This window comes from Ambystoma mexicanum, chromosome 1p (genome assembly GCF_040938575.1).
Source record: "Ambystoma mexicanum isolate Mex_15411 chromosome 1p, UKY_AmexF1_1, whole genome shotgun sequence".
NCBI lineage: Eukaryota > Metazoa > Chordata > Amphibia > Caudata > Ambystomatidae > Ambystoma > Ambystoma mexicanum.
In genome coordinates, this window is record NC_090921.1 from 1,400,278,310 (window position 1) to 1,400,350,398 (window position 72,089).

Genomic DNA, 72,089 nt, shown 5'->3' on the forward strand with positions numbered 1-72,089 from the left:
CAATAATATTTTAATTTCATCAACTTCATCTGTTTCCCTTTTATCAGAAGAGCCCATTAGTTATTTTTCCAAATTCTTAATTGAGATATTAAGTTCTTTCACTTCCTCATCTCTCTTCCTTTTTCTAATACCAGACACTCGCATAGCCACACCACGCATCACACAATTAAAACCTTCCCAAACAGTATCAATCCCCACTTCCCCATTCAAATTAGTTTTAATATATTCCTCTGCCACATCCACTAAAATATCCCTTAATTCTTTCTCTCTCAAAATTGTGGTGTTTAATCTCCAAATTCTTGTTTTGCCTAATAAGTAACTGAGTGAAAGTTCTAATTTGATGGGTGCATGATCTTAGATGACAATGCCCTCAATGTCAATGCTCATAACATTTTGTGTCACTGTTCCTGATGTCAACACATTGTCTATACGCAAATAGATATTATGGGCACCCAAATGGAAAGTATACTCCCTCCCTGTCGGGTGTTCCAATCTACAGACATACGTCAAACCAAAATCTTCCATTAACAACTTCAACACCTCTCTATCTTTTTTCCTGCCATCCCTAACCATCTGACTGTTTCTATCCAGAACTGGGTCCACCACCAGATTAAAGTCCCCTCCCACCAACAGGTTCTTCCCACCCATATCTAATAAGCAACGGCCCAATCCACTAAAATATTGACCACTGTTAAAATTAGGAGCATAGATGTTACATATTGTAAACTCCAACTGTTGGAATTGGATTGTAACTGTTGACTAACTGCCTAAGAACCTACAATAGATCCCTGGAAATTATTTTAAACAATGTCTACACTCCTCTTGAGCTTGAAGAATGTGTGTAATGAAACATCTGTCCAGCCCACCCTTTCTCAAATTTAGTAGCCTCTGCATCTGTCAAGTGCATCTCTTGTAAAAGAAGAATATCTGCTTTTAGATGTCTCAAATGCAACACTATTTATTTCCTTTTTATAGGGTTGTTTAAGCCATTTGTGTTCAAAGACACAATCTGCAAAGAATCAATAATCTGATTACTTGGTACTGCCATAGTTAATGTAAAGTCCTTGGTCTAACCAAAACTAAATACTGTTATGAAAGAAAATAAAGCAAACATTTTACCACAAACAAAACATATGTGAAAATAAAATTAACTAAACATAATTTAAAAAACATACTATAACTCAGAGCTGAACTGAGATTGAAAACAAGTAATTTAACTGTGTTCACCTTAACCCGAACAAGCTTACTTCTCCCTGGATCCCTAAGCCAATGAGTATAATTATATTCGCTTCCCCTAAATATGTAACTTATCAGCTAATCGTGAAAGAGAAAAACAAAGAGAAAAAATACATTTCCATTCTAAAATAAGATTTTTCGATATTAGTAATGTTAATAATCACGTTCATATCTACAATAAACTCATACACTTTCAATGCACCTTTTATTTTCATTTTTCATACTGAAATATTCCCCACTCTAAAATGTGTTAACACTAGCCGATAAGTGAGAACCCCATCCATTCATGGATTAAAGTCAGTGGAGAATAACTACCCCATGAATTTTCATTCTTAACAGCTCCCCTAATCTAATAACCTTGGTGCGCTTGGCCTACTTATTAGTATGAATCGTTAGAGTAACTTACACTCCAACCTGTGCAAAATTCCAAATAAATTAAGAAATTTGGAAATCGGATTACCTGTAGCAACTGGTGTATTTCACCCTTACTCTCTTCATCCTGTACAAGGCCACGAAATCATGGGTAATATATGACGGCTATGCGATTCAGAACCCTCCCGTCATGTTCTATGATTTAAATATTTGTCGTAGTGTGACCTTTTGGGCAGATGTTGAAAGAATTGGTCCTGATGACTACCTTGAATATTAATGGGTGAATGAGTCAATATTAATTATGAAATGAATTGTTGAAAAAAAAATGGGACATTTCATTGTTACATTAGATGCATCTCTTTTTTACTGCTCCCTTCCTATTGTAGGGGAACAAGTAAGCACATGGCTCAACCACTGTGCCTGATTGATGTATTCTCTTGATAGGTTTCAATTGCTAAATTGCAACCTACAACCTTTGAGGACGTATTGCCTTCCCGTTAAGTGTCCTTATTTTGAATAAAACAACATGTCAAATCTGTTTTCCTCATTGTTATTTTCTGTGAAGTAAATGAACATTATGTTCAACTTCGTATGGGTATTTTTTTCAAATATGTTTCAAGGCTATTTAAGCTGCATAACGCAAGTATACGCAGGGTCTGGGATGCTCTAAACTATTTCTGTCAAATTCACCAGATATTAACCAGTACTGCATACGAATGATGGAGAGTATTCCTTGGCAACACTCCTATGTGAAATCCAACCTTCCAAGCTTTGCCCCTTGACCCTCTACTTACTGTCCAAGCAGGGCTAATAGTGATGAGGAGGTTTGGCTTATGCAATCCCTCAACTCCCCCATATACATTCCTCCAGCCACAGGGAGGGAAACCGGCCAACAGAAGGTAAGGTCCAGCAAAAGCTGAACTAATAGCCACGCCATGAGTAAATTAACAGTAAAAACGTGAGGACACTTAAAATACCACAAGGTCAAAACTCAGAAAGTCTGGAAAGTGCTTCGAGTTTTTAGAAATTACAGCACTTGGTAAATATGCATTGCTTATTCCATGCGTATTGAACTTCACTATGGGTGTATAACCATATGATGTTACCCACTGGACACACCTCCCAATTTCACTGCTCATTGCAAAAGAAAAGTGATTTGCCCAGGATTGCTCATTATCAGGGCAAAGACAGAGATGTCTGCTATTCCAATACTCAGCCTTCAAATCATCAAACCTGCACAGCACTTTCAAATTGAAACCCAAACACGATCATTGCAAACGCTTCTGACACTATAACCAGGAGGAATAAACTTGAACGTGACTAGAAAAAGTGTATGAAGGCTCTGATTGTTCAAAGAATGCACATCTCGCATTAAGCTAAGAATAGAGAGTGCGGTGACTATTGATGCGGTGCGGAAGCAGATGCCTCCGTAAGTGAACACTAGGTGACGTTTATTATTAAAAACCTAGCGTTCATAAGTATGCCTTAATGTAAATCTAGATAAATCTTTACTGGGAGCCTGGGTGAAATCTTGGGCATAAAGTCCCTATTGCACGGACGTTGAACAGTAGAGCGCTTACCTGGAGCAAAGCGTCTGGCATCCGGCTCTCCCAACGGGTTTGTGAAGCTTGTCCCGTTGCTGCTATGGTAGTAAAAATAGACAATAGCTCTGGGTAATGTTTCGATGAGGTGTGCCATTATTGGTTTCTTCATTAAACCTCCTATAACACAACAATTACCAATCCCCAGGCACCAAACAGGCTGTGCCTCCTTCAGAACAATGTTAGAGCTGCTTCCTCAGAAAACCGTTTGTTTGTTTGTTTGTTTGTTTGTTTGTTTGTTTTATTCACTTATAATGCGCACCAAACCCAAAGGTAGCCGGGCGAGGCAGTAGAGAAAATGTGAGGCTAAAGTTACAGGGTAGGGTCATGAGTTACATATAAAATACAGCATATTACAGGTAGAAAGGCAATTGCAGTTTACATACAGGCATAGTAAGTACAAAGTACAATGAGGACAGTATATGTACAGGCACTAAGTGGACATTAGCTCATCGGCCAGATGGGCAGGGTGAAAATGTTCACAAGAGCAAAAGTAGGCAGGTCAGTAAGTGTCTATACTAGGTGTCTCGTGAGGATGAGTAAGTGCTAGTGGGCTAATCATTGGCAGACCTCAGCAGATTGATAAAGTTGGATCTACATTTCGGAAAGGGCTGCTCCTCACGTAAACGTGAGGCAGCAAATTCCATAATTGGGCCGCTCAACCTGGAAGCTGCCTCCCCCCGCCTTAGTTGGCCTAAATCTTGGTATGATGAGGCTATTGGGGTTTGAAATTCTAGCTGGGCATGTATGGTTTCTTTTTATGAGTTTGTTTGTGAGATAGCTTGATGCAGCATTGTTCAGGGCTTTGTGGACAAGGGATGCCACTTTCAAATGGATTTTATTTTGGTGGACAGACAATTATTTTGGCGCTTGATATTTGAAATGTGCGATCTTTTGGACACACCGAGGGCAGCTTGCAGGGCGTTATTTTGTAAGATTTGAATTCGATGGGTGATGGATTTATTGGCTCCAATGTAGAGGGCATTACAATAATCGAGTCTATAGAGGATTAAGGCTCTCGCTAAAATAAGGCAGTTGTTGTCTGAGAGAAAGTGTTTGCCTGTTCTAATGAGCTTACATGTGTAAGCAGTGGCCGATGCCAGAGACTTCACCTGTTTGTCGAAAGAGAGGGTGGCATCTAGATAGAAGCCAAGTGTCTTCACCTCTTTAGACACCTTAATGATATTACCATCAATCTCAAATGAGGTGTAGTCCTGGCTTATTTTTTTGAGGTTAGAATGAGTCCCTAGGACAATGATCTCTGTTTTATCATCATTCAGGCCTAAACCTTGGATTGCCATCCATGCCTGGATGATGATATACACCCTATTTACCAAGGCCAAATCCTTATTATAATCCCCAGAAAGTGGGAGGAGAATCTGGTTATCATCTGCATAGTTAGTGTAGGTGATACCAAGAAGGTCCAGATCATCAAAAAGGGGCTTAGTAAATATGTTGTATAGAGTAGGGGAGACACAAGAACCCTGAGGAACTCCACACAGGCTGGGAATCGGGTCAGCCGCTGCCGATGGGGAGAACCTGTTGCTAAGAAAGGATTCAATCCAAGTTATGGCCACTCTGGAGAAATGTGTGGCAGAGTCTAAATGGCTACAAAGTACCCCATGGTCCATAAGGTCAAATACCGCTGAGATGTCCAACAGTAGGAGGAGAGCCATTTTTCCTTTATCTCTAAGTTCATCTATGTGTGCCTTCAAATCAATGAGGGCAGTCTCTGTGCTGTGTTGGGGTCTGAATCCTGATTGACGCTCTCCTAAAAATGTTTGTCATGAACCACCGGACGCGTCCCTTCTGGACTTCGTGGTCCCTGACCCATAGGGGACTGAACTCAGCAGTACTCCCAACATGGCCGCTCAACGTGAAACGCTGTTTGCCAGTCTTCGCGTTGTACGCTCTGCATTCTACAAAGCAGACACGCCCCCGTGGCCCTGCGTGTCTCAACACTACCGCTTGCAGTAGTCAGACGTGTGCTGCCGTAGTTCGTACAACAATTTCCACTGATTCCTCGTTCCCGGTCCCCTAATTTTCCTCCTCATTCATCCTCCCCTTTTTGTCCTCACCTTGCATTCCTGGATCTCCTTCACACTCGCCTTCCGAGTGCGCTCCCCGCTATTTCCTGGACTTTTTTCCCGGACATCTGAACACTCCCTGGAGACGGGACAGGAACTGCACGCTGGAACCCGAGGACCCACACACAGGGTTATACAAGACCCGAACGGTGCGAAAGAAGACTTCATCGAAGAACTCGAACAAACAACACAGACAGGTGAGAAGTGTGTTGTTCTAGAAAACTTTGGATTTGATTATAAGCAATCTTATCCAGGATTTTAAGCAGAAAAGGAACTGTCGTGATGGGGCGGTAGTTTGTGGGTATAAGTGGGTCTAGCGTTGGCTTTTTGAGCATTGGTAATACTCAAGAATGTTTTAGATTGGTGAGCACAGTGCCGGACGTGAATGAGGAGTTGACAAGTTTTGTAATAAATGGGGAAAGATCCCTAGCGGCATCTTTTATGAGCTGGGTAGGGCAGGTTTGAGGGCTTGAGAGAGAGGATGACTTTCTCCACCTCAAGGAAAGATGTTTTAGAGAACATAAATCGTGCATCTGGGTCCTGTTCCTTTAGCGCACGGTCTATAATAGGGTTGTAAGTCTTGGGTGGTTGTGTGAGGGATGCTTTTTATTGGGTGATTTCCATTTGGAGTAAGGAGATTTTATGTGATAGTGCTTGTTGAATATCATAGCACCAAGTTTTGTCTTTGGAGAATATATCCGGAGTGGGGGTGGGTGACTCTAGTTCCTTGAGGATAGTGAACAGTTCCCTCATACTTGAATTAGCGTTGGATATACGCTTGTTGAATGAGTTCTGTTTGGCCAAGTGGATGTCTTGTTTATATTGGGAGGAGATTTCTGTTAGTTTCATTTTGTGCTCTTCTGAGGGGATAAGCCTCCATGCTGTTTTGCAACTCCTCTTAAATAGTTGCAGATCCTCTAGTTCAGGGGTAAACCATTTGTTTAGGTGAGACTTAGGTTTACTCGGTCTAAGTTTCAGAGGGGCGATGTTGTCAAGGGTGGTTAACATCATTTTGTTATACTTGTTGACTAACGTTTCTGGGTCTAAATGATTCTTTAGTCGGTTAAGGATGGGCAGAATCACCGGGATCACTTTATCTCTAGTGACGCTCTTTTTATTTCTTGTTAGGCATGGCGGGCCATGATGGATACTGGCGGAAGTGGTCTGGAGGTAGATAATTCAAATGACAAGAAGAAGTGGTCTATCCAGGGTTGATGGACAATGGCTTTGATATTGGCGGTGCAGTTGTAGTCTGCTAGCCAATCAAGAATTCTCCCTTTATTGTGAGTGGGTTCTAGAGTTTTTTGTGTTATACCCAGATTGGAAAGAGAATTGGCAATGGTGGTGGCATTTTTATCTAGAGGGTCAATGAAACCCAAGTTAAAGTCCCCTAGGACAAGTAGTTGGAATGAAGTTTTAAGGTTATTAGAAAGTAGGTTGTGGATATCCACCTCAAATGTCCCTATAGGTCCAGGTGGTCTATAGATGAGGTGGATAGTCAGGGTTTGGGAGCTAGCTAGAGGAAGTTTGATGGTGAGCGTTTTGCATGCATCGGATGCTATGGTGGGTGTAATTCTCATGCCTAAGCTGGTCTTTGTGATGATAGTAATGCCGCCACTGCGCATATTGGTTCTGTCTTGTCTGAATATGGTATAGTCTTCCGGGATAGCTAGGGAGAGTAGGGGTCCTGCTGTGTCATGCAGCCATCACTCTGTGATAGCGAGGAAGTCCAAGTTATCGAGCAATATCAAATCGCAGATGTCTGTGGCATGTGCGGTCAATGATCTGGCATTTATTAATCCTCCTTTGAGGGGGAAGGCAGTAGGTTGGGATGGTTCTGTTTTGGAAAGGGTGGAGAGAGACCTCAGGCTGTTGAGGTGGAAGATATTTGCCTTCTGGATGTTAGATCTTTTGTTGGTGGGAGATAGGGTTCTAGTCAGGGGCTCATGAAGTCTCGTGAGTCTAGCTCGGAGCCTGGAGTTTCTAAGGAGTAGACTACATGGGTTACGTGGATACTCAATTGAAGGACTCAGATCTGGATGTTCCATAGTGGTACCGGTAGCTAGGGAGGTCATGGAAGATTTCTTTAGGGCTATGGTGAGCGCTGTGGGGAATATACAGTCCGCTCTCTGGTGGGTGATGATTAGGAGAAGTAAATACATTAGCAGGCTACAGGGTGTGCTACTCATGATGTGGAAGCTAAGTTCCAATAGGCACAGTAAGCTGAAAAAGGCTACTTCAAATGGACACAATAAGCAGAAATCAGCATAGGCACAGTGGGCTAAAATGACTAAATTTCACAGAGGCACAGTGGGCTAAGTTCAGCATAGGCACAGTGGGCTGAAATGACTAAATTTCACAGAGACACAGTGGGCTAAGTTCAGCACAGGCACAGTGGGCTGAAATGACTAGGGTTCAAATTGCATAGGCACAGTGGGCTACAATGACTAAATTTCAGATAGCATGGGCACAGTGGGCTACAATGACTAAATTTCACAAAGGCACAGTGGACAAAGTTCAGCCTAGGCACAGTAGGCTGCAATGACTAAGGTCCAAATAGCATAGGCACAGTGGGCTACAATGACTAAATTTCAGATAGCATAGGCACAGTGGGCTACAATGACTACATTTCAGATAGCATAGGCACAGTGGGCTATAGTAACTAAATTTCACAAAGGCACAGTGGGCAGAATTCAGCATAGGCTCAATGGTCTATAATGACTACATTTCAAGTAGCATGGACACAGTGGGCTGCAATGATTACGATTCAAATAGGCACAGTGGGCAAAGTTCAGCATAGGCACAGTGGTCTATAAAGACTAAATTTCAAATAGCATAGGCACAGTGCATGCAACAAAGGCAACAGCAAGGGCAGAAGCATGGGCAGAAGAATTGCAGTAAGGTGTCTAGTGACCAACAGGCAGTGTGAGAATAAGTTCTTTAGTAGCAAAAGTCAGAGATCCTTAGGAAAACTGGGCAAGCAGGTGAGTAATTTACTTTTAGAGTTAGAAGAGGGTCCATGGGGCTTCACAGAAGACACCCCAGCAGGATTCTAGCAGTGGGACTGGGTGCACTGGATAGGGGACCTCCCAATCACAGAAAACACCTCAGGAGTACACAGAAATCCCAAAAGGCTTAAGGTAAGTATATACCCCAGCCAACACCGTACCTCAGCAATGAAGAAGAGATTGCAGCAGGAGAACTTCAGGGTCTGCAGCCAAATACCTGGTCAGTGGATTCCTTGTCCTCGAGACTGAATACAAGACCTCAGAAGGGACTTTGCACCAGGGATTGATGAAGAAGGCTCTAGGCAAGATTTGCCTCATGGCTGAATGCGGTTCTATAGTTTTGGCACCTTTTCAAGGAGTACAGAAGACGACAGAAAATTGTGGTTAAATTCTCGTCTTAAAGGTCCAGCACTCTTGTGAGGGGGCTTTTTGGACTTGATTCCTCTCTCCGACCCACGAGCACAACCTTTCCAATCCTCATAGCTTCATAATTTGCGACAGCCTCCCCTTCAGCACCAGCCCCCCGGACTACATCCACGACACGCAGCCATTTATCTCGAAGCTGCAATCGGCACCGTGCTTCACATGGGTACCGAGGCCCCTACAGTTCAGTTTCGCCAGTCCACATCAGTCATCCCGGCATGCAGCAAACGCAGACCGCCGCCAAGCCAACCATACTATGATGACCACCCTATACCAGTCACACGTTCCGAACCCTCCATTTTGGCAATACCAACTTACTTATTACACCTCATCATGGCTAGACAAATGGACCAGTAAGTATAAAAACACTCGGAACAATTTCCGTATAAAAAAGACGAAAAAACATTTTGTTTACACAAGATATCACATAAAACAACATTTTGTGAAAATCACTGATTGCGGTGAATCAAACTACCATAATTCCCAAGTTCTAACAAATTTGTGAGGTTAGTAAGGGTGTGTGGTGGACATTTCGGATGTCTCTCATTCATATAACTTATCCTTGGCTCTGTCGACACAGAGAAATGTGTTTCTGGGAACTAGCAACAATTTTTTATGGAGCACTCTATAGCCGACTTAAACCGCTATTAGATGTGTGCTGAACCCATCTTCAGGACGTTAAATGGTGACATCAGGATTTTGGATGTCAAGAAAGGTTCATTGGTTGACCCTTCGCATTATGGCAATCTTCTGATTACTTCATTGGCGTGTGTGGCATCGAATTGGGTGAACATGTAGACCAAATTCGAACATAAAGGCTGTGGATTCTCACAGCCATTGAAACTTCAGCACATGGAGATGGTTCCTCCGATGACCTCGCTAGCCACGAGAAGCGTGTGTTGTGCCCAGCGTTAAAAGAAAGTGCCGTGGATTTGATGAAGGCATAATCTAAATGCCCTGGTGAAAGAGTTCCTTGGCCATACATTTCTGCCATTATTTTGATTAGAGTGCCCTCTATTTGCCCTTCTTTAGTTATATCTTCTGGGAGGGCCATAAGCCTAAGGTTCGGATTTCTGTATTTCAAGTCAAACATGAAGTTCAAGTCAGCAAAGGAAGCCTTCATCTCCCCAACATCCTGGGAGACCTTCAACAGCAGCATGTAAATGTCTTGGGCGCTTGGAGTTTCCTCCATATTAGCCTTGGTTTTCTTAGAGGCGGGGTTCTCAAGGGAATCAATCTTATTTTTTGAATTCATTGTATTTTTGGATTATCTGGTATCAGGGAGACAGGAGCTCCTGCTTCAGCCTGCTGCCTGCTCAGCCAGCATTCCGGAACCACCTTTAATGTTCAAACCTATGTACATGCCGCTACACAGAAGGCCACGCCTCTGCTTAGACTCCTACACGATAAAGACTAGGGTTTACCTAAAGTTCTGTGGTACACAAATAATGTCTGCATCTAGATCTTCTGTCATTTAAGAAGCGTGATTAGGCAGAAGTGTAGGCCAAAAATGTATGGCCCTAAAACATCCATCAGATCCCTCCGTCTTCAGCACATGATTTGTTTCAGTTTCTGCTGTTCCTTCCTCTCTTTCTTCTGAAATCCTCTTCTAAGCATTGCCCAATTATTCAAAAACGATATATTTTGCCAGATTGTGTTGGAGTTATCATCTTGTACAAATGGCTGCAGTCTCCATGCATGTATTGACCAAACTCATATTCACAGGAAAAGGTTCTTACCTAGTTGTATGTTTTGTCATATTTTATTTGCAAGGCCGCTTCATGTTTCTCAAGGCCGGCAATGGCTAAGAAGCAAATAGAACACACCCTGCAGCATCCTGAAAACACTGCAATACATTTATAATACAGATTAGAAGAACAGAATGCATGGAAAAGAGCTGAAAAACGAATCTAGACCTTGAAATCTTAGCTGGTAAGGCAGGCTCTTCCACCCTTCTGAACCTTAAGATTCCCCTGCTGCCCTCTGCTAGCAGGAAAAAGGTAGCTGCAGTCTTTGTAGATGTGGGTAGCAATTTAGCGCTATCGAATACAATACATCATGAAGATGAGCTTTTTCAATCTATTACCAGAGAAGATAAGGACCCTAAGATATTCCTTTAAGTAGGACTTCATATCTCCTTCTAAAGGAAAGCCATGAGTCATTTGCATGATGGTTGAATGGAGGAGAGGTGCAAAGGGTTGCTTTCATCTTCACTGGAGCCCGTGAATGATTTTCACTTCCCCAGCCCGACTGCAATATGCAAGGGGTGAGTCTGTGCAGGTTCTATGGTGAAAGGAGCATGAATAATTGTGATTGTGTGTCGGGGTTGGGTATGTACTGGGACGTGACATGCAGCATTTTACCAAGTATTTGCTCGACACTCTCAGGGGCAGGCTCTGGATGACGAACTTCTATCACTGCGACAGGGCAATCAGGACCTCCTATCCTATATTGCAACCTTTAATAGACTAATTGTGGAAACGGGATGGCCAGAGGATAAAAGAGTCACATTGTTTTATCGAGGCCTACGTGGAGAACTTAAAGATGTCTTGGCCCAAGTTGTAAATCCGCCCCAAGAATGCACAGAGTATATAGATTTAGTGGTCCAATTGGATCACAGACTTCAAAACAGAAAAGCAGATCGGTCCAGGTTTGAGACCCGGGTGTTGGTCAAGACCCATGCTAATCCCAAGGGAGTTGATGTCTCTGAGCCTATGCAAATTGGAGGGGTTAAAGGACCCTTAACTCAAAAGGAACGTGAAAGGAGGCGGCAGTTAAAATTATGTCTTTATTGTGGGAATTCTGGACACTTTCTACGAGAGTGCCCGGCAAAACCGCCCCGAAAGGCGGTAGGAGCCGCTGATAAAAACCATGAAGACTCTGTTTCGGGAAACGACTCCGCCCGACAAGTGTAGGGGTCCGCTTGCCGAGCTTGAAAACTAACTCTCAGACCTCGCATTTCATTGTGCCAATGGTTCTCGTAGATCCAGAACAACCTAAGCGGTTGCATGCAATAAAGGCATACATCGATAGTGGGGCTATTGGAAACTATGTGGATCGTGAATTGGTCTCTAGGATTAACCTCCCTCTCTGTCCTAAAACCAGCAAAGATGTCATCACCACAGTCGATGGAACTGAAATTGCCTCTGGACCGGTAACACATTCCACTACTGAGGTGACTCTTATTGGTCCCGACGGCCATCGGGAGGGTGTTGTGTTTGATGTAATCAAGGCTCCACAGTTTCAGGTTATTTTTGGAATCCCTTGGTTAGAGACACATAATCCTCGAATTGATTGGCGAGCTAAGAGAATAACCTTCCCGGATTGTACACAAACCTGCTACCCAGAAAACCTGAAGATTAATCTAGCATCTGTAACCTCTGCCTCCATGCAACTACCTCCGGAATACCAAGACTTTCAGGACGTCTTCCAAAAGGAACAAGCCAACACGTTACCTCCTCACAGATCGTACGATTGCCAAATCGATCTGGTGACCGGTGCACAACCCCCTTGTAGCAGGATTTATGCCCTTACCGAACCTGAGAACCTGCATTTGAAACAATATTTGGATCAATACCTAGCTAATGATTTTATTCGCCCGTCAAAGTCCCCGGCATCCTCGGCTTTGTTCTTCGTGCCCAAAAAAGAAGGCGACCTTAGAACTTGTATCGATTACCGCGCATTGAACCAGATAACGGTTAAAAACCGTTATCCTCTGCCTCTGATCCCTGAACTCCTTGACCAGGTGAAGGACGCTTGCATATACACCAAGTTAGATCTCCGGGGGGCTTATCATCTGGTACGAGTTAAAGAAGGTGACGAATGGAAAACTGCCTTCCGTACTAAATACGGATTATTCGAGTACCAGGTGATGCCTTTCGGATTGTGTAACGCGCCGGCTGCCTTCCAATACTTCATGAATGATGTCCTTCGGGAACTCATCGATGTTTGTGTTGTCGTATATATCGATGACATTCTGGTGTACTCCTCTTCGGAATCTGATCAAAGAAAACACGTCAGGGCAGTACTTGAAAAACTGCGCCAACACAAACTATTTGCTAAATTGGAGAAATGTGTTTTCCATACCACAGAAGTCGAGTTTCTAGGTTTCATCCTGACACCCAAAGGAGTCCGAATGGACTCAAGAAAAGTGGATGCCATCCTCAATTGGCCATCACCTAGCTCTGTAAAAGGGGTTCAAAGCATGCTCGGCTTTGCCAATTTCTATCGCAGGTTTATCCCGGAATTTCCACGCGTGGTACAACCCATTACTGCACTCTTGAGGAAAAATAAACATTTTGAATGGTCTGAAGAAGCCGAGCAGGCCTTTCAGGATTTAAAAGCTAAGTTTACCTCCGCACCTATATTGAAACACCCGCGTCCAGATCTCCCTTATGTCGTCGAGACTGACGCATCCAGCCTAGCCATGGGAGCTGTCCTGTCCCAAAGAGATCCCGAAACCAACCAACTGCATCCCGTAGCATTTTGGTCCAGAAAATTCTCGGCACCAGAGGTTAATTATGCAATCACGGACAAAGAACTGTTAGCCATTAAGTCCGCTTTTAAAGCCTGGCGGCATTATCTGCTTGGCGCTCGACATACCATCACAGTGATCACTGATCACCGGAATTTACAGTATTTGAAAACCGCCAAGGCTCAGTCATCACGGCAGCTCCGATGGGCTTTGTTTTTCGCTGAATTTGATTTCGTGACTACCTATCGACCTGGCTGCAAGAATGGCAAAGCAGACGCCTTATCCCGAATTGGAATGGGAGAATCTGATACAAACTCAGAACCAGTACCAATAATTCCCGAACAGAGGATTCTAGGTATGACTTCGTTACAGACGCTTGAAGACATTCAAGCCAGAGTGAAACAACTCCTTGACCCTACAACCTTACAGGATTAGATACAAAAGGGATCAGACTTTACCATAGATAATGGTTTACCTTATTTCCAAGGACGCTTATTCCTGCCACATAAGGAATTACACAAACTAGTTATTTCCGGTTATCACATTGATAGAGGGACACCCCGGTATTGCCAAGACAGAGGAAAAGGTGAAACGACAATTTTGGTGGCCCTCTTGGCGAAAAGATGTTAAATCTTTTGTGATGTCCTGTGGTGTTTGCGCTCAAAATAAAAATCAAAAGAAAAGACCAGCTGGTCTCCTTCAACCTCCAGACATACCGCCAGCACCCTGGCACACCCTATCAATGGATTTTATTACGGACCTACCTCCTTGTTCGGGGTATAATACTATTCTGGTAATCGTGGATTTGTTTTCCAAAATGGCCCACTTTATTCCTTTGAAAGGTTTACCTTCAGCTTCTGTCCTAGCCAAAGAATTCCTCGAAAATATTGTTCGGCTACATGGATTCCCATCTATACTAATCTCAGACCGGGGAAGCCAATTCATTTCCCACTTCTGGCGCAAATGTTGTCAAATGGCGCAGATCAACATGAGATTATCGACCAGTCACCACCCTCAGACCGATGGTCAGACTGAGAGGACAAATCAGACCCTTGAGCAGTACTTACGGTGTATGTTACAGCAATCTGAAAGCAACTGGAAAGACATTCTTTGGATAGCCGAATACGCATATAATAATTCGGTACACTCTGGAACTGGCCAGAGTCCTTTTTATACTTTGTTTGGGCATCACCCTCGAACCTCAAACCTTGACTCACCTCAGAACCTCGGAATGCCTGCAGTAGAACATCTGCATTCTACAATTACCCAAGCCTTCAAAGAGGCAACTACGTATTTACAACAAGCCAAGAGAAAATACAAGGAGAATGCTGATCTACATCGGAGTGAAGCACCTCCGTATCAGATTGGGGATCAAGTGTGGTTAGCTACCAGACATTTACCACTCAAAGGGCCTCGAACTTTTAACCCAAAATATCTGGGACCTTATTCTATTACGGCAATAATTAACCCAGTGGCTGTTAAACTTGATTTACCAGCTAGTATGCGAATTCACCCTGTTTTTCATGTGTCACTTCTGAAACCAGTGGTACCCGGAACCCGACTACTCAAACCTCCAGAACCTATTCTAATAGATGGGGAGCCCGAATTCGAAGTGAAGAACATTTTAGACTCAAAAATGTTTAGGTCAAAACTGTTCTACCTAATTGATTGGAAGGGGTACGGACCTCAGGAGAGGTCGTGGGAACCCAGCGAACATGTGCATGCACCTCGATTAGTCAGGAAATTCCACCGACTCTTCCCAGACAAACCAAAACCCCGGAGGGAACAACCTTGGGAGGGGCCTTGGGGGGAAGTGCTGTCATGATGCCCGCTCCCGGGGAGCCGGTTCAAGCCCTGCGTCCCTGAAAGCGGACATCCAGTCCCCAAGGAAGGACCCAGCAACCCCATATAGGGGCCCTTTGGACAGTGTCCTGGCATCTATGGCGCCAGGCTCATAAAAGACATCAGTCCTGGCGCCATAGGCGCCAGGCTCATTATGGGAGTGCTTGGGTGCACTTACCTGATGCAGACCATGCTGCAGGATCCCGGCCTCCTTGAGGCCTGAAAGGAACTACTTTACCTGTGGGACTAATTTACCATCCGGGCGTGGTCGGGGAAGGATACATACCTGATTGGAGGAAGGATACATACCTGGAACTTCTTCCAAGGCTATTTAAACCCCACCCGAACAGCCACAAGTGATTCGCGTTGTTCTACATCTAGCAGCTGGACGCTCACCGTGTCTGCTCCTGCATCCTGACTTCTGCCACGCCTGCCAGCATCCTGGATCACCTGCCAAGGAAGAGAAGAAGAGAACAGAAGAAGGAAAAGTCCTTACCTGCTAAAACCGCATCCCGGAGACATCTCGCCGACAATCCTGAAAAGGAAGACTTTTATTTAAAAGCTCATTGCGTCGATCGCTGCAGCGCCGCATTCACTCACCTTTACAGGGCACCTCCATGTTCAGCAGCGATCATCCGGATTCGCAGTCACGCCCCAGCGCCTAGGGAGAAAAAGACCAGAACAAAAGGTGAGAGAAAGAAGGGAATAAGGAAAGCTAAATCTCCATGTTAAGACTTACCTGTTGATTCATTCCCTCTTCATTTTGGGTCCTCGCCGCATCCTGGCATTTCCGGACCCCGGCCCCTAAGGGGAAAAAGAGACATCAGCGTTAATAAGCGAATGAAAAGACATTACCAAAAAACGCTCATTAAAGACTTACCTGATTTCTACAAGGATTTCACCTCTCATCTCGGGTCGGTGCCTGTTCCCCGGCATTCCGTACCCCGGCCCCTATGGGGAAAAAGACACTAGCATTAGTACATTAATGCATGGACACAAGGGGAACCTCTTATCAAAAAACTTACCTGGAAGCCAAGCAAGTTTGGTTCTCACCAATCCGAAAATCCAGTGAAGTAACTGGATACCAACGGATGGAGAGCTCGTCCTTCCAGACCCTAAGGTGAGACGCTACGAGGAATCACAGAAGGGTTTCGAGGAGGGTGAGAGGGGAAAGTGGGAGGCCGATTGTATTACCCCGCAGACAGTTAATCCCCTATTTTCGCCTACAGAAGGATACTTCTGCGAGCCAGACAAGCCAGATTTGGGGGCCCGGTCCAGTCCGTCTTCCGAACCCTGCGCATCACCCTAGAAGAGGTCACAGCAGCGCAAACCAGGCCAGCGCCTCCGTGGGAGTCAGGTGAGCGTTACAATTCATTCCTGGACCAGAGAACCATAAGAGTCTTCTCACTCTCATCAGCAGCGGATCCAGTCCCCATCACCTGTGGAGTCCCTCAAGGGTCATGTGTTTCCCCCGGGTTGTACAATATCTTTACAAAGCCTCTCTTTGATATATTGGACAAACTAGAGGTCTCATATACCAACTACGCCGATGATACTCAGATTCTTTACCCAATCCAGGGTGACTATGAAAAGGACACCAGACTCATAAATAAAATCTACCAAATCATCCAAACCTGGATGGCCACACATGGCCTATGTCTTAACGATGACAAGACTGAGCTCTTAATCATCGGGTCTACCAATAAACTGAATAAATTACCCCAGCTGTACAACTCCATCATGATCGATGGCATCAAAATCAAGGTAGCCAAGGAAGTTAAAACCTTAGGATTCTACCTAGACTCAGCTCTCACCCTCGACAAACAAGTAAATGCTACAGCCTCAGCAACCAGTTACACCTGCAAACTTATCCACGCCTGTAAACCTTACCTATCCACAGATAGCTGTATAACCATAGCGCAAGCCCTCACCGTCTCCAAATTAGACTACTGTAATGCACTGTACCTAGGCACCAGCAAACACAACAACAACAAACTCCAAACCCTGCAGAACAATGCCCTTAGAACAGCCCTAAGAATTCCCGAAGGCAACACATATCTGTCCATAGAAGAGCCGTCAACTGGCTGGCCATCAATGACCGTATCAAATTTAAAACTCTGAACATTACACACAATTGTCTAAACAACAAAGCACCTGCATACCTCACAGAAAAATTCAGAAAGCACACTTCTGAACGACCCATCGGAAAGGCCCTCTCAAACAGCATCAAAGTCCCCAACTTTAAACTGAAAAGAACTGGTGGATCCAGCTTCCCAGTTCTAGCAGCTCATCTCTGGAACTCCATCCCAGATGCACTCAGAGCCACCCCTTCCTTCCATGTGTTCAAAGTTAACGTCAAACTTTGGCTTAACACCAACGACTGCTAAATGCCCTAACTGCACCTAATACTCTGCACATTTATTGTAAATTAAGTGTAACTGTAACATATCCTACATGTAAATCATCCGACATTGTAACATAAGAAATGTTTGATATATGTAACATATCTCACTTGTAAGTCTTCCGACATTGTAACATAAGAAATGCTTGATATATGATCCTGTAACATAAGAAATGCAACTTATTTATGTAACTGTAACCTAAGATTTATTTTCTGCAAGTGCCCAGTTGCTTAACAGCCAGGTGCGCTCTATAAATAAATAAACAATACAATACAATTGTGCATGGATGCTTGGCCGTGCCTGCGGCCTGTGTCCACACTAGTGTGTGAGATATACGTAAGCTGTGAGGATTTTCAGCTGGGGCGGTATTTGTCCAGGTCTAGAAATGAGAGTGCTATACCAGTGGGCCTAGGTTTGGCAATGTAGCCGGTATCAGCATATATTAAACAAAGATGGAGGCAACACCTTTATGATCTTTAACTTTCAGTCACAGAGGGATGGTTACACTATGAACATGCATGGGAAGGAGCTTCTTTCTTGCGCTGTTTTCATAAAGTGTTAAAAGGAGTGGATTGCTGTTTTTTTCCATGCCTTTATTTTGCGGACATGATGCATCTTTGAGGTTTTCCTTGTTGTACTGTACATGTTCTGGAGAAAACTACTTGGGTCATGTTGTAGGGATTGTGCCAACAAGCAAGAAGTTTTTATTCTGTGTCGTAGGAAGGAATATGATCACTTTTTAGCTAACCTTGAATAGTTTCAGTTTTGCTTTTTGTTGTAATATTGTTCTTGTCTGGTTTGGGCACCCTCCACATGGGCCTTAACAAGGCCTTTGACCCCCTTCATGTATTCTCAAGTGTTCTGCATGAGGTAGTGGTAGCTGGTTTGGGTGTTGTAAGGGTTCTCTTCTTCTTCCCTTATCATGTCTGAGATGTAATGGGGATTCTGACCATACATCAGCTCAAATGGCAAACATCCTTTTGCTACCCTGGAGTCTTTCATAGTGCAATCATGACCCATGCTAGAAGGTCATACCAATTTCTACCATCCTTGTCCACTTGCTTCGTTAGGACATTGTTCAGTGTTTGATTGAAGCACTCTACCAGACTGTTTTTCTGGTGATGCTATATGGATGTTCAGAGGGCCTTTATATTCATCAACTGCTTCATATCTGACATGGAGTTTCCACATTAACCTACTTCCCTGATCCATTAGAATCTCATTAATAAACCCACTCAATTAAAGAAACGAATCAGAACCTTCAGGGTGGTTTTTGAGATGTTATTTCTTAGTGCCTTCGCCTTTAGGTAGTGGGTGGAGTGATAAAAATGTGTTTCTGCACAAGGTGCTTCCAGGGGTCCCACTATAGCTATTAAAATCATAAAGAAGGGTATTTCGATGATGGGTAATGGTTAGAGGGGAGCTCTCAGTACATCAGCTGGTGAGGTCATGTGACACAATGCACACACAGCAGAGAAGTTATTTAGCTGTGCATAAACCTCTAGCCAGTATAAATTTTATTTTGCATCTTATTTAGTCCAGATGTCTAGCCAGAAGGTGGGGGAGAGCCTACTCCAGAACATTTTGAAAGGGTTTGGATACTAACAGTTGGTATTAGTTTGTCCCATCCCCTCTGGGCTTCACTTCCACTCTGAAAATTAACTCACTTCTGTCCACAAAGTGAAGGGTCTTAAGATTTTTTACTCTCTTCCTCTGAAACCAAATACGTATGGGCTTACTCGAGAAGGGGATCCAGGCGCTGAGTTTCAGATAACTCTATGGAGGCTCGGCCTATAGTGCATATTAGCCTTTTGAAGGTCCCCTTTTGGGTAAATTCCTGAACCCTGCTTGATCCCAAACTGTCTCATCCAGGTCTTCTTCCATGTCGGGTTCAGGGGCGAGGTTCTTCTCTCAGATCAGCTGGGTAATGGGTTTGATGACATAAGCAATGTTTCTTTCTCAGATTAAATAGGATAATCTTCACTTCCCTGCAGTAGTCTCCATCTATTACTCCTGCTCCAACATCAAGGGAATGTTTGTGGGCAAGGCCAGACTTAGAATCTATCCTGCCATATATTGGGCAGCACCATCTTTAATCCCTCCTTTAACAGAGACTTCCCTTGTGGCAGAACCACCACCTCACCGCCACTGTAGAGGTAATTCTGCAACTCTTGGAGAAGCCTTAAGAGGGTGCTTGACTGACTTGGAGATCTTTATTATTCTCAACCTATTGGGTCGTGAGCAGCCCCTATATGCCACAATGACAACACTTCTCACAGATGGCCTTAACAATACACAGGCAAAATAGGATACATTTTTGCCAGGATTTTTTTGTGAATGAAATTAGGCTTCTTGGGAGGTTGTGGTGGACGTGGTGTACGGGGTACCCTGGTAAATACTCCACCTTCCTTTGAGCTCCCTACACCATAGTCCATACGTTCCTATTCCCCCAGCACTACATTCCAAGACAAAATCTAAAGAATGGTATCCCCTTCGGTCTGGATCTAGTCTGGTTTAATGGAGAGCCCAACAGCACTGGCATTCTCTCTCTCTCTCTATCTCTCAGGAGATTTTTCTAAAAGGATTCATATGCTAGGTTGCTCTAGATATTCTGCCCAGAAGGAGTTCTCAACTCCTCTCTCTATTTCTCTCCCTCTCTCACCAGTCTCACTCCTGCTCAATCTCAGGACATCTCTCACATCTTCTCCTCCTCTCCTTTTACATTCTGTCCTATCACGCTTGTTCTCTCTACTCTCCTTTCCCCTCCAATCTTACTAGTCTTCCTATCCCTCTCTCTCTTCCTTAGTCTCTCTCTTTCTCTCGCTCTCTCCCACCTCTCTTTTTCTCTGTCTCCTTTCTCTGATATTACCTTCTCTTACTCCCTCAATTTTTCCTTTCTTCTTGTCAATTTCTACTCTCTACTTCCTCCCCTAATACTCAGCTTCTCCCTCTTTCTATTCCCCATCTCCACCACCTTCCAGTCTCCCTCTCTCTCACCTCACACCCACATCCCACACATCACCAATGTTTACCCTCTCTCTACAGCTCTCTCCCTCTCCATCTCTTCCTGTTCCAGTCACACTCTCCCTCACTCTCTGCACTACTATAGTTGGTACCACTGTATCTCACACAAAATACCTTGTCTGCCATTGCCACAATTGTCACAACACTTCTCTCCACCTTCCATTCTCCACAACATGGTGTGTTGTTCCACCTATTCTGCCCTTTACATCATCAACCCTTTTTATCCAAATTCTCTTTAGGCTGGGCTTTTACAGCCCAGCCTGCCCTGGTTCATTCCTCCTCTGGGTTCCCACGTGTACTTGCGGTCAACTGTTTCTTGTGTACAATTTATTCATGGGGTTTCACACCTTTAGGTGCCACCACCTTTTTGCTCTTTGCAGCAGCCTCCACACATGGAGAGAATAGTTTGTTTGTTTGTTTTATTATTTATAATGCGCACCAGACCCGAGGGTATCAGGGCGCAGAAAGCAACAAGAAAACTTTCAGCTTCGTTTACGGTGCTGTTCAGTAATATACACATGGAAAAGGTTAACAGAGAGACAAATTATCAAAAATGAAGGAGCAATGAATGGTAAGTATATGCAGACAAGTAGGAGGACGACATGAGAGGTGAAGTGGAGTCGGTGGGCGGCGGACTATGTATTGGTGGTCATTTTCTTTTGATCTTGATGTGCTGGCTTTCACCACCAGGTAAGTGTGTTAAGTTTTGTTTTCCTTCTGATGCTGTTTCTGGTACCAGATGGAAGTCCTCTGCATAACTGGTTTATGATTGTAAGTGGTAACCTTTGCACAATGTTCCCTTTTCTCATAAACCTCAGGTTCAGATTCTCTCTGCAGCTGCCTTCTGGGATGAGCGCTTTGAAAGGACGAGAAAAAAGACCTGACCCGAGAGGAGCATGAAAGGTATTGCACTCGAGACAATGGGCAGTCAGTGACTGGCGACCCCCACAACACCCTCACTCCTATTCTGGGTAGGATTGGCTCTGGCAACTGCCCGGGTAGACCACACACCCAGGTTTGGAGGGGTCCTGGTTCCCCTTTGACAGGGTCATGACCAAACACACACACCACACACGTTCCGGTTTGAACTGCCTCATCTTTCCATTTTTGTTTTGTGTTTTTACTCTTCCTTTAATCTATTTGTTTATGTACTAATTCATCCCCTCTCACCCATCTTCATGCCTGCATGTGTGTGTGTCTGTGTGCTGGGACATGTGGTCGAATATTGAAATATTAAACTGTATGGGGTCATTACGAGTGCGGTGGTAAGGGGTTAGCGGTGCCGGTAAGGAGGCCGGTGCCGTTAACCCCTTAACGCCACATTACAAGGTCGCTTAGCGTATCCCGCTAAGGGACCAGGGAGCTAATAACGGGCCCGTTATTAACAGGCCCGTTATTAGCTCCCTCCCCATTCCCATTGAGCCCTATGGGGGCTCGAATGGGAATGGGGATGGGTATTTTGAATGGGGACTTACCGGGTCCTCCAAGGTTGGAATGACCCGGTAAGTCCCCATTCAAGGAACCCGGACCCGAGTTTGGAGGCAGCCATGGCGCTAATAGCACCATGGCTACCTCCAAACTCGTAATGACTCCCTATGTGTTGTGTTCCCAAAAGCATCTTGGCCTGAAATGTAATCACGAAATACAGCATTTTAAGACGTATCTTCCTTCTGCATCACCCATTGTCCCCGCCCTTGCCAGACACACACTCCTGCTGGATGTGTATTATTGTATTCTCCCTTTCAAATTTCAATTATGTTCCTGTAGTCCATTTTTCTTTTTTTCTGGGAGGTTTGATAATGTCATGCTTTATTTAATTGCGTATCCATTTATTCTCAAACCCTTCATTTTTTAACACAATGGTGGTCCTTTTACACTACCATATTATGCTGCATCATGGTATGTTATATTTGCAATGGTTTGTCGCTTTGTACATAGCCGACAAGGGCTGTGAAGCAGCTGAAAGGTCCCTATAGCACCCCACAAACACTCAAAAAAATATACATTAAGCGGCAATCAGTGCATGAAATAGGGCCACAGATCCTGATGAAGACCTGCAAATGTAAATGCAAATATAGGCTCTACCGTCCTTCTGAACATTACGATTCCTCTGCTTCCCTCTATTGGCAAGACAAGGTAACAGCATCCCAGGTTCAGAAGGGTAGACACGCCTGGATTATGAACAATATATAACTCCCAGAAAAGCCCAGCCTCAGCCCAACAGGAATCCAATCTCCCACACCACCATTACCATCCCCATAAAGCTGCTAGGAGGCCCCAGGAACTAGCAGGCAGCCCAGTCCAGCGCTTTGCTTCCAGAGGAGCAACCCATCAAAACACGTCCTCATTTAGGAGAGCACCGTGGTTTCTCACAGTTTTTAGGTCTATAGAACATGGCAGGTTAGGGCCTAGAGAATGTTTCCTAGAACAGTGTGTGCTCACCTGGTCCCTGGAGCATTGTTTGAACACACCAAGGCAGTGCAGGAAGGCCTCAAAGACTGTGTCAAAGCTGCCATAAAGGTTCTGCATACAAGCCATCTAACAGACAGATACCCGCAAATAGTGTTGCCATTAATATGTCTCTTGACCTAGTGAGCCTGCTGTGTGTTATTTTAGAAGCTTACCTATAATGTAATTCTCTTATAATGCACTACAGTGTCTTATTTGCCAAAATCACTGCATGCAAGGGTGACACACTGGCCAGTCTTGTAGTTCTTGTGATGGGGAGATATCTCAAACTTTTCTTTTGTGCCCCTCCACACTCATTCTGCACCCAGGCTATTCCTAGCCATTAAACCTCCATCTGGTGTCTCCCCCTCTACTTAACAGCAAAAGGGAATGCAGTATGATTGTCTGGTTAGTAGCCCCCACAAATCCCAGGAACTCTTGAGATGATCTCAAGGTCATCATGCATCCCCAAAATGATTTGACATAACATCACCACCACACTATTAATTTACTGCATGCAAGTTCTGTGATCAACAAGGGAAATATTTTCATTTGATTATCTTCTGGCCAAAACACTAAATACTATACATTCATCCCAACATCACTGTGTTTTCATTTGCCTATCCATTGTGCGTTAAGTATGTTTGTGCCTCCCTTACTTTTCCCACTGATCCCCTTTCCTGCTGTACTTGATCCTGTTACCTTTTCATCCCACAGACCACGGTCTGGATGCCACCTTTGCTGAGTCCCAGTTCACCTCTACACAGATAAGGTTCCACTCTTTAAGATCACTACAGTGGTGATGCTTGCAGTATAAAAGACCGATAGCATAACATAATGTGAATGCCTTTCTCCAAATTAAAATACTAGAAGCAATTTGCCCTAAAAGCCCCAGTGTTTCAAGCTGCATGGTTTTGGAAATTATTACTACCGTCTACACATTTGCAGATGAGCAACTGTGATTAATGTGCTTTTATTCAGTCAATGGTTTTCGAGCAACATCTAATAGAGAATCAGTGTAAAGCTTGGGAGGTCTATGATGTCACACAGACACAGTGGTGAAAGAGACCCTGCTGCTCGTACAGTAGTTACATAACTCATAAGGTGTCCCTTTCTCACCGTCTGCTCTCTCAATGTGGGCCAGCAGGTCAGGGGATACAGAGGGGAGCCATAAAAGAACCATAACCATCATTTACCAATAAAGAAATTACCTTCTGTCATGCCACCCTCTTCCATCACAAACCAGTCACAATACCAAAATAAACACCTGACCATCTGCCACTTGCCCCCTGAAACACTTCCTTGCTATCGCATCTGGCTTGAGGGAGTGTGGAGTACCTGTCACGGTATGTCAATCCTGCTGTGGAATGTAGAAGGTTGTGTGTGCATGGGTGAGATGTAGAATGTTGATATGTGCTTGAGAGAGTGGGTGAAGGCAGTTTGAGGCTGACTGATTTAGGCGTGGATGCACTGGTGGGTCTCTATATATCAGTACTTCAAGAGAGGCGTTTACACAAGTTATCCAACCACTGCCTGACGTGCTGGAATAAACCAAGTGCTGAAACTACTTTGTTGTCTACCACGTCACATTTTTGACTACAGCTTACGGGTATACTTTATTTGTAACATGGCTCACCCATGCAAAAAAAAAGCAGCAGCATGCATCTTGGCACCCTGCCTCCACCTCCCTTTTATGCCTATGCCCCTTTGCCAAAAGGTGAAGGTACCTGGTGTCCAGCCATCGGTCCCCCGTCTCTCTTGACATGGATTGACTTCATAAGAACACTGGAGATGCAGGCCTATCACTGCGACAAGCCAAAGGCTTCAGCAGTGTCTGAGCATAAACCAGCTCGTGCTCTAGCTCTATCAGTGACAGAGGCCTGCCGCTAAAAGCTGTCTCGTGTTTAGACACTTAAGTTAAAAAAAATCCATGTCTCGGTATACCAAACAGGTGAACCGCGAATTCAACTGATTTTGAAATAATGTGTTCTTACATAGATATCTTGCATTTCCAGGCCTGTAGAGCACCAAGGGGAAAGGTCATCTATGAACAGTGTCAGCCATTCCATTCTATCAAACTAACATGGCACAGTAAATGGAGAGTCTGTGTCCATGAAGCTACCATGTCCAATAACAGTAGCAATAGGCTCAGGAGAAGGGAGCGCGAGCGGAAGTGGAGTGTCTGGACACATCAAATAATAACTTTAGAATGTAGGGTATGGTTGTTTCATTTTAAATGCGTGTCCTCACTCTGCCAATCACAACGACGATTGCACAGGAAATGATGCTCGATAGAACGTTGCTAATAGAGGACGCACACCTGTGCACGCCTAACTGGCTTTCAGCCTGAAAAGACTGCACATCTACAGGGTAGTAAGGAGGCAAATAATAAGTAGGGGTAGGGTGTGGTCGGGTGCAGTATGCTGCCAAGAAGAAGGGAAGCGGAGTTGAAACATGACATGTGAGGCACCGAGTTTGTTGAACCTATGAAGGGCATTAGGGGGAGTAGGGGCGGAACGCCGGGGTTTTTCGGCCGGAGGACCTTCCAAAAACGGGCAAAAATATGGCATTAAGGAAGGCAGTATCAAAAAAGGACACACGCATAACATATGGAAAGCCAGCCTTTGGCCATTAGAATTTGGAGAGCAGCATATTTTATAGGCAGCTGACAAAAGGGTGACTATTGACACAGAAACAGGTCTGGTTTAGCAAAACTGGAAAATAAACCAGGTTGTCAGGGCAGTCTGAAAAGTAGGTATTTTGATCAGTGGAAAATGTTCAAAAAAATACAGTTCCGAAGAAATCTATTCTCCAGCCATGTAGAGTGCTCCCTTGAATGAAAACAGTACATGTTATCGACATTTTTTAATATCGCCTAACACAGGATGCACCCTTTGTCCTGATATGAGATCATTAGTCTCTGGGAGACTACATATAAACAGTGCTTCCCATGTGCAAGGTTTTGGCCAAGCCAAGTACATGGCAATTGATAGGTGATGATATGCCCGACTAGAATAAACGGAATGTATGCTTCTACAGGATGCCTAGTTACAGTGGGGTTAATGGGACCAGGGCTTGGTTCTTCCCTACTTGAGATGCCTTTTTTAACTTCAGTTTGTTACTTGCATGCCTCTGTCACCCACTTCCTCTGCCTCCACTCTAGCACCTCACCCATCATGGTCACCACCCGAGCACAGCTGGCCATACTGACTACCTGCACCAAAACATGTCCAATGTTCAGTGTCCTTTATGTATGTATGTCTAACGATGCATTGTCCACGGTGACTGTTAGATTTACTCCGCTGGTCAGAATGCCCCTCAAACTCACCCCATTGTAAGAAGCTCGCCGCTTCCCAGCAAATCTGATTTCTTATGTATTGTACATTCTTTTGTGATCAAAAGAGCATTGTTCCTCCTGTATATCAATACATAAATACATACTTTTGTTTACTGATTGACAAACCATACATGTACAATATGGGGTTGAAGCGAGTGTACTCTTGGTGCACTAGTTAACCTTATGACTTGGTGGCTGTGGGGCACTAACAGAGCATTGCAATAATCTGTGAACATGCATATGTGTGCCCAGCCTCACAGCCCCTTGATATCCAATGGCTTTTTTTAGTTCCCTCTCTGCAGTAATACTTTTTCATTACTACAACATTGAAAAATACTTCCTTATTTAAATACGGCTGCTTTATGGGGAACGTTATTTTCATTTATTTTGTTTGAATTTTGGGTTGCTTTGCGGTCATTGGAACTTCTTCATAACTTGCTTAGTACACTACAAAGTGATCTTCACTTAGGCCAAGGCTCGGTTACTGTGAGCAGCCCTGAATATTGTAATTTAAATGCTTTGACTCCTTTGCTTTTCTATTTTTCACTCACTTGTTACACTTCTGTATAATCAAATGTTGTCTCCTCATTCAAAATGTGCTTCTGTGTGGGCAGCCATTTTAGATTTCTTGCATTTGAATTGTGAGTTGGGTAATGCTGGGTGAGCATGCCCCACTGACAGGGACATTTAAACCTACTGCATAGCGACAAATATCACATACCTTTGTGTGTGTTTTTAGCTCGAGCTCTGGTTGGAAATGGTGGACTGCAAAGGGCCAAACTTTCCATGTGTCCTGGGAGGTGGTAGGAGATGGTTTGTGCTGTGTTCATGTCAAGTGTCTCTACAATAGACACACATGGCAATCTGCAGGTGCTTATCCAGTTCTGACTCTTGATGTTCATACCAGGGCTTGCAGTACTGGGTTTATAATGGGAACAATAGAACAACAAAAGGCAAACAAAACACAAGGGACTAGACCTTATTTAAATCAAATCATCTGCTAAAAAGAGTAACTTGTGTAGGCAAAACACCACCATTCCTTACATGTTGTGCTAAAATGCACTGGTTTTGTACTATACTCTAAAGGTGTGTTTAGGGGAATTAGTAGGATCTGGGTGTACTAAGGGGGTGGGACACATATGGGGCTGTAACATGACAAGGTTAACATGCAGCCATGTATTTTGTCATTGTGGTGTGGTAGGTCAGAATTAGGAGACTGAAATACACGCATCCAACAAAAAGTACACATAGGCCATGAGCCTAATGAATGAACGGTGGCTGGTTTTTGACCCCCACACTGGAGTTTCTTTCTCAATGAGGTTCCTGGCCCCTAGTGTACAGTCTAAGCAAGTGGCCTTGACCTTAGACCATAAACACTTCACTCTCTTGCCAGTACAGTTCAATCACGTTTTAGTAGTGTCTTATCTCGACATGGAACCGTCTGGTCAGTGTCCACCCCTTGCAGGATATAGTTCCTGGCATTGTCACCCTGGGGTTTTCCCCCATCTTGACTTGAAATTTCTCTCACCCCACATTGGGGTCTAGTTCCTCTCACCCCATCTCGGGGTCTCACCTTTCTCTCCCTGCTTTGTCATCATTTCGCTATCACCCTGCCTTGGGTTTTCACAGCTTTTAGACCACCTTGGGGTTGTCTCCCTCTTTTACCAGTCCATGGGGTCTCACTCCATTCACCTCGCCATGGGGTTTCACTCTGTTTAGCCCAGCTTGGGCTCTTCTCTCTTCCTCATCACCCTGGGGTTTCACTTGGTTCACCCCACATTGGGGGCTTTACTCGGTTCACAATACCTTGTGGTCGTCTCTCGATCTCCCCACTTCAGGGGTTCATTTGATTCACCCAGTTTTGTGGACTTTTTTTGCTAACTCCTCTCCTCAGGTCATTACATGGTTCACCCTGCCTTGGGATCTTCTCTCTCTCAGCACACATTGGGGCTCTCCTCTGTTCACCCTGTCTTTGGGTCTTCTCTCTCTAACCCCTCTTTGGGGCCTGGTCAGTCTCACTTCCCCTTTCCCGGTTCCTTGGAGCAACCACATACGTCTTGTTGCAGTGCTACTCAGGAGACTTGGGAGTTTGGCCTATGCATCTTAAATTCTTCAGTTTCCTCTCCAGAATCCACATTGGGCAGAGTTGCGTCCCTCTCTCTTGGGGTTTGCAGTGGCTCTCGGCACAATGCATACTGGGTGATGTACACTTATTGCAGCCCATCCTGGCTGTGCGTTCCCGGTTCCTGCTTTGGTACAGATATAGGCATCCCAAAGGCTTAGCTGGGGTTGGGTTGGCCACCCCTTTCCGATGCTCACTGCGTCTTGACAAACCTCCCAGGAGGCAGGTCCCTACAGTCTCCAGCTATGGGGCTGTGCCCATCCTCTTGCTCCTGAGCTGATTGACTCTTTACCGTTCCCTCTGTTAGAGTGGAACTTACCACAATTCGCTTGTTCCCTGCAAATAGTCTGTACACAGAGGGTCGGAAACCAAATCAGCCATTCTTACAGGGTGCTTCAGGTTTTCATATAGGCCATCTGTCATATAGCCAACCAAGACATTCGGGTCTTGGGAATTGGGAGGGTAACTTACATCTCTCTCTAGGGGTATCCTGTTCTCTTAGGAGGCCACTCCCAATGAGATCTCGCTTGACCTGCCCCCTAGGGCATGTTAAGCTTAGCAGGGACACCACCCTTGTCCCATAGGGAGTGGCTCCCACTTGGCAGATGGGACACATTTCCTGGATTTGTCACACTTGATATGCATTGCTTGTGTGTCTACGGTGAAGTAATGATGTTTCAGTTTTGTTCTAGGCTGTCATCTATGACGCATGATGTGAATAAAGAGAAGTACGCTCTGCAAGTAAAAGACTGGACATCAAAGACATGCTCTCAATAAATGAGATATCCATTGCACCTCAGTGGTTTTACTGGATGATGTCTGGAAAGAGAAGGTACCTGACTAGTAAACCACATCCACAGGACCTGGTAAAAGTACGTCTGTAAAGAGCATGCCCAAGAATGGTTGAGGCCTCATAGTCATACTTGAATGCATAATGAACATATCCTTGTCAAGGACCACATCGTCTTAGAGCCACCGGTCTTGCTTGTTATGTTATGTTAATCGATTTTATACTGTGCCAACTCACCAATTTAGTAGTCTGAGAGTGCCTATATTGTCCAAGAGTTGGTTTATTGTGACCCTTCAGGGGTATTGAGAGACTAGTCTGTGGTAAGGTTTTATACACAGCATATTTTAAAATTACAAGTTAATGATCCTAAACATTACACTGTTCCAGAATTTATTGGAAACCAGGATCTTCATTTTTTTCTGAACCACATCAGACTCTCTGGACTTAAATCCAATAGAAATGGTGCATGAACATTTCAAGGCATATGTCAAGCTGGGTTTAAATTCAAGGGTACCTGTAAACACCATACGTACTCCAGGTACGTTATACCCAAAACACACAATGGACCTAGGCAAATGAAGCTTGAGAGATCACTTGTACAACCAACATTTTTCATATATTTATATCAAAATATTGTTTTTATTTCAAAAAACAATTTTAATACTGTTTGTTCATGGTCAATCATACACAGTAAATATCAAACATCGTTCTCTTCTATCTCACCATCCATACTCATTCTCATTCAACACACCAAATGATTACTTCATACACAAAGAATCGATGAAAGACAGGTATTCATACCTGTATAAAAAATAATCCCCTCAATGTACAATATTGTTTCACCTAAGACAATGTTTAATGTGTTCTCCCTAGAATAGCAAAAACTCTCTTTTCCACAAGATCTACATGTTTCAGTTGTATCGTTGCCCCTCTGCCCAATGCACTCCAACCTTCCTCGGATCAAGGTCAGCACAAATGATGGTATAACCTAATAACATAAGGTGAGTGATGTCCTCTGGAATGCGTCTCTAAAATCAAACAAACAGTAACAAGCCATTAATCTCTAGTTTCTAACTTTCTAACGACACAGTAATCTTGTGTGTATCCATCAAAGATGATGGTACTGCTCGACATTCACCTCCAACCTTTCGTGTCGGGCATAGTATCAACGGCAGAACTAATCCTTCTGACTTCTGTTGTCACAATCACAGGAGCCTGAAATACATTACGATATAGTGTTCTAAACATTATCACTCTTCTCTCATCGTCTTGCACATGTTTATCCACACAGCATAAAGCTCTATGGTGTCCAGTAATCAATCAACTTACTTAGCCACGTAATTCAATCAAACACCTGAATCCCATGTCTTTGTTTAGAGTAAAAAAATCCTCAATGCTTTCCCTGGATCAAATTTTCACTACGTCCTCTGCAGCTGAAAGATGAACCCACAATGGATGAGGTGCTAGACACTCATTGGTCTGCATTGTGAAATTGTCAGAAAAGGAGTGCAGGAAGCTAAAGTGGAGGTTTTAAATATAGTGGATGGAAATCAGAAAAAGAAAACAAAGGAACAGCCTGTGCTGAAAGGAAACTGTGATCCCAAGAACAATAGATCAAGAGGCGAAAAGAGAGAAGAACGCTTATGCTTTCGATGTTCCAGCAATACACACTTTGCCGCATCAATGGGATGTCCGGGTACAACAGTTGTCTGTGCAAAATGCAAATGACAAGGACATTTTGCTAACTGTTGCAAACACTTTCAGTTTAATCGGAAGAGGGTGCTATTCATAGATTAAGAGGAAGGGCTTAGATCTTCTGAGGAGGAGGATGGATGCCATGTTGAAAATGTTACTGTTAACATGATTCAGGGAGTGGATGAGGAGGAGTGTGAACATCCCTATGTGAGTGTGAGGGTGAAGGATTTCTATGATGGCGAATTCTGGTTCAAAGATATATCTCATGTCTAGGATGTGTTTGAGCAATATATGGAAGGTGATGTTCGGAATTTGTTCAAACGAGACATCAACCACAGGGGGTACAATCAGGATAAGATTGAACTGTTTGGATACTTTGAAGATACATTTGAGTTCAAAGGGAGGTGTGCACAAGGAAAAGTGTACCTGACCAAAAAAGGGGTTTTACATTCCTGGGGTGGCATGATCAAAAAAGACTTATGATAAGGTTAAATCCATATACCGATGACCAGCTTCTACATGTGAGACCCATGGTGAGTGATAGATAAAAAAAAAATCTTTAGGAAAGGAGTGGGGAAAGTGAGTGGTATGCAACATCACATTGTATTAAGGAAAGTAAGTGTTTCTGTGTCAGCCAAATTACGGCCTATGCCCTTAGCCTTAAAAGATTATGTAAAAAGGGAATTGAATGATTTGTTCCGAATGGGCATCATTGAAAGGGCTGGTGGAGTTGATTGGACATCCCCTTTAGTTGTTGTAAACAAATTGTCAGTTGATTTGCGGTTGTGTGTGGATCTGCATGAGTTGAATAGGTATGTTTTGATAGATCAACATCCGTTGCCCAATATGGGGGAAATGTTGGCTATGGTTGGTCAAGGGCGAGTGTTTTTTCGAAAGTGGATATGGCATCAGCCTACCATCAGGTTGAACTTGAGGAAGGATACAGAAAGTTGACAAATTCATAACGCATGAGGGAGTGTTCCAGTTTCGAAGGATGCCCTTTGGACTAGTTTCCGCATCTTCAGTATTCCAGAAAGTAATGGACAGGCTTTTCGAAGGGATGAGAGGTATGTTTTGATTTCAGGATGACGTACAGATGTGTGGTGAATCAGAAAGTGAACATGACAGGGTGTTGGATGAAGTGCTTAGGATTTTGGAATCTAATGGAATAACACTGAGGGAGGAGAAGTGTATGTTTCGAGAGAACAAAGTTGAGTATCTTGGTCATGAGGTGTCAGTGCATGGAGTGAAACCTAAGAGTAGTATGCTGAGTGCTATAAAGGAATTGAAGAGGCCAAATTTAAAAGGAGAATGATGCTAATTTTTGGGTATGATAGAATTCTACCAGAGATTTGTGAAGAATTATGCTAACAAAGTTGGTGAAATGAGAACATTACTAAAGAAAGGGGAGGACTTCACTCGGAATGGGAAATGTGAGGATGAATTTAACACGATAAAGGAGGACATTTATTTGGCTTGACCTTTGGGAAATTTTGATACACATAGAAGGAGTCTGATTACAGTAGATGCCAGTGACAATGGCATTGGAGCAGCACTATCGCAGGTGAAAAATTCGGACCAGGAGGAGATAGTTGCACATGATTCAAGAGCCTTAAGAGGAGCAAAAAATAATTATTCTGTTCTGGACAAAAGAAGCATTAGCACACCACTGGGCAGTTGAGAGGTTCAGAAAGGTGTTGTGGGGTAGAATAGTTGATTTAGCTCATGGCAGGCATGTTGGAGTGAGAACAGAGGCCATTTTGAGGAGTAAATACTGGTGGTCAGGGTTTGATAGAGATGTTGAAAGAAGATTGGCTGATTGCATTCAGTTTATGAAAGTGGGTAAAGGTGTGGAGGCCAATGGACAACATGTTATGGAGTTTGGCATTCCTTGTAAGGTATGCAATTTAGGTCCTGTAGAGTTAGGTTGTGGATGTGGGAAGTATATCTTGGTACTGGTAGAATTGTTTTCACGATGGTCTGCGTTCAGGGCAGTTCGGGATATTTGTGGTGAGAGTATTGTTTAATTCATTCAAGACATCTTTGCGAGAGAAGGTCTCCCAGGAAGTATATTAGCTGACAATGGTACACAATTTGCAGGTGGTTGTTTTGTGGAATACATGAAGAATTGTGGTGTGAAACATAAATGGTCAGCTTCATACCATCTGGAAGGGAATGGTATGGTGGAGAGGATGAATAGATATGTTATGGATTCCATTTGCATTGTTGGTGCATGTGGAATGGACAAGAAGGTGGCCATTCAGGAGCGAATATATGCTTTGCGTATGTTGCCCCATTCCATGATGGTTGTGAGCCCTATTGAACTTATACGAGGTCATAAGGCCAATACCAAGGTGAGCCCACCTTGGTTGGGAAGAGCGAGAGAGAGAGTTGGATTATGTGGTAGATGAATTGAGGAAGCGTTTGAAGGAGAAGAAAGAGAAGTGGGTGATGAGAGAGAATATGAGACAGGGAAAGAACGAATTGAGAATAGAGTGAGGCATTTGGGTGAGGATAAAGGAAGGAGTGATTAAGAGCAAGGGTATTTACTGTACTCAGATCCTGTCCATGTGGTGGCCGTACTTAAGAGTGCAGTGCGAGTGAGCGGTGGTCAGGTATGGAACAAGAATAGGATTGCGGTGGTAAGGAGAGGGTTTGTTGGATAGACAAAGGGAGGTGTGTTATGATGTACTTTGATAGGTAAGGAGTGTGCTGTGGGCAACACTCCATATAGATTGTTGTCATACAGGGAGGCTTCCAGACACAGTAGTTGGTCGAGAGTGTCCAGGAAAGAAGTTGTTCTGGGGGTCTGTTGCTGTCATATTTAAATAAACTGGATATAAACCTTTCCTGTTGTCAGTGTTTTATATCCCAACACTTATGAACATTCCTAAGTTGTTGACTGACTTGCCTCAGTATTGTTGGTGTGCAGGGAATGGGATTATCCATCCCTACATGACACTACTCTTTTCTTGAAGCTGGTTCATAAGCATATGAACAAGACTGAGCTAAATGGTGGAATCAACACATTTTTGGTTCAATTACTTTCACAAAACATTTGCTGCAGGACAATTACAGTGATTCCTGTGCGCAAGTGTCTGTGCGCCTGCCTTCAGGTGGTGGATAGAATGAGGGCTTTGCGTGGCCATTTCACTGACAAGAGATTGCGTGGTTCGATCCATGAATACGTCTTGATCCGCACATTTGTGGCCGTGTGATGGACTGCCTGCGCATGTCACTCGTAATGCCCATATTTTCTCTTGTTCTTCCCCATTTTGCATGTTCCGCCCCCTAATCGGGTCTATGCGCAGGCCACTTGGCTGCTAGCAGAGACCTGCCGAACCTGCGCAAAGGCCCCACAATGTATGAAAAAGTCCTGTGCAGTCAATTCCATGTATTGACAAAAGAGGTTTTGCTCAAGATTTGGCATGCAAAGTCCCTATTTACTGTGCAATTAATTCCACGAATCGGGCCCTTAAAGTTTGCAATAGCCAATATCTCATTCGAATATGTCCCAAGTCCTTATTGGGCAATAGCTTTAGTTAATTGTGTATGTATCCAAAAAAAGGGAAATATATAACACATTCCTACAATCTAAGTTTGATCTTCACTAAATTGCAGTTATTGAACCAACCACTTAATCCGGCCTTCGTTTTAAGGTCAAGGTAGATCGCTTTTAGGGATGCAGCTCTTTCATAGTGAACCCAGTATCATTATAGAAGGATTCACCAGCTTCCCTAAAGCATCTCAACTCTCGAGGGTAGATTTCGATCATTCCTGTTTTCAAAGCCTCATTTATATCTCCTGATTTTGCTTGCAGTACTTTCAAGTGCAATGTGCCCCCTCGATTCTAAGTATATACATGGATGTACTCCTGGGCAATCCTAAACATGGTTGCCAAAGTTTGACTTTGATTTAAGTAAAATAGGCATCCAAATAGATGGTCAGAAATTCTAAACCATATGTAATCGCTGGAATTAATTTTTGTTGACATATTGTCAGCATGGGCAATAATGAATATGCTCCATATTTACAATCAATGCCCCTCAATAGAGCCCCAAACTAGTAACTTTTTTCTCTCATTTCCTAATCAAATACTGATTTGATGTACACGTACACATCTTGTAAGTGGGTATAGTCCACAGTTTGCAATGGGTTGCCCGCTACATGGTATTTAAAATTCCTTTTATTTTTCTTTCTAGAGAAAAACATTACTTTGAATGTATCTCTGTTGTGTTAAATAATGTGCTGCTGCAAAACTAACCAGAGCATTCAGCGATCTTTGAAGACCCACTTCTGTTTGGTCAAATAGCATAAAAGTGCCTGTGTATGATAACCATACAAAGTGACAATTTCTTATTTTGAGAGGTACCGACATAACTTTTAATAGAGTGTCTTGTAAATCCCCCATAAAGATGTCAAATAAAAATGAGGCTAGCAGACACCTTGTTTTATACCTTTATTGGACATAGTTTTGCTAGTCAATGTCCCATTATTGTCTAATCTGAAATGCACTGTGATCTCATGGTGCAATTTACAAATACCTTTTATTTAGACTGAGGGAAGACCCCCTTTGGTTAATTTAGAGCATAAGAAGTTATGATAAACAGCATCAAAAGCTCTTGAAAAATCAATAAAGGCATCAAATGCCAGTGTTGATTTTTCATGAGGACAGTACTTCTTACAAACATGAGGTGCATCAAGTTAGGAATTGTCAACCAGTTCTCTCGAAAGTTGATCTGAGTGACCTTAAAAATATGCTTAGTTGTAGCCCATATCTTTAATCTATTTAAGATTGAAAGGTTAAAGACTTTGCTAAGTGCATCTAACATGGCATGAGTCAATATGTGAGGGGATCAGATCTCCTGCCCTTTTTAAAAATAGGAATAAGTAAAGCCTCTTTCTACGAGCGAGGCATATCTCCAGCCAAATCTATTTGTTTAAATTGTAGAGTTGCAAAATTATCCCCAAATTCAGTATTTTGGGTGATTGATATGCTTGCTAATCCATCAGGACCTATGCTCGAGTGTTTTATAGAATGTTATATTTCAACAACCTCCCCACACTCACATAATGAATGGGCATACACCATTCAAGGGGTTCCATCACTGTCACTATATCCCTTGCACCCAAGAGCTTGAAAGGTATCCTCAATATATGCTGCAAAGATGTCCTCCAATATTGGCAGAAGCAAATTCAAGTTTCAATTATTATATCATTATTCACCAGTGCCCAAACAACATGAGTACCTTTCTTCTTCTTCGCAGATATCATCATTCAACATTTAGTACTTATTTGATATTTCTTAGAAAGTTTTATCCCATTTGTACACCTGCACACTACTTTATTTCTTTGGTTGCCAGATAAATGGAGATGTTTTACCTGAATTAGTTATTTTCTTTAGGCTCTTTTTTACCATGATCTTCACATCATTCATGATTCTGCTCCTGGGTCTCCAAGCCGTTGTTGAAGGTGGTTTGCAAGCAATAACATTCAGTGTCCAGATTTTAATTTGATAGCATAAGTTTGAATACAAAATTTCAATAAACCTAGAGAGACTGTTTTAGTCAGCTGAGCCTTAACAGGTGCTTAAAACCAGGAAAAGCCTTTGATATTATTGTCAGACCAATTATTAGTAGTACCATCATTGGTAGTGGTATCCCTGGACTCAGACCTATGCTCAAAATTGGGAGTTAATGGTGTGAGTTTCATAATTAAAGCGAGATAAGCATGGTCAATTTAATTATTTCCTCTCTCTCTTTAAACTATGAACATTTTCAAAGCAATTGACATGGGCAAAAATATAATCGATTGTTGATTTTGGATTAGAGTCAAATAGAATATTGCCCTCTGATCTTACAGTTAGCAAAGTCATTGTGCCATTTCAAAATAAATCACACCACAAACGGCCATCTTTGCTTCCTCTACTTTCTAACATAAATGGGTCTGAGATATGGCAAAAAAAGACATCCTTACCGCCACTTGCATATTTTGCTAAGCATCGTGGCATTAAAATTCCCTTCACAGAGGACAAATACAGGGGGGGCAAGAATTATCCATGTTTCTAAAATTAAGTGCAGGTTTTCAAAAGGTTTATTGAAATCTTCTGAAATCGAGTGGCATATATATTAACCATCAATCCTTTAATTTCCATATTAGATACCTTGTGGTCATACATAATTACACGCCTTGCCTTTCATAAACACTATTGATATAATTACATTTTTTATATCAATAAGAAACCCCCAGACCCCCTTAGATCTTCCCTCCTGGCCTTAATTGGAAACACTGGAATATGTGGAGAAACCGTCTCATAAAGGTGGCCCATCAACCATGTTTCTTAGATAAATACAAATTCATGCAGTTATTAATATCCGATTATTTAAGATGTGATTGCCCCGAAGGACATTGATAGAGGACCGGCCGAGAAGCAGGGCGATTGCTGTAAATGTTTTGTTAACATTGCAAGGAACCATCCCCAATCGATATCACTGACCGGTTCCTTATGCAGAGGATCGAAGTGGAAATGATGGTTATATGTCATTTTACCGAACCCATTTTCAGAGTGGTGCGTTTTCCTGACTCCGAAACACCGAAAAAATACCAAATATATATATATTTAATTTGAGGGTCCCCCCTGCAGCCTCCCCGTCTTTCTAATCATGTAACCCCACGCCAAACCCATCCCCATCCATTTTAACCTCTTGCCCTAGTCCCATATATATATTAAATTATATTTTTCAGTATTTCTTCGATATTTTGGTGTCAGTAAAACGTACCACTCTGAAAATGGGTTCGGGAAAAGGACTGGATTCCGAAATAAACACCCTCTTAGTTGGATTTTCCATTGAATGGGTAATATGCCAGTGACTGTGTTATTGCTTAATCATATTATTATCATAACGTATACAATGAAATTGAATCAAAAGCATTATGAGCAGTCTGATGTAATTCTATGGATGTATTTATGGCTCCAAACTGGGGCAGAGTAAAAAGGTCTCTGTGATAGTTTGTTGGGCTTTGGGGCCCAATGCTGCCACCTTCGTTGTTGGTGGCAGTTGTGTGTAAATCAAAAACATCTGTAATATGTGATTGCACATTTACATCTGATTTTACATCAGAAAGCTGCCGGTTCTCTAATACCATCAAACTCATTGTTTGCGTTTTAAGAATAAGGACCATTGCAATTATCTGAAGGGCTAGGAATTGTTTTTATGAGCTCCGGGCAGCTTCTTAAAATGTATCTGGATGTAATTGTCAAAGGCGTCTATTGAATAGTAGAGACCCTCAGCACCTGTTTGCAACCGCTGGGTGGGGGCTGGGGGGAGGGGTAGAGTTGGACTGAAGTGGCACACAGTGGCAAACGGCAATTAATTTCGTTTATCCCATACTGTTTGAGTAGTATCTAAGGGGGAGGTATTTGATCAAATGTGATGCAAATTGTGCATTAAAAAATATGTATTCAGTAACACTGGTTAAAACTACTAGCCACATGGTGATATAACTTGGCGCACTTTTCCCAAAAGAACAGGCCCACAGTAGCATTTTGCGTTTTTGGTTTGGGCATTGCCCTATTGCCCTATAGGCCAGGCCGATCCTGGTCCACTAAAATGAATGGCCAGCTGTAATGAAATGCAGTTGTCATCCCCCTTCACTCTGAGGCCAATGCACCAACTGGAGCAAATGTACTTTGCACACTTGGCGCATGCGAGTAGAGAATGCTATTCAGGCTCCTCCAAGGCTCCTCCTTCCTGATTCAGGTGAAGCTGCCATGCACTGCCTGCCGCCCACTCTGGACAGTCATTAGCAACCGAGTGTCCTGAGTTTTGCTATCCCTGAGATTGATCGATTATGACCTAAAATGCCCAGTATTCACTTAACCCACTTGTGAAACGGGGATGCTTTCAGTAAACCATTGGAATACAGCTGATGTATACTATTCTGTCCAGCAAAATAGCTGTGCTGTAGTGTTCGCACAACAGCATCCAGCTCCAGAGTTGGTGAGCCATTATCAGCATGTAGGAAGACTTGCATTAGACATAGGAGTGCTCATACACAGTAAAAGTACAACCAATTAAGATGCCCATACCTGTATACAGAATAGAGGGACCCGATTTGCCGGGTTACTGTGCACCAGGCACTTCAACGCAGGATCCTTAGAGGTTATTTGTGAGATTCATGATTTTCGTGACAGCAATTACTGACCTACACTGTTGACAGCTTTTCAATTGAACATACACATACTATTTCAAAATGACCCATCTATGGAATGTGCCCACATAACAGAGTAGACTCCTTTCACCAACTTCAAAGCACATGGCCTGCCACTCCTTGGCCTCATCACGAGTCTTGCGGTATCTCAGCGGTAATAGCCCCGGGATACCACCACCGCAAATAGCATTACTGCTGCTCGGTCCGGTGCCATTAGTGCCGGATCACGAGTAGTGGGCTATGGATTATTTCCCATTCAGCATTGGGTCCATGGGATTCATAGCCGGTCAGGTAGCACATCGAGCTGAGCGCCTGTTTTTGACACCTGTGGGCAGCCTGCTGATGCCAGCTCGTATCCCGGCAGGGCCAACTCAACCTTTCATCCTTCCAAGATCGATACATTGAGTACCACGCAATGCCACACTGTCGGATAGTAATATCCACTGTTATATCAGTGCTCAGATGCATGCAGGCTTGTAGTGATATATATATAAAAAAAAATATATAGATATTAGCGGTGGTGGAATTAGCACCAGCGGTAATTGCGTCAAAACAGCTGAAAACGGGCGGAAACCTGGATTTTTACCTCCAGCAAAAAGCTGGAGGTAAAAATCCAATTTACCGCCCAATAGCTGACTGGGCCAGCCCTTACATGCAGCGATAATAGTGTTACCGCGCATTTAAGGGCTAAGGCCTAACTCATGATGAGGCCGAAGTCTTTGAAGAGGGCAAACATACATCCCATACAAAGCAGACTTCACTTATTTTTCTGTCCAAGTGATATTTCTTTCTGCTGATGAGTGAGAGAGAATATTATATTTACATGGCTACAGACCTTTGCAGTGGTTTTACTGACCTCAGTTCATGAATTGTGCCACCAATAGCTTACCTTTCTACAAATGGTAAGCTTTGAATCATATACTGCACACGTTTGTATTCATCTGTAAACAATGGCGTTCTTTGCATGGGATGTCTTTATTGTGTTCGGCCCCATTAAAGTGGGGGTGGCACTCATCAGATATTCCATCAAAACTATTAAAGTTTAATTGTATGTTTCTTGTTTTGGGGTCGGTTGTTAAATCGCCCTGCACTGGTCTTGCCTGTATAAGTATGAACAGCTTACTTTCTGAACTCTCGTGAGAACTGTCTGCTGTCAACAGCTGCCCTGTAATTAAGGCTTCAGGCAAGAAAGCTCCCACTGAGGAGAACCTTTTCTCCCGCTCCTCCCGCCTCTGGCCTGAGCACCACAGATCAAAGGTCCTTTTTGTTCTCCCTTGGAAGTCAGTTCTGGATGTCTTTACTATCTTGCTGACTGAAAAGGCCTGTCAGTTCTCAAAATGGCCGAATACACACTCAGAATAACTTATAAAAAGACTTGTCGAAAAGCCCACATTTCTGTATCTTTATGGTAAACCTCCAAGATCAATTCATACACTTTAGTATACCTATAAAACCCCTGAGGCCCTTAACATCAGAAGATAATTGTGTCATTTTAGCCGGAGACATAAAAGAGAAAAAATTGGACTACTATAATAGTCTCTTTGTGGGCTTAACAAAGCACTGTATTGGACGGCTGCACAGTTTGCTGAATGCTGCTGCCCGTGCTGCCACTAACTCTAACAGACAAACACATATATCCTTGGTTCTGAGAAAGCTGCAATGCAGGGGCGTAGCTAGGGGGGAGGGGCTAAGGGGGCTAAAGCCCCTGATCTTTTGGTTGTAGCCCCGGATAGAACCTCAGGAGCTACAGCCAAAAGACTAGCTAGCCCCCAATTCCAGCCAGGATCAAATATAAACTTCTGGTCCTGATTCATAAAAAGCCTCTAAGGTAAGTCTCCCGAAGACATGAAGCAGAGATGTGTTACATGTCTGCTACAAGGCGCTGTTCTCTTGATGTTCCAAGATTTATGGAGTGAAGGGCGAAGGGACGATCAAGCACCCTTGTTGGCATTACGTTATGGAGCAGTCTCCCACTGGACATTAGAGAAACAGCAACTATGGGTTTAGAAAACAAGTGAAAAGTTCTGGTGAAGTTCTTGATTCCTTTTGGCCTCTTGTCTGAGGTGCATTGGTCAAGCTCTGTGAAACCCTAGGGTGGTAGTGCCAGTCGAAAACAAACATGAACATGAACATAACACATGAATTGAATTCACCAACATCAGGAGGCCCTGCTTATGTCCAGTATTAGGATGCTGCGGGTTCAATAAATAAAATAATGAATGGGTCCTTGTATAATACAAAAGATGCATTCACATGCTTTTAATAACTTTAGTTAGCAGTTTAGGTATTCCTAATATCCAAAATGTCAATATATCAAAACAAACTCATTACGATCCAATGTATAAACAAACATAGTGGCCTATAAATAAACAAGCACTGGCAATGCGAACAGGTTGGACTTTTGTGTAGGCATGGGAAAGACACTTGACAGGCACAGCCGTAGTGGTATTAACTGGCCTTTGATGATAGCTGGTGCAAAATGGTGGGAGTACCTGGGCATCTAATGTCAGTGCTGTAGGGAAATGTAATAGGGAAATACTTTTCCCTATTCTGAATTTCAACAAGGTAGCTCCACATTTCATCATCCACATTTTAGCAAAGGTCTGAATGTAAAGAAGGGCCAAGGTTGTGAGATTCATGTGTGAAGCTAGATTCCAGTATTATAAGGCATAACGCACATGCCAGCTGTTGGGTGTCTTGACCCACGTGCAAGCTATCATGCTACAACAATTGGTGCTGTGGGCTTAGAAAATTAAAGTTGGCGGAAAACCCACATGTGCGCCGAAATCCAGGAAAGCTGCGCAGTTTGTGCGCACACCAAAATGGTTGCCTCACTTGCCACCCACCAGTGCGAGAATGATAGGCCGGGTTGCCATGAGGGAAATGGGTTGCCAAAGGAAAAACAGTAGCGCCGGTTAGCTTCAAAGCGCTTTAAACCCACCCTGTGTTTCTCTGAAGGCAGGCTCAAAATGTCTATTTTAAACATTGCAACACATCTAAAAACTCACTGGACACCAGCAGACATTTGGTAGAATGGAGTGTTGTGTGCCTACAAAATCTGGGAAATGAAGAGCCCAAAACAATGCTTATAACAAAACTGCTATGGAGTCAGCAGTTTAAGTTGCACTGGATTCAAAGACACTAAAATCGAAAATGTTTAGATTAAATGAGTGACCTATGTTTGGTGTCACATGCCTTTGTAACTGTTGAAATGTCATAGTTTTGCACTTAGAATCAGCATTCTAGCTGCATGTGTAAAATTGCAAGTTAATTTAAAAAGCAACAAAAAAACATGACAGTTAGCTGAAAGTCTGGCTTAAGGAACTTGATTTTGCTTGACAGCTACCCCCATCAGGAGTGAAACTTGAGTCACAACTGTGTTCCCAGGCCTATCCGCCTTTTGCTGGCCACACTAAGGATATACCATCTCTCTGATAATTGAATTAAGGGGAGCCCCCTACAGAATACAGGAGCTCTGAACAATGTAACCCCCTTCACCCAGGCAGATGGTTTATGACGGGAGTCGTAACTGGTCGTAAAAAGTGGCTTCCTCCTGAAGGAAAGGGGAGGAGCACTGCCTGTGAGAGCAAGCTGGCTTGGCAGAACTGGAAAAACCAGAAATTCAACCTTGTGCTGAGGGTAAACCACACCCCTTTGGGGCCAGAACATAAATCTAAAAAGATGGATCATTCATAGAGCGGACATGTGAACATTTTATAAATGATACCATAATTCTTGTGATTTTTCTGCTCACGTTTTAAGACATGGTAGGACCCGGTGGTATGTTCAGGGGGGTGTTAGCAGAAAAGTGGATATTACTCTAAATGTGTGCATGTTAAAAATCTGAAACTTCATCAGTTAATGTCCATACTCCCTGCGCACATGTATGTAAAGTGGGGTCAGTGTCAGAAATGGCAAAATCAGTTAAAAAGTGAAATATGTGCCATTTCTGAATGCAAGCTCCTAGAAACAGCAGATTTGGGACAGAGTATACCTCATGTGATATGTGACATGGGTATGTAATTTCAAACAACTGTGTAACTGTGAAATATGTGTTTTGATCATATATAGATTTGGGTGCACAGATGACAGGGGAGTTTTTCAAGAGATCATAAATGGCTGACATCACTCTGACACAACTTAGCTCCCCCAATCAGGGGAGAAATGAAAGCTGGACCAATGACAAGTGAGAGGGGCAAGTTTAGTTATGACCAACACACACACCCACTTGCAGAACATATAAATGGACCACTGAAACTTAGGTAGGGACCTTCATTTCCATCTGCAGCTGGAAGCTCTGCCGGAAAAATCCATACTTACCTCCATCAACTTTCAAAGAGCCAACACTTAGACTCCAAGATAAACAGAGACTTCAAATCCCTCAATCTCCAGAATCCAGAAGCAGTGCTGTACCCAGAGAGAGAGCAGAGCTGACCCAGACCCATGTTAGCAGTTCCAGAGACCAGACGCTGTGCCCAGAGACCGTCCGAAGTCCAGACCTGTTGACCAGATCGTGACAAAGCCGCCTTCCTGTTTAAAATCTCTTGTGTGTACTCAGCAAAACTCAGCACACATCTCTTAGTTAAAATCATATAATTCAATCCATTTTTAATCTAAGTAGAACTGCATCTTAGCAATTGTGTTATCCTGCCATCATTTTTAAAACTGAAAAAGTGCTGCGTTTAAAATTTGCAAAACCAAAAACGACCTTTACTAAATCGCTCATATCTCCGCGACCGTTTGTCTTAGAGACTTGCAGTAACTTTCATCTGGAAGCTGAGATCCTAGGCTTTCTTAGGACCCCAAAACGATAGTGATAGTCCTTGTAGTTCCTCTGTAATAGCGCTCGGCGCATTCGCGAATTTTACCGCGATTTGCAAATTTCTTCACGTGTAAAAATCAGCTGCTGCTTGCCTTCCATTTGCCAGAAAATCGTTTGCCTCATAAAAACTATCCCTGAATCATTGCAAGAGTGAGCCTGAGCTAATATTAACTAGATATCACTCACCCTGAACCTCTGAAAGGGAATTAAAAGCATTTCCAGCATATTTCTCATCCATTGCTAGCACATATAAAAGTATTTGGGCCTGTGTTTTCAAAACTCCTATCTGTTTTCTTTAAGCGTGCTTGGGGGGGATTGAACTGAATTACATTGATTGCATTTCTGAGAACTGTGTGCTTTCCTCCCATTTCCTTGCATCCCATAAAGGGGGTGGGGGTGAATAGCCAGAGAAAAGTGATTACATTGTTTGGTTGAAATCATATTGAGTATTTTCTGTATTGCATTCATTGAATAGTGCATCCACCTGAGCTTACATAAAGCATTCTTTACCACCTTCTTCTTTTGTTCCTATTTACCAGTGTGCTATCTTATCCATTTCATGTCAACTCATTAGTGATTATAAAGAAGTGTGCTAGTGCCAGATTCTCCGTTGTTAATATTTATCATATCAGATTAAGTGTGATATTCAATTATTAATTTATTATAAAGTGTGATATATATATCTATATTGTTTACAGTCTCAAATAAACCTTTTAACTTGCAAAACAGAACTACTTCTTGGCTCAGTGGGGTCAGGGGGATTCCAACAGAGGGGTGTTATATAGGGGTAGTCATCCAGAACGCATGAACTGGACATAAAGATATATCAATAAGGGTTTCCATTCAGTATCCCAGACTAGGCATTGACTTAGTGTTGAATTGAATCCTCTTACAAATTGGGGGCTCGGGCCGGACGTTTGGGTTAGAATACCACTTGTGCAGCTTAATACAGTGTGCTAACTGACGGGATACATACATCCAGTCGGATCACCACGCTGCATTACGCTGTGAAGCATTCCTCAAAAGGGACACTCCAAGAAAAGTTCTGTTCTGCAAAAATAAAATACTAACTTCTGTAAGTCAGGACAGAGACCAATCTCTAGAATGACGACCTTGGTAGATATGAAAATAGCCAGAGAGCACCTCTTGCATAAGCTATTTGTGAGAGGTGAATGGACCGAACAGGGCCAGGATGCGTGGTTGCAGGCCATCACACAACAGGTCACTGAAACAGGGTCAGATATATATAGAGATCACGGTCCCTTACATGTGGCCCTGAGTGAACTATATATGGCTCCTAAAGCCAAAGAGGAACACAATAAGATTGCCAGGATAGCAGCATACCTGTACCTATATATGGGAGACATGCAGGATAGATGTGCTGAAAGCCAAAATCTGGCAAATAGGCAACAGATGGTGTTAGAGAAGGTCCAATCTGACCTGGTCTCTTCTGAGCAGAGGCTGCAGAGGACCCAGGAGTCAGAAAATGACAGCAGACGGTACATCACTAAAATAAAGGAGGATATGGATATACTGCAACAGGAAAAGGCTGACCAGGACACTAGATTTCTGGCCCTGCAGAAGGAGCACCAAGACAGTTTGGACTCCTTACTGCAGAGCCAGAAAAAGCTGGAGCAACAATTAGACTTTAACAGGGCATGCACGGAGCAGGTAGCCACCCTGCAAAGTCATCTAGATAGAGTGAAGGTAGAGAGCAACAAGCTGATTTTGAAAGACCTGGATACCCAGGCAGAGTTTGATGAAGAACGGCAGAAAGCTGGTGCCCTTCAAAGGCAGAGGGACGACCTGGCGGCACAAATGCAGGCTCTTAGTCAGGAAAGAGACGTCTTAGGCCAGGAAGTCTGCCATTTAAAAAGGAAAATGGAAGAAAATCACCTGGCCCACCAGGGACTGGGTGACCTCCAAAAAGAACACCAGAACTTGTTAGAGCACACCAGGAGGGTGGAGGATGCTCTAGCAAGAAAGGAGCAGGCCAATAGGGACACAGCTCAGGAGGTAACCCTCCTGCAGCAAAGACTGGCCCAGTGCTCCAGGACCAATCAGGAAACACAGAGAGAGAATGAGGCTCTCTGCCAGCACAATGATAGACTCCAACAACAGGTAGCGATGCAGGAGAGACTGATAGAGTCTAGTAAGGCCTTAACTGAGGAACTGAAGGCACAAATGCAGGCTCTTGCATTGCAACAGGGAGCAGGGGCGGATAGAGATGAGGTTCGCTGGGAAATGGAAACTCCGGAGCATAACCTCAGGAGCCCTAGTACCAGAGGCCCTCATACCTCTCAGTCCCTGGACTCTGCCACCCCCATGTCCCCTGGCGCACATGAGCACAGGGCCACAGGGATGGCAGATTACTATCCAACCAGAAGCATGGGGCTCATAGGCCAGTACCACCCAGGAATGGAGGGGCGGGCATCCGGGTATGGGCACCCAAGCACAGTGCAATTTAATGGGGAACCCCAGGAGAGTAGGCCCATTAAGGGCATCCTGAAAACCTCTGCCCAGTTAGGTCAGTGGGGGGGGGTACCCATCAAATCCTGGCAGCAAGGAGGAATCTGAAGACTCCTCTGAACTGCGCAGGACACAGGAGACCAGGTCCCCACATTCTGCCAGCCATTCCCAGGCTCGCAGAATCCGGGAAAGCCTGGAAGAGCAGACAGGAACCTCTGGGAGCAGTGCCTCTGAGTCAGAGGATGAATGGACAAGGGTTACCCGAACCAAAAAGGCCAATAAGGCAAAAAGGGCCTTGCTTAAGGACCCCTTAAAGCAGATTAAGGCGATCAGGAGCGTCATCACGCCTTACCATAAGAACGCTAAGTATTCTGTTTGGGAGCACTTAGAGTTGTTTGAGCAAATGATGGAGACTTTCCATTTGAAGGACAGCCAAAGCTGTATTCAATATGTAAAGTGGACCTTCTCCCCGGAATACTCCAGTTTCTTTGCGGGGCTGGAGGACCAAAATCATTTAAGATGGTCCACCTATAAGGCGGCCATCTTGAAACATTTTTCCATTCATAGAAATCCTCAAGAGGCTCGCAAGGCAGCCTACAATTTACAATGTGGGGAGGATCAGGCCCCACAAGAATTTGTGCAGGAACTGAAACGTGCTTTTGCGCAGACCACCAGAAGGGTGCGCACAGACAGTAGAGAATTAATTAATACATTTTTTCATGCCTTGCCCAAATACATAATGACCCAGCTCGTGAGGGATTTTCACGAGAAAAGATCTTTAGACTGGGTCATTGAACAGGCTACCCGGATCTATGAGGTGCAGAAACCGGTAGATAGCAAAAGTAATGCCCAGAAAAACCCCAAAGCCAACAGCACCCCTGCTGCTGCCAAGGTGGCAGAGGTAAAGGTCACCCCCGTTTTAGATTTGGAGATGGGGGGGCCTAAAAACCTACCTGCACCTAATAATGCTAGGCCCAGAAGGTCCTCGGGCCAGTCACAGACAGGGAGCCAGGGAGGCAGCCCCAATGGGGTCCCTCGCTCTCCTTACTATGTAAGTCCTCGCTACAAAGGTAACAGTCCAATCCTGGGTTATGTGTGGACTCCCCCAGCCCAAGGGGGGGATCCAACCGAGCACCGAACCCAGGGAACTTCCCTCCAAACTTCCCACAGGAGGGCAGAAATTTACCAAACCCTGGGCAGAACTTTTTCCCCAGATATCCACCCGACTTTCAGCCCCAAAACCATCCATCCTTCTTTCCCCAATTCCCTGAGCCCAGACCACTGAATCCGGGAGAGGGGAGGCCAAGGGTGGAGGGGTACCCAAATCTTCCCAACCCGGGGTATTACCAGAGGAGGGACAGCTACCCTTCCCGGGATCAGCCCAGGGGAGAAAACAGGGCCCCGTATCAGCCTGAGCGGGTTTCCCAGTTAGAGCGCCAGGTTCAAAACATGGCGCGGGATCTGGGTCACATACTGAGGGCTCAGCAGAACCCTCAGATGGGCGTGCCGGCGCAGAACGCACCCAACTCTGGACCTGGTGCTCCAGAACAATGACGGGGGCAGCACCCCGATAACACACCGGTTCCCAGGGAGGAGGCACAAAGGGAAGGGGGGTGTAAAGCCTTGGAGGAAGCTTCCTTCCTCACTTGTAAACAGCCCCTGGAAACCCAGGAACCGGAAACAAAGTCTCTGGCCCCTGAAAGTCTGCCTCCTAAGGAGCAGAGGGGTGGTAGGAGAAACAAAAGACCCAAACAGACTCAGTTTGAGGAGGAGGTACAGATCTTCCAATTTGAGGGAGAGGGATCCTCAGAGGATCCTGGGAAAAGGATCTTCTCCTTCAGAGAGGGGGGAACTCCTCCCAAAGAAAAATGGGTCCCTAGGGATGCAAATCCAGACTGGGGAGATGTGGAGACTGAGCTACCGCCGCCCACCATCTCATCCCAGAACCAACAGCAAGAAAATCCCCTGGTTCAAACCCATCCTGGTGACTGCCTCCAAAAAGGGGGGGGGCGGCCCAGAACTGGAGCCAGGGGAACCCACAATGGCTCTGATCTCCAGTTGCCAAATTTTTCTTTCAGATTCCCAAGGCTCTCCACAGAATTCTGCCCAAATCTCTTCTCTCGCCATGTCCAAAACCAGAAAATTAGCCCACCAGTTGTCCAAAAATGTACATTATCTGTGCCCCCTTGAGGAGAAGGAGGGAAGATACTATGCCCCGGTACAAGTACAGGGGCAGGGTACAATTTTGGCACTGGTGGACACTGGATCTCAAGCTACCCTTCTGTCCAGAAGGGCCTTTGACGAACTAAATGCAGGAAGGGGAGAGAATTACCAAATTCCTCTCACCTCTCTTCCTGGACAACTGCAGAACTTTGACGGGAAGGAAATTCCCGTCGAGGGGACGGCAGATTTGGACATTAAAATTGGGCGACATAAGTTGAAACACCCGGTCATAGTTGTGACCCCAGAGGGCACCCCTTGTTTACTAGGGAATGACCTCCTGAGAAGGTTGTCACCCCTAATAGATTGCGTAAACAAGGTCCTCTGGACCCAGACTAGCCGACCAATAAAATTAAAACAGAGTGTTAACCATGTTAGTTTAAACGGCACCTGCCACATGGTTGAACAAAAATCTGACCAAGTAGAATTCCACTTCCAGAACAACCAAATTCCAGACGTGACAGTAATAGCAGTAGGACAACAGACTGGTGATGGGGGGTCCTCTCTATTTCTGAAAATCAACCTTCCTTCCAGTCTAAAGTGGTATTCCACGCTGGAAGGAAACACTCTGAAATTCTATACTAATCCACAATCAGAAACTCCCACTCCTATAGTCCAGAAAGATGTGAAATCAGCTCAGAGCCTGGCTGATATTCAGCAAATTGGAGAGCAGTTGTTCATCCCTGTTCAGTTAAATGATGGGAAGGACTCTGTTCTCGCTCGGGTGTGTGTGAACAACGGTAAGAGCTTCATCAGCGAAGCCATGTTTCGCCAACTCCCAAAAGATCCAGCCATTCCCACCTTCAAACTGATAGACAAATGGGAAATGGACCTGGAAGCACCTAATTCCAAACATCTCCTGCCAAGCAGGTGTATGCTCAAAATCTCCATTGGCAACAAGAGCATAGTCCATAATTGTTGGGTCGTGCGAGACGTCACTGCCGCCTTTTACTTAGGCAGTGACATTCTCAATCGCTTTGCCATTAGTTTGGACCTAATAAACTTCAAAGCTTGGTCCCGATTAGCGGATCATCCCATGGGCTTTGATGATCCAGAAAAAGCATTTAGGTCAGCTCAATTGCTACCTTATGCAGTTGAAATTCAGATCAAAGAGTAAGTCACCATCCCAGAAAGGACCCGACAATTCTCCCTGGAAGTGAAAGTTAAAAGAGGACAACATTTGAAAAACCCTGATGCTTACATACATCTAAATGCTTCTCTCCAACAGCAAGGGTTGGGGGTAAACCCAACTCCATTAGTCAACATAGAACATGACACCATTCTAATAGAGGTGGATAACAGCGACTTAAAGAGTATTACTCTAGCCGCAGGCACCATTATTGGAATGGCGGTTGATGACCGACATTTCTCCATTGACCTTGGAAATGAACTGTTAGGACCAATCCCCAAGGACTGTTTTGACAGTGACAGTGATGACAACGCAACACCAGACAGGATTTTTACCCGGCATGGGGGGAACTTCCTGGTGTACACTTCCTGCCCTTATGGTAAGGAAGATGTGACTTGTGACTTCAGGAGGGATGAGGTGATTTTCCAGGTCCTTGAGGGCTGCCTGTCCCACCTGAAGCCTCCAGTCCAAATCAGCACTCTGACCAGGGACTTCTCCACCCAGCTGGAGGAGGCCGCGGAGATAGCCAAACCAGAAGTCTTTCCAGGCTTCAGGCAGATGGTGGAAGAGAGAGTCAACCTAGCTGATGCCTGTGTGACTCTGGAACAAAAGCAAAAGTTGAAACAAGTTTTCTTGGATTTCCAAGATCTCTTTGCGGTAGACTCATATGACTGTGGTCGCACTGACATCCACACAACAACAATCCCCACGGACCCTGGCATGACTCCTGTGTTTGTGAAGCAATATCGCTTGCCTCTCGCATCAATGGAGTCCCTCAATGAAATAATCAAGAACCTTGAGTCCCGGGGAATAATCCGTCCAGTCCACAGCACCTTCAATAATCCAGTGTTGGGAATATTGAAGCCAAACTGCCAGTGGAGACTCTGCGCCGACCTCAGGGAGCTCAACAAACGGGTCCATACTTCCCGATGGCCTCTGCCCTACATTGACCAAGGGCTGGCCCAGATTCAGGGGTCACAGGTATTCACTGCAATAGACCTGACCAATGGATACTGGACCGTGCCTGTCAGCAGGGAGGACCAATACAAACTGGCTTTTACCTTAGGGGGCCAGCAGTACACATGGACCCGGACTCCCTTCGGATACCTTAACTCCGGTAATGAGTTCAATATTTTCCTACATAAGGCCATGCCAGACCTGGGTGCGAGGGGTAACCTGGCTTATGTAGATGATGTCCTCATCAAAAGTTCATCTGTGGAGGAACACATAGCGGAGATCCGTTATGTTCTGACGCAGTTGAGGGCCGCCGGAGCAAAACTTTCCTTTCAGAAAGCACAGTGGTGTAGAACCCTTGTTAATTTCTTGGGGCATGAGATTACTGCTCAGGGTCTCTGTCCCCAGGAAAAGAAAGTGGAAGCCCTCCAAAAATTAAAAGACCCCACAACTCTGCGGGAACTAAGGAGCCTCCTTGGACTGACTAATTACAGCAGAAAGTTCATTGAGGGCTACGCAGAGATCACCAGACCCCTGATTCATCTCCTGAAGGGGGGGGTCAAGTGGGAATGGGGTCCAGAACAAGCCGAGGCAGTAAAACAACTCAAAAGAAGCCTCTCACAAGCGCCTTGCCTAGCTTACCCTGTCAGAAACAAGGAGTTCTTCCTGGAGACGGGGTTCTCTAATACGTGCTTGACGGCAGTATTATACCAAAAGCATGACAAGGTCAATAAAGTAATCTCCTATGCGAGCAAAACTTTATCCTCTGTGGAGGAAAAATTCAACGATTGTGAGAAGGCACTCCTGGCAACGGTGTGGGCATTGAAGAATTACCGCCCGTTTATCCATGGGGAACACATCATAGTGGAGACTCCACACCAGCCTCTGCAATATCTCCAAAGTGACAGAATCCGGGCCGGAAATGTGAGTAATTCCCGAATTACTTCCTGGATTCTGTCAATGCAAGGCTTTCCTGTGGAGGTCAGATATGGCCAAAACAAGAAGAGTCCCCTCGCGCAAGGTCTGGCTGACTTGCATGATTGTGCCAGAGAAAACTGTCTCGAGGACGAAAGTCTAAAAATAAAGGACAACATGGAGGCATACCTTAATTCCCCACACAAAGTCTTTGAAGAAGACAAGTGTGAGGGAATGCCCACTGTCTATGTGGATGGATGTTCTTACCATGTTGACAACGACGGGGAGAAAGAACTGGTGGCCGGCGTAGGGAATGCATGGGCGAATGATTCCCCAGAACCCTCTGCTGGATACAAAATTGGTCCCCGAAGTAGTCAGGTGGCAGAATTGATGGCTGTGCATCAAGCCATCCTCACTGCTGTCCAGCATCAACTCCACGAACTGGTCATAATCACAGATTCGGATTATGTACGGAATGGGTTCGTGGAGCACCTGGTTAATTGGAAAACCAGAGGCATGTTATGTGCTAACAACAAACCCTTGAAACATGGGAAGTTGATCCAAAACATTGATGATCTGGTCACCTCGAATGAGATGACCATCTATTGGAAAAAGATCAAGGTTCATTCCAAAGTAGAGGGACCAGACAAAACTGGAAATGACTTAGCTGATCAGCTGGCCAAAACCGGGGCCATCCAAGGGGATCTAATTGAGATTGAGTCCCTGTTGGGGGAAATCCAGGTCACTGCTATCACTAGGTCCCAGACAAATGCTCACAACGACCTCTCAATTGCACAATGGAGTAAGGAGACCCCTGATGCTGATTTGATTACTGCTCAGAAGGGGGATCCAATAATTGGTAAATTTTACCAGCACCTTGAGGACCCTGAGAACTTTCCCCTGACGGATACCGATTACATTGGGAAAGAGGACCTAAGAGTGTTGATGAAATGTCCAAAAATGTTCCGGATCCAAGACGGTTTGTTGGTAAGGAAATCCAAAGCTGGCCACGATCAGTGGGTGGTTCCTACCTCATTCCGCAGCCTGATGTTAAGTCACGCCCATGATGCGGCCACTGCCGGTCACAGGGGGTTTCACACAACATTGGAAATCTTAAGAGAGGTTGCATACTGGCCACACATGGGGCAGGACCTCGACCAATATTTGAAGGGTTGTCTTGCGTGTGCACAATTTCAGCCGACATCCCTCACACACCGGGCGCCTTTACAAAAGAGGGGGATGACCCTCCCATGGTCAGATTTACAAATCGACTTTGTAGGCCCTGTGATTCGCTCGGCTAGGGGGAATAAGTACATGTTGACTGTGACATGCTTGTTTACCAAGTGGGTGGAATGTCTCCCAGCCCCAAATTGCAAGGCAGAAACTGCAGCTGCCTTGATGATTAACCACATCTTTTCCCGTTTTGGTCTACCTCAAAGGATTGAGTCAGACAGGGGTAGCCACTTCACCAGTGAAGTAATGACAAAGATGTGGGAGATACTGGGGGTCAAGAGAAAGCTGCATATTGCTTATAGACCAGCTTCTTCTGGGGCAGTAGAGAGATATAACCGAACCATTGTGAGCATGTTAAAGAAGTTTGTGGCAGATTCTGGGCCAAGTTGGGATATCCGATTACCTCTGGTCCTAATGGCTATCAGATCTACCCCTTCATCTGCAACCAAAATGTCACCATTGAGTTGATGACTGGACGCAAGATGGTGCTTCCCCAGCATTTGCTCTACAGGACCCAAGAGCAGACACTGATAAATGCCTCCACTACTCATGAGTATGTGGAGAATTTAAGGAAACACCTCCAACATGCTTTTGCTTACGCTCAGCGGAATCTAGAAAGATCAGCTGATAGCATGAAGACCCATTATGACCTGAAAACTTCCAGGAAGGAATATCAGGTGGGAGACCGGGTCTATCTATACAACTTCCAAAGGAACCAGGCCACGCAGCGCAAATTTTTGCCTACATGGAAAGGACCCTTTGAGATCATCGACAAGATCTCCCCTGTGGCCTACAAAATCCACATCCCCAAAGGTCCTTTGGCAGCGGGGGAAGACAAGTGGGTCCACATAAACCAGTTGAAATGTTGCCATCCCAGGCACACTCTGCAACAACTGGAGGAATCCTCTGGAATCCTAGCGGGTACTGTCTCAGACTAATTCAGTTCCAACCATAAAACATACCACATCTAGTCTCTAAAATATTGTGATTTGCATGAAACTGTCTCTTAGTTATACTGTTTTTTATCAAAATAAGAATGTAATGTTTCGTTATGATGAAATGCATATGCTGCCCCACTATCTCAACAGTGGTGGAAAGACGTCTATGAGTAGGTATTGCCGCTCTTCCTTTGTCGTCCTAGGAGAAAGAAAACCGGGAGACGGGCCAAGGAGGACGATCCGGAGACCGGGAGCAGAGACGCAATGGGCCGGGGTACCGCCCAATATTCCCATCAGGACCGGCGAGGAGAACCGATCGATCAATACCGGATGGAGGAAAAGATGCTGAACTGTGCCATCTACAGAATTGGAAGAAGATTATGCGGACAGACCGGTGCGTGGGTCAAAACCCTTGTGCACCCGACTCCCCATCGACTCAAATTCAAAGTGCAGTCGGGCGGGGGGGCTTGTTGGGTGTCTTGACCCACGTGCAAGCTATCATGCTACAACAATTGGTGCTGTGGGCTTAGAAAATTCAAGATGGCGGAAAACCCACATGTGCGCCGAAATCCAGGAAAGCTGCGCAGTTTGTGCGCACACCAAAATGGTTGCCTCACTTGCCACCCACCAGTGCGAGAATGATAGGCCGGGTTGCCATGAGGGAAATGGGTTGCCAAAGGAAAAACAGTAGCGCCGGTTAGCTTCAAAGCGCTTTAAACCCACCCTGTGTTTCTCTGAAGGCAGGCTCAAAATGTCTATTTTAAACATTGCAACACATCTAAAAACTCACTGGACACCAGCAGACATTTGGTAGAATGGAGTGTTGTGTGCCTACAAAATCTGGGAAATGAAGAGCCCAAAACAATGCTTATAACAAAACTGCTATGGAGTCAGCAGTTTAAGTTGCACTGGATTTAAAGACACTAAAATCGAAAATGTTTAGATTAAATGAGTGACCTATGTTTGGTGTCACATGCCTTTGTAACTGTTGAAATGTCATAGTTTTGCACTTAGAATCAGCATTCTAGCTGCATGTGTAAAATTGCAAGTTAATTTAAAAAGCAACAAAAAAACATGACAGTTAGCTGAAAGTCTGGCTTAAGGAACTTGATTTTGCTTGACAGCTACCCCCATCAGGAGTGAAACTTGAGTCACAACTGTGTTCCCAGGCCTATCCGCCTTTTGCTGGCCACACTAAGGATATACCATCTCTCTGATAATTGAATTAAGGGGAGCCTCCTACAGAATACAGGAGCTCTGAACAATGTAACCCCCTTCACCCAGGCAGATGGTTTATGACGGGAGTCGTAACTGGTCGTAAAAAGTGGCTTCCTCCTGAAGGAAAGGGGAGGAGCACTGCCTGTGAGAGCAAGCTGGCTTGGCAGAACTGGAAAAACCAGAAATTCAACCTTGTGCTGAGGGTAAACCACACCCCTTTGGGGCCAGAACATAAATCTAAAAAGATGGATCATTCATAGAGCGGACATGTGAAAATGTTATAAATGATACCATAATTCTTGTGATTTTTCTGCTCACGTTTTAAGACATGGTAGGACCCGGTGGTATGTTCAGGGGGGTGTTAGCGGAAAAGTGGATATTACTCTAAATGTGTGCATGTTAAAAATCTGAAACTTCATCAGTTAATGTCCATACTCCCTGCGCACATGTATGTAAAGTGGGGTCAATGTCAGAAATGGCAAAATCAGTTAAAAAGTGAAATATGTGCCATTTCTGAATGCAAGCTCCTAGAAACAGCAGATTTGGGACAGAGTATACCTCATGTGATATGTGACATGGGTATGTAATTTCAAACAACTGTGTAACTGTGAAATATGTGTTTTGATCATATATAGATTTGGGTGCACAGATGACAGGGGAGTTTTTCAAGAGATCATAAATGGCTGACATCACTCTGACACAACTTAGCTCCCCCAATCAGGGGAGAAATGAAAGCTGGACCAATGACAAGTGAGAGGGGCAAGTTTAGTTATGACCAACACACACACCCACTTGCAGAACATATAAATGGACCACTGAAACTTAGGTAGGGACCTTCATTTCCATCTGCAGCTGGAAGCTCTGCCGGAAAAATCCATACTTACCTCCATCAACTTTCAAAGAGCCAACACTTAGACTCCAAGATAAACAGAGACTTCAAATCCCTCAATCTCCAGAATCCAGAAGCAGTGCTGTACCCAGAGAGAGAGCAGAGCTGACCCAGACCCATGTTAGCAGTTCCAGAGACCAGACGCTGTGCCCAGAGACCGTCCGAAGTCCAGACCTGTTGACCAGATCGTGACAAAGCCGCCTTCCTGTTTAAAATCTCTTGTGTGTACTCAGCAAAACTCAGCACACATCTCTTAGTTAAAATCATATAATTCAATCCATTTTTAATCTAAGTAGAACTGCAGCTTAGCAATTGTGTTATCCTGCCATCATTTTTAAAACTGAAAAAGTGCTGCGTTTAAAATTTGCAAAACCAAAAACGACCTTTACTAAATCGCTCATATCTCCGCGACCGTTTGTCTTAGAGACTTGCAGTAACTTTCATCTGGAAGCTGAGATCCTAGGCTTTCTTAGGACCCCAAAACGATAGTGATAGTCCTTGTAGTTCCTCTGTAATAGCGCTCGGCGCATTCGCGAATTTTACCGCGATTTGCAAATTTCTTCACGTGTAAAAATCAGCTGCTGCTTGCCTTCCATTTGCCAGAAAATCGTTTGCCTCATAAAAACTATCCCTGAATCATTGCAAGAGTGAGCCTGAGCTAATATTAACTAGATATCACTCACCCTGAACCTCTGAAAGGGAATTAAAAGCATTTCCAGCATATTTCTCATCCATTGCTAGCACATATAAAAGTATTTGGGCCTGTGTTTTCAAAACTCCTATCTGTTTTCTTTAAGCGTGCTTGGGGGGGATTGAACTGAATTACATTGATTGCATTTCTGAGAACTGTGTGCTTTCCTCCCATTTCCTTGCATCCCATAAAGGGGGGGGGAGTGAATAGCCAGAGAAAAGTGATTACATTGTTTGGTTGAAATCATATTGAGTATTTTCTGTATTGCATTCATTAAATAGTGCATCCACCTGAGTTTACATAAAGCATTCTTTACCACCTTCTTCTTTTGTTCCTATTTACCAGTGTGCTATCTTATCCATTTCATGTCAACTCATTAGTGATTATAAAGAAGTGTGCTAGTGCCAGATTCTCCGTTGTTAATATTTATCATATCAGATTAAGTGTGATATTCAATTATTAATTCATTATAAAGTGTGATATATATATCTATATTGTTTACAGTCTCAAATAAACCTTTTAACTTGCAAAACAGAACTACTTCTTGGCTCAGTGGGGTCAGGGGGATTCCAACAGAGGGGTGTTATATAGGGGTAGTCATCCAGAACGCATGAACTGGACATAAAGATATATCAATAAGGGTTTCCATTCAGTATCCCAGACTAGGCATTGACTTAGCTGTAGTGTTGAATTGAATCCTCTTACACAGCTAATTTGAATTTGGCCCTGCACAACAGGTGTTATCATTTGCACCACACCACAGCAATGGACTAAATGCAATGAAAGTAAAATTAACATATTAATCCTACTAACATACCAGATCCCAATAACCTACTACCCTACTAATGTTCCATGCGATTTAGACGATTGTTTATGAGTGCAAAACATTGGTGCATTGGGGTAAAGTGGCCCATTTAAAAAAATGTAAAGATATTTGGGCTGTGCAACGTCAACTGAAAATGCAGGAAATGTGGAATTAGATTTGTTTTGCGGTGAATACGTAACAGGGTTTAGATGCGAGTAGATTTATTTAAACTGTCTCCATTGTTCATTTGCAGGAAATGAGGCAATGGCGCCGGTTGAATGTATCATTTTTATTCAGCGCTGCAGCCTGAATCTCGGTCAAAGGCACAAAGGAAATCACGTTCTATTTAATGGCCCGGTTTGTCATGGGGAGGGTCTTTGGGTCAGGAGGTGAACTCAGCAAGGGGAATCATACACAGAGAAAGATCAAAAGTTATACGGATTGTCCCTTCCCAGACTTATAAGAGGAGGAGCAATCAGAGGTGTGTCAGATCTACAAGATATCATTTTTTGATAGCTGTTTGAATTGGATGTGGCTTTCCGCCAACCTGCTGTTTATTGGCGGATTGTTTCAGCGAGAAGCACCACAAAAACATACAGGTCACAGACTGGGAAACATTTTCCTTAAGGTTGACATATATATCCTGCTGTCAGTGGTCAATCTCAGTTCAGGAGAAAATGAGTACCTACTGATGTTGGGTTTGACATGAAAGGGCCATCACCAATGATGGGTCAATATACAATGAAATGAGATTATAAACCTGTCTTCGTTTTCAAGGGGAGCAAGCGCAGAGCTTGGCGTGCTTGACCAATGCGGTCTCTGGGCTTCAGTCTCAGGATCAGTTAGATCACCATGCTCTGGATGAGCTCCAAGATGTGAATTCGAGGGTGGGGGAGGCCCAAATGCATGCTGTTGAAAGACTCACTCTTGTCAATACTAATGCTGGTCACTTCGACTCTGTACTGCATGTTAACACTTTGTAGGATATGTCTTAGCATGTGCAGATGGAAGTGACAGCTTTATTCTTTACTTCGTTTATAAATCTAGTAAGGGTAATTTTTGTCTCAGAGATATGGGTCTGTGGGGTGCCATAGTTGTAGGCCATTTGAAAGGAAGAATGCTTGGAATGTTTGACTGACCCCCCAGGAAAATGATTTAGGTTTTGAGTGTTGTGCATTTCCGGTCATCTCATCTTGGAGAACGTCTGGGCAAGAGCATATGAGCCTTATTTTGAAGGGGAATTGAGTGCATATCTCAAAACAAAGACAAGAACACCTCAAATCTACATGCCAAAGGAGCCATATAAGATTTAAACAGCCATTGGGAAAATAGTGACCTCTGCCGGATACCGCTTCTAATAAAGAAAGGCTGTGAGCGGAAGGGGCAATTTCTGACAAGGTGATTCTGTCCTGTAAGATTGAGGTGATCTATTTGAGGACTATGGCAGGAATGCCTATCATGTGCTGTCATCTCTGCTGCATAACTGTGTCATTTGCTAATGCAGGAGATATGGTATGCAGAAAGAGGCCCATAGGGGCATTTTACTCAAGAGGTGTGGTTTCCAATATGTTAGGTAATTGCCTTTTGGTGCTGTGACCCAGTTAGAAATCTTATTGATTGACATGCAGTAGAGTCTTTGATTATTTGTAGTGTAAGTGCTGTTGTATTTTTTCCAAAGTTTTCCCTGTGAAGGGTTTATTTGTCATTAGTTAGTCAGAAGAGACATATCTTCAGAGCTCTTTTTGCAGCAGACAGATGGCGGCTGTCTTGAGAACATTTGTATCTCCACTGTAAAATACGGCGCTGTGAATGAGGGCAGTCAAGTTAAGGTCTCAGTGGAAAGGCAGGGTCAGCCTGCTCTGAGTAGGTATTCATTGTTGTGAAAATCTTGGTGATGCAATTGAAAATGCTGTTGCAAGGCACTATGGTGCACAGGGGTCTGTCAGATCTGGGATAGCAAAGATGTCGTTGGTGATTTGTCTGGCCTGAGTTGGAAAAATACAATTCAACTGTCAAACAACGGTTGTGGGCTAGGGATAGTAGCACAGCAATGCATTCACGTTTTGAGGTCTTTGGATCTTGAAAATCTCAGATAATGTATTAAGGGCAAGAGAAATACAGTTTTGGAGCCCTTTTTTCTTGGTGGTAGCACATTTGTATTCTCTTTGGTGCCTCAGATATGCAGAGTTGTCTTTTTGGTCTTGGTTTTTTCTCCATTTATGGTTAGGTGTTCTAGCGACTCTTTTGAGGAATGCAAGTTGGCATCAAACCATGTGTTGATATAGCTAGTGGGGGACCTCATCACATGAGAAAGACAGGGTTTAAGATCTGTAGGATTTTGTTTATCTCTGGGTTGCATGCAACAATGTGTCTATCCTTTGCTAAACAGAGCACACAAGAAACAGACCAGCCCCGTGCTGATTCTCTCTCATGTACTTTATATGCAGTTCAAAATCTCATCTCAGCACACAATGTTTGCAATGAAAATAGTAAATGTAACGTAACAAACTAGATGTTACATATGCAAACACATGAAAGGAATTAAGAACACCAGCCATAGTTTCCCATTTTTCATTTCTAGGCAGATCAGCAAATATGAACACTCTATGAACCCTTTGTTTTTAAACAACAAACCTCCCACAAGAAACTCAGCAAGCGTTGCAGGATTATCTGTGCAACTTGGAAGGCTCTAGGCAATTATGCAATCCTGCAAATGAATGATCGCGCACAGAGAACCACACGTTTTTTTGTTAATGAAAAGAATGCTGTTGTACTTTAAACATGTTGGATTTTTCAAATGTTTCCAATTATGCTTACCAAGAACTTCATGGCACTCTGACCCCCGTCACTGACAATGAGTAACCTTTTGCAAAACACACACCTCTGTCTCTTCCCCTGGCAGCTACTGCATTAAGTTCAGTGAAGCACCCCCTCCTTTCTCTCCTGCAGCACACAGCAGCCCTGCTCAATTTCAGATCCCCTCACAGCAACTACTTAAACTCCCAAAATGTCTTCTTTTTCTCTCGAATCCCTCCTTGATTCTCCTCTCTTTCTCTCACAGCAAAAAAACAAAAGCCCCTCCTTTCCACTCTCTCCCTCTTTTCAAGCCTTATCTCTGTCATCCCACTTTTCTTATAGCTTCCTTCAGAAAACATATAAGTTTCCAGCCCTCGGCTGTGATGTCATCATGATATGATATGATATGGCATTTATAGCGCGCCTATACACAAGTGTTTCAAGGCGCGACGAGGCAAGGGAGGGGGAACAGAGGGAAGACAGACAACAATCTTACTAAGCCAGATGTCATTCAGATCACGCAAGGGAAGGGGAAAGGGAAAAAGTGCGGGGGAGAGGGGGAGGGGAAAGTGCAGTACATGGGATAATAAAATAAACGAGATAAATAAATGATAAAAAAAACGGCCAGCTGGTGGCAAGTTCAGGGTGAGTGCAGACATAAGTGCTGGTGGGGGGACTGTAGGGATACAGAAAACAGTCCCCAGACGCAGGGGTTGCCTGGGAGGCAGTCCAGGTGTGCAATTGGCAGGGCTTGGGTCAGAGAAGGAGGGTGTCCGTTCAGGTAGCCAGTGCGGTCACAGTATCAGCCAGGAATTCAGCAAGGGAGTGGGGAAGAGAAAGCAGAAGCAAAGAGGAAGGTTTTTAGGTGCTTCCGGAACCAAAGATGGCTCTCCTCAACTTTCAGGGAGGCAGGGAGGATGTTCCAGAGGGAGGCCCCAGTCGAAGAGAGAGATCTACCACCAGCTCGTTGCTTGGTGAAGCAACTGACCCAGAATAAGCTGGAGGCGGATGAGCGAAGAGCTCGAGAAGGAAGATATTTAGGAAGAGAGAGTTGATGGTATTGAGGCCCCAGGTCCCAGAAGGCCTTATGTACGATGCAGAGGGTTTTGAACTTAATCCTCGCAGCCACTGGGAGCCAGTGCAGAGATTTCAGTCCCGGAGAGATACGGTCCCTGGGCTTGAGGCCAAGAACAAGTCTCGCAGTCCTGTTCTGGATGAGTTGCAGAGGGCAGAGAGTAGAAGGAGGCAGATTTAGAAAGAGTCTGTTGCAATAGTCCACCCTAGAGAGAACCAGAGCTCTGGAGACAGTGAGCTTCTGGGGGAAGGAGAGGAAAGGAAGAATACATCTGAGGAGGTGCAGCTGGTAGTTTGACTTCTTAGAGACATCATAGATGTGAGGAGAGAAAGAGAATGTGGAGTCGTATATGACCCTGAGGTTTTTAGCCTTGCAGGTGGGAGCAGGAAGAGGGCCAAGAGAGGCCGGCCAGAGAGTTGCAGGAAGGGAGGGAGTGGGTGTGCCAATGAGGAGAATCTCAGTCTTACTGGCATTAAGGCAGAGGTCATTGGTGGCACACCACTCCTGGATAGCAGACAGACAGTCAGAGATGAGGGACAGGGAAGAGGTGGCTGAAGGTGGCCTGAAAATGAGCTGAGTGTCATCCGCATAGAACTGAAAGTTGGGGCAGAGAGCGGCAATGCGGTGGGCAAGGAGTGCCATGTATTGGTTGAACAGCGAGGGAGAGAGGTTAGACCCGTGGGAGACACCACAGGTAGAGAAAAAGAAAGCAGAGAGGAAGGATTCAATTCGGAACTGGGAGGGTCGGTCAGAGAGGAAGGAAGTCAGCCATGCCAGAGCCTGACTAGTGATACCCAGGTTATCACGGAGACAATTTAGCAGGATGGCATGGTTTACAGTGTCAAAGGCAGAAGAGAGATCAAGCCTGTCAACTCCAAATAGTTTTCGAGAAGGCTCTCTGCTCCTAACCCGTCACCTTTGGACAGTGTTGAGCAGCATTGCTTCCCCAACCCAGATGGATATTGGTAACAGTTTCATTCTAATTTCCTGTGCTTCCAGCTCTAAACAATGGCTGCTTTAGGTTGAATAATTCTGCAAACTCCTTGAGCCTCACGTCCCCATTGTAAAACAGTTTTAATTTGTGCATTTTATTTTCCAAACCAGCATTGCAGAGTCTGTGCCTGCATTCAGTATCTACACCTCCAGTTTGAACCCATAGTTTGGACCATTCAAATCACTAATTATTTTAGTATGTTTGGGTTAATTGTTAATAGGTTAGAAATTAGTAAGGGTAATCCATCACAGCACCACTCGATCCACACCAGTGGCCCTCCCAAACTTCCCACGAAGCTGCAAGAGCAGCGCTCGATTTGTGCAATGACTTCAAGCCCAGCTGGGCTTCACGAGGTGAATGAGCTCGCATCACTCTATCAAAGTGCAGTAGCTGAGATAATACTAGCATCTGCCAGCTAAAGTGACCTTTTGTACAGGCAGCACTCATTTGATACTTTGTGTGTACTTTTGCGTGTTTCTTGTCGGTCTGCCCATTTGGGCTGTGTGGGCGTGTGCAACCTCCAGCATGGCTGCCATCCGATAAATCAACAGTGTGACTGCTTTCCCCCTCCAGCCTATGCTGTGCTTGGCTAGCATCACCTTGAAAGGGCCAATCATGGGAGCCAGCTGGCGTGGAAGCCGGCTCCCACTCAAGGCCCACAACTAAGGCCCAAAATAAAAGCCCCTGTCTGAGCCTATCTGGGCCTAGGAGGGTTCGGAGGGCCCCTCCCTTTCACCTCGCAGCAAACCATGGAGCAGTCCTCAGGCATTCAGCCTATTACTCCATGAACTGAGGCCCCTGCAACTCCACACATCTTCCAGGATGGCTGTGCGTGATGGCTGTACTTTGTCATTGCCTCGCCACCAATACAAATTTGTTGAACCAAGATTAGCCTACATATTTCTGCTCTCCTTGCCTTACTTATTTCTTACTTCTTCTTTCATCAATTTTTGGATCTCTTTTGCAAATTTGGAGCCTGGTCTGTGTTTAGTAACATCTTGCACCCCTTGTTGCACTGCATTTTATGAGTCTCTTTTTTGCAAATTTGAAACCTGGTGTGTGTTTTCTAACATCTTGCACCCATCTGCAGTACTAAATTATTACCAATGTATTACCAATGTATCTGCACCTCTTGTCTGCCTTGGCTACTAGGCCGCCTGGTGAGATTGTGCTGTGCAGCCCTCCTCTTTCCTCCATCTATTCTCTATTGCTCGTATGGCACTTAACATCCCTCTTATCTTCTCCAACAGCTACACAATCACCTACTCTCCCTCTCTCATGAAGTCTAGACAACCTGACCACTAACCCTGGCCTACCTATCGCAGACACCTACGTCAGCATAACATCCAGACAGGTCTTCACTGATATCCTCTTTTCTGTGCCCTGTCCTGATCTATGGACTCCTCATCTCATCTCTGTTCTCTCTGCTCTCTCTCCTTTCACATCCTCTCCCATGAATTGTGGCACCAAATTGGAAGTCCTATTGTCGGGCTTCACATCATATAGATGTATCATTAATGTCTATCACACTGGAACTATCTTGGTTCAGGGTCATCAACACATCCTCCTCCTCTTTGACCGGCACCTGCCGTCCATCATTAACTTCTGTCCCACATCTGCTACTCCCTCTTCCACGCTCTCTGCCCCCCCTCCGACTGGTGTACCACACACCTGTACCCGTACTAGGAAAACGTTCAAAGGTGGTGACCGCCTGCATCTAGCCATGCTTAATGCTCGTTGTGCCATCAAACACTTTCCCAACATCTGCCTCAAGACATTGACCTCGATATCCTTGCTCTTGTAGACACATGGTTCAATGCCAGCTCAGTCACTACTTTTGACTCCCTTCTCCCTGATGGCTATAAAATCATCTCCAAACCATGCCCCAAATGTGCTGGCAGTGGGGTTGCTCTGATTTTCGCTGAGTGGGCCCCTTCCTCCCTCATACCCACCCAGCCTTACTCTTCCTTCAGGAGCCTAGTGTGCAAGCTGGTCATCTATCCCACCCCCTCTTTGACCATTGCCACCATCTACAGGCCTCCTGGCTCTACCACCATATTCCTCTCTGAATTGGCTGATTTCTCCTCCTCTCTGTTCACAACCACCTCATAACTCCTTCTTTTGGGTGATTTCAACATTCACCTTGACTCTTCAATCACAGCATCCACTGGACATACTCTTGATACCTTCATCCACTCTGATCCTTCACTCTCCTCCCCAATGGTCACCCCTCTCGTTTGGTCAGACCACTCTCTCCTCTCCTCTCACCTGGGCCCTCTGGCCCTCTGATCGAACCCCCCCAGCCCGGCCAACCTCATGCACAAACATCTGGCCGATGAAATGAGTGTCAACTACTGCCTTCGCTTGTACTTTCATCCCCGACCCACTGCAGACTCTACCTCTGACTCTGCTCTCAGCAACCTCCATCTGGCCATTACTAATGCCCTTGACATTCTTGCCCCAGTCATGAGGATCCTCCTGAAACTTGCTTCCAACTCCAAGCATAACACTTGGTACGACTCTGATCTTTCTGCCTTAAAACACAAGTGCAGAGCTGCAGAACAGAAGTGGCAGACCTCAGGCTCACCCTCTGACAAACTGGCCTGTCGCCTGCTCCTAAGGTAATACAGACTCTCCATCCGCAGCAAGAAAAGGGCCCACATCCAGTCTTGTGTCTCTGGTACATCCAACAACACGGCTGAACTCTTTAAAATCTGCAGGGAACTAGCCAACCCTTCTCCAGCCTCCTCCTCACCTCTCCCATCCCAGGCCCTGCGCAACACATTGGCCACACACTTCACTGCAAAAACTTAGGACATCCTGAGCACCCTTGCCTTCTCCTCCCTTTCCCCACCTTTTTCCCCCTATGGCCTCCCACCCTCCCTCTGCCTTTCCCTACTCCTTCACTTCTATCACACCTGATGAGGTCACCAGAGTTTTCCGCTCCATGTAGGTCTCCTCCAAATAGGTTTCCTCCTGCTCTTCCAGAACCATTAAGGACAATATTGGATCTTCCGCCCTTGCACTTGCTGACTTCTGCAACCACTTTCTTGCTACTGGATCTTTCCCCTCCTCCCTCAAGCACTCCCTTGTGCACCCTTTCATGAAACAACCTTTGTCAGACCCTTCTTGTCCAGCCAATTACCGCGCCATATCTATCATGTCCGTCCTTGGGAAACTGTTGGAGAAACTGTTCTTCCCCCAATTTACACAGCACACTGAATGTGTTGGTGGACTTCATGACCGCCAATCTGGATTCTGAGCACCCAGAGGCATGTAATCCGCTCTTCTGAACATCTGTGAAGAACTGAATGCATCTCTTGACTCCAGCTCTCCAGATGTTCTCATTTTACTTGATCTCTCCTCTGCATTTGATACAGTTAACCACTCCATCCTCATAAAACAGTGCCATGATACTCTGGGTATCTCATAGCGGGCACTGGACTGGCTGACCTCCTTCCTCAGTGACTGTCCATCACAGGTTATTCTGGGATCTCCCCCCCACCTCTATTTCCACTTGCGGTGTCCACCAGAGCTCCAACCTCTCTCCCTGGCTCCTTTACACCTATCTTGGTCAGGTAAACTTGCACACCTCATTTCCACCTTCTTCCCTAACTTCTAGTGTTACAGAGATGACACACAACTCTTCTTCAGACTACCCTCTGACTCTCTCCTTACTTCTTGCATCATTCCTGACTGCCTTTCTGCCATCCAGACCTGGTGCTCTTCCAATGATCTCTGACTCAATGCCAGCAACACTGAGATACTTCCTATTGGGACTCCTGCTCCCTTATTCTCCCCCTAACTCTGGCCGTCTTCTATGGGCTCTCACCCTTCTCCTTCATCTTAAGCCAGAAACCTTGGTGTCATCGTCGACTCCTCCCTTTCCTTCCTCCCTCACATGCAGGACCTTTCCAAAAAGGCCCACTTTCAACTCTACCTTCTCAAAGGAATTCTCCCTTTCCTCACCTTCCCCCAGAAGCTCAATGTCTCTAGAACTCTGGTTCTATCCAGGCTGGGCTACTGCAATAGCCTCTTCCTTAATTTACCCTCTTCTTCTCTACAACCACTTCAGCTAATCCAGAACAGGACTGCAAGACTTATCCTTGGCCTGAAGCCCCGGGACCACATCTCTCCAGCGCTTAAAATTGTACACTGGCTCCAGGTTCCTCAAAGGACCAAATTCAAATCCCTCTGCATCATCCATAAAAGGCTGTCTGGGGCCTGAGGACCACGCCATCTACAACTTGCTTTCACTAAATACTCTCCCTCCAGATCTTTAAGTTCCTCCAGCACCAACTCTCTGTGTGTCAAGTGCTTGGAAAAACAGAGAGCTGGTGGCCGATCTCACCCACAGTTGCTGAGATTGGTGACCAGGGCCCTTATGTGTCCTCTTGGGCCCTGGCCACCCACACCCAACTACCTTCAGACTCCACCCACTCCCAGCATATGCCTTGGCACCCACTGGCCTATGCCACCATAGCCCTGCACTTACATATTTTTTGAAGCTGACACCTCACCAAGGCACTTTTAGCTGCCCACCTGCTCACTCGCTAGCACTTCCCTCCTGGCAAACCTAGCACTTACCCCCCACTCCCTCATCCCTTTTCTCTCACTCTACACTTGCACGTTCTGAATGCTCACAAGGCCTGGTAGGTCTGTCTCTACCTTTCATGGTTTTATTTGATTTTCATTCACATGTTCCCTCCCTGTTGCCCTGTGGGATGCTTTGAAACACATATTACATGATGTATAAGTGCCTTACAAATGCACAATAAAATAAAATAATATTTGTTAATCCCTATGCTACACTAAGTATACACTACAGTACAGTACACTTATGCTCCTTTATTTCAACCAATTCAAACGATACTATGCTCACGCCTTTCTTTGGTTTGTATGATTCTCATCAGTGGCTAACATCAGATCTAAGCCACCCACACTGGCTGTAGTCTACAACAACATCATACACTTGTACACTGCCATACCCCTGCTATAGGAGTCTAAGTTGCTGCAACATTCTTCTCCTGGTTAAAATGTGCACACCTTGTTGTTCCTACAGGTGAATGTACTTTGGTAATGTCTTGTTCAGGGTTATGAATGAGGTTGTCGGGAGGAGAATCGCCATCCAGAAAAGAAGCATAGATCTACATGAAGTTGAAAGCCATGAATCCAACATGGCATCTGTCTCAAATGTTTTGACGCACCTCATGTTTTTAATTGCCAAATCAGTGGGCATGTACGATGTCCGCAAATGCTACGGGGCACCCTGATTGGCCAGAGTCATCCGCGGATAATGAGCCAGGCAGTGAGTCAGTGAAACAGATGCCGATATCACACATTTTTTTGGACCTACTTTTTGCCCATTTTAAAAACTCTACTGGATGGATTTACACCGAATTTACAAAAGCACACTTTCGAAGCTAGGGCGCCGCTCCTCGCGCAAGTTTGGTGCAAATGCATCGAGCACTTTGGGCTCTAGGCATGTGAAAAACATTTTTCAATGTGTGTCTATCTGGATTTCAAAAATGTTTGGACCCCCCCAAATTACTTGCCAACCCCGTTGAAGAAACTGCACAAACCTTTGCAAAATCATTCAGACGTGCCATATTCTCTTTTTTCAAACTTTTATGCAAATTCGTCAACCATTGCCAAAGTTATAAGCCACCCAAAAACTGCTCTTCCTGTGGGTTGAGCAACTTAACCATAAATACAGAGCTGCTACGACAAGCCCTGTAATATATATATATTATAGGTTGGCAGGCTCTGCCCTATAGTTAAAGTGAGCCTAACTCCCATAGGAAACAAGAAAACATTAATTGCTAATAACTTTCGGTTTGTGCAACGGATTTGGACACAAAGCGTTGACTTATGGCCTTTTTGTGGTTTGGTGTTATTCTGTCCAGTCGTTTTTTAAACATTTGATGGAAAAAGGGGTATCCTTCTTTAAAATGGATAGCTATATCTTGGGTAACTTACCAAGAAACAGGCTGTTTATAAAGTAAATCTCCACCATCGTTCCTTTTTTCAATGTGAGAAATACCCCTGCTATATCCTTGGTTAGCCGAAAATGAATAAGCAGGGAAATGCCATTTCCAGGTGAAAAATAAGGGAATTGCCTTTAGGCTAGAGGTGGGAGGAGGTAATAGGACACCAAGTTAAATATAGGGATATAAGGGCTACAAAATAATAACAGAGGGTACGACTGAGGGACTTTTGCAGTCCATAGCCGTGATTATGGAAAATATATATATATATATATTTACATCTACAGTGACGCTGGGGGGGTGAAAGATCATTGGCCATGACTCAATAGCATCTGGGGCTCCCATTCATGCAGTAACGTAGACCAACCGCACTTAGCTTTAATCTGAGGAAGGGGCATGGGACCTTAGGCCATGTTGCCTAATAAATCAGCATAAGTTACAAGACCACTGAGAGCAACATGGCGTGAGGGGGTCAGCCCTGTCCTCGCTTTGAGGTTAAGCAGGGTCAATCCATGGAGACAGTCCACAGTCCTGGATGCTGTGTCTTTTCTTAGTTTTAAATATCTCATAAAACACTAAGAAAAAACACGGCATCCGCATTATTTTTTTTAAACCATGCTATTGTCAGTCCTTGAAAGTATTGCACTCTATAGGTCAAGCTGCCATGAGACCCACATGAAAAGAGCTTTTCTCTCTGGGTAAGGAGCTGCGAATAGATAATATACCCCAATATGGTTTAAAGCTCTTCTGTGTTCCCAGTGCTGTCTGAGAGACAATTGTTTTGCCATTTGCCAAATTGCATTCTGGTATTTGTAGTTTCCCAGTCAAGATGGGGGATAGTGCCACACTTGTACACTTTTTGCCTAACATGGTTTTATAAGGATGTATATATTTGAATGACACTATGTTATGCGTACCTTTTAAGTTATCTTTATGAAGCAGAATATTGTTGAAAGCCAGACATGGGGGTGATGAGGGGAAATTATGAGAGTGCAAGAAAGTCATGAGTATTTGCCCAGGATGTGGCAAAATAGGTTGCAATCCTGGACACTGGTGGTTATTCACCCCTGATTGTGGCTGCTTTTCAGAGCACAAGTAAAGGACACATGTTGGTGGATATCATAACTTTATTTCACAGGGTGGCCATAACCCCTTGTTTTTTTGAGGTTGGCAAGTATTTGGCTACATGATTTTACTCAGGGTGTCATGTTCTCAGTGCAGACGCTTACCCAAAAGACCACATGCACTTGTCTCATATTGTGATTATGTTTTGCAGGGAATATTTCTCTACAGATTGCTTGGTTTAAAAGGTGAGCACCTTTTAATACTTGGCGAGCAATTTATTGGAACATTTCCTCTCTCAAGTTATTTTTCTGGTGTTCATTACATTCTTTTTAAAAGTCCAGTGCCATTTTGTCTTGCACACGTTCTTCTTTGATTTTCGCTTTGGGGGCAAATGTACCTATGCATATGTTATTCTTACAGCTGGTAATTTTTCCCCTTTTTCGTGCTGTTTCAATGCGCTTAGTTGGGGTTGTGTGATGTATCACAACAGTCACCAAGAGACCGGCCATAAAGCAAGGGGCATGTAGCACACTGCTTAACCAAAATGTGTGATCCTTGGCAAATATTGTATTCTCAATGTGCATTGCCTAAAAAATGTGTGTTCTCAAAGCCTGTCATCTTTTATACATAACAATACCACTACCAAAACAGGACAAAAATCAGTCTGTGATTGATGAAGGTCTTTCAGAGATGGGTTGAACATGTTTTTAAATATATAGAGTTGGGCCATTTCTAGTGGTCTGGTAGCGATTGAAAAATTAAAGCATGTCCATGGCGAAAGGCCATGGCTAGTGGTCTGGTCGTGTTCTAAAAGCTACAGTTGCCATGGCTGACACCCATGGCAAGTAGTGGTCTCGTAGTGTTCTAAAATATACACTGGGCATGGGCTAAGGCTGTGGCCAGTGTCCATGGCCAAAGGCCATTTCCAATGGCACCTAAAAAACTATGGTGTATCAAAACCTTGGAAATTAAAGGAAAAAACATTAGTTGCAGGGTTGCTGATGTAAGCAATACATTGTAAATAAAACCTCTGCAATTCAGGAATTTGTTTTCGTTGCAGGGATGTTAAGGTGAGAACTTAATGCAATAAAGCCCCTGAAATCCAGCTAATGCCACCTTAACTTTGCTCCCCCTGTTCTGCAGCTAATGAGCACAATGATGACATCACAGATGAACTCCCTGATTACATCACTGATGACATCAGCTCTCCACTCACCAGCGGTTAGAGTAGAACTCCTGCACACGGACACAGTTTTCTTCCCATTTATGCATGGTCCTGTAATCGCCTTGGACAGCCGGTGCTGGTTTTATGCTGGACTCTAGGCTTCTGGCCATTACGCTGCTGCACCCTGCTTCTGCCCCTGCTGTGAGACTCAGTTTATCCTCTATTGTCATTTAACTCTCCTACTCCATTTAATCTCACCCTGGATGGTGGGATACGACTACTGTGGGCACTGGGTCTGCTCTACCTCTCACTCCTTCATACTTATTATTCATATATCATCTTTTGCCAAACGACTACAAGTAGTGATAGGATGTATGTGTAGCTGCTGACTATTTCTCACAATGTACTCATTGCTATGAACTATTCTAAAATGCTAAAATCACATATGCAGAAAGTAACTGTGGTTTAAATATGTGCAAGTACATAGAGTGATCACATGTCTGATGCCATTGATTAAATCATCATTGTTGTCATATATGATGTAATTAGTGATGGCACCAGTGATATCATCCATGTTGCCATAAGTGATGTCATCAGTGAAGTCATAAATGATGGAATTAGTGATATAACCACAATATGACCACAGCTATGACATCACAGTTAATAGTCCTGATGATATCACTGACGAAATCACTGATTACATTATAACACTAACCGGCCATGGGCAGTGGCAACATCATTTGGCTGTGCCCGCTGTATATTTTAACACAATAAGGGGCCACTGTAAACTGTGATGTCATCAGGAGGCGGGAAGTTAAGTTAAATTATATATACATTTAAGGGCAGCAGTCACTGCCCTAAAGTTAAGGTTAGTGACTTGATCCATAGGAAATGCAAACATCCTATTGTTATTAATATTTGACTTGCAGGACAGATTTGGCTGATATGATCCAAACAAAACATTTGTCACAGGTCCACGCTAGACTGGAAACGTGGGGAAGGTTTGTTAAAAAATGAAAACTTTTTTAAGAAAGCAAAGAAAAACCTGTTTTTGGCCTACTCCCATTAATTTTCCCATAGAGAAAAAGTCCACATGTGTCAAGCCGAAGCACAAATATTGCTGGATGGAATTGGACCACATAAGAAACTTGGGCACGAAGCGTTGACTCGATTTCTGGGACAGGTTTGGGGTAAATCCCCCCAAAATTGCTATAGCTAACATAGTGCTTTGCAGCAGAGAGGTTGAGAGGTGTTTCAGAAAAGTACCCATTTTCCCCAAAATTCTTTTGCTAAAAACATTTGACATTTTTGGATGGATTTGGATGACATTTTCAAAACAAAAGGATTGTCGATGGACCCCACTCCCTGCCTGAAATGCAAACTTTTCTAACAATACATCATAAAACTAAAACCTTATAAATAAACCAAAACACCAGAGTTCTCAGCACATTTATTTTCCCATCAAGACAAATTGCAGTTTTTGAACAGCCGTAGTGTGAAAACCGTTTGGACCAAATAGGAAAGAATGTGGGAACAAAGCATTGACTTGATTTCCCTGACTAGTTTGGGGTAAATCCATCCAGTAGATTTCCAAATATATAACAGAGAACAGGTGCTGCCTTCTCCTTAAAAGCTTTATATCGGTCTTGGTA